Source organism: Strongylocentrotus purpuratus, unplaced genomic scaffold (assembly GCF_000002235.5).
Source record: "Strongylocentrotus purpuratus isolate Spur 01 unplaced genomic scaffold, Spur_5.0 spur5_scaffold_21, whole genome shotgun sequence".
In the NCBI taxonomy this organism is placed as follows: domain Eukaryota; kingdom Metazoa; phylum Echinodermata; class Echinoidea; order Camarodonta; family Strongylocentrotidae; genus Strongylocentrotus; species Strongylocentrotus purpuratus.
In genome coordinates, this window is record NW_022145607.1 from 37,188,692 (window position 1) to 37,244,822 (window position 56,131).

The 56,131-nt window shown below is 37.0% G+C and overlaps 1 protein-coding gene and 3 long non-coding RNA genes across 5 annotated transcripts; all 4 read left to right on the forward strand.

Moving 5' to 3' along the window:
- The first annotated feature begins 1,532 nt into the window (after positions 1 to 1,532).
- LOC115928125 lies at positions 1,533 to 5,835 on the forward strand. Its single transcript, XR_004065903.1, has 3 exons — positions 1,533 to 1,621; positions 4,991 to 5,113; positions 5,758 to 5,835. It is a non-coding gene; the product is annotated as an uncharacterized LOC115928125 (long non-coding RNA).
- A 1,070-nt stretch (positions 5,836 to 6,905) lies between these two features.
- LOC105439531 lies at positions 6,906 to 22,306 on the forward strand. Of its 2 annotated transcripts, none has more exons than XR_004065854.1 (6): positions 6,906 to 6,966; positions 8,255 to 8,368; positions 12,280 to 12,390; positions 15,812 to 15,922; positions 18,244 to 18,357; positions 22,198 to 22,306. It is a non-coding gene; the product is annotated as an uncharacterized LOC105439531 (long non-coding RNA). The 2 variants fall into 2 exon arrangements; XR_004065855.1 differs by lacking the exon at positions 22,198 to 22,306 and adding an exon at positions 21,035 to 21,067.
- Positions 22,307 to 22,615: 309 nt separating this feature from the next.
- On the forward strand, positions 22,616 to 24,655 carry LOC115918922. Its single transcript, XR_004065856.1, has 3 exons — positions 22,616 to 22,827; positions 23,543 to 23,797; positions 24,552 to 24,655. It is a non-coding gene; the product is annotated as an uncharacterized LOC115918922 (long non-coding RNA).
- Positions 24,656 to 25,173: 518 nt separating this feature from the next.
- On the forward strand, positions 25,174 to 38,614 carry LOC105441699 (adhesion G-protein coupled receptor G6). The gene is made up of 11 exons (XM_030994378.1): positions 25,174 to 25,404; positions 26,167 to 26,280; positions 27,005 to 27,126; positions 30,484 to 30,630; positions 32,025 to 32,210; positions 33,356 to 33,733; positions 33,885 to 34,025; positions 34,579 to 34,704; positions 35,741 to 36,005; positions 36,470 to 36,536; positions 37,587 to 38,614. Exons 1-11 carry the CDS (start codon positions 25,272 to 25,274, stop codon positions 38,089 to 38,091), a joined length of 2,184 nt encoding a protein of 727 aa, XP_030850238.1. The 5' UTR covers positions 25,174 to 25,271; the 3' UTR covers positions 38,092 to 38,614.
- The last annotated feature ends 17,517 nt before the right edge of the window (positions 38,615 to 56,131 follow it).

Below are 56,131 nucleotides of genomic sequence, written 5' to 3' on the forward strand. Positions count from 1 at the left end.
ACTTACTGGCTCTGTTGCTCTTATGGCCCGGTCACACAGAGGGGACGCATGGGGAACGCACGGCCAGCGCATTGAAAATTTGCAATTTTGGCCAGTGCGTTGTCGTGCGCCCAACTTTTGTCGAAGCTACAGCGAGCCGACACCAAATGCATAGCGTGTTGCTAGCGCGCTGAGCGCATACAGGGCGCATACAGGGCGCATACAGTGCGCATACAGACCGTACACAGAGCGCACATGATAACAACTTCCACGAATGCACAGCGTGTTGCTAGCGCGCTGGACGAATGGTCCACGCATGCACCGCGTTCTACGACGCACGGCCAGCGCATTGGAAATCGGAAAAGGCCGTGTGCCTAACTTTTGTCATAATTTTGGAAAAGCTAGCGAGCTGACACAAAATGCACGGCGTGTAGCTAGCGCGCTGTGCGTATACAGGGCGTGTGCTCCGCGTATGTCTGGCGCTGGTCTAGCGCGCTCCACGAATGTCTGGCGCTGGTCTAGCGCGCTCCACGCATGTCTGGTGTGCCTTTGGCGTGTACATTCATGCGTCGAGCTCTGCGCACACTTTTGAGCATGCTTAAAAAATTCCGACGCACACATGCAGCGAATGACGACGAATGCATAGCGCTGGTCCAGCGTTGGTCCAGAGTGCTCGACGCACGAGTAACGAATGATGACGCACGCCTAGCGAACGACAACGCACTGGCCAAAATTGCAAATTTCCAATGCGCTGGCCGTGCGTCCCCCATGCGTCCCCTCTGTGTGACCGGGCCTTTAAGGCGCGGTCACTTTAAGGCGGTGCATGCGTGGACCATTCGTCCAGCGCGCTAGCAACACGTTGTGCATTCGTGGAAGTTGTTATCATGTGCGCTCTGTGTACGGTCTGTATGCGCACTGTATGCGCTCTGTATTCGCTCAGCGCGCTAGCAACACGCTATGCATTTGGTGTCAGCTCGCTGGAGCTTCGACAAAAGTTGGGCGCACGACAACGCACTGGCCAAAATTGCAAATTTCCCATGCGCTGGCCGTGCGTTCCCCATGCGTCCTCTCTGTGTGACCGGGCCTTTAAGTCGATTCAACAACCAATAGTCGTTATTTTCCCACTTAAAGACATTTTCAAGCCCCCCCCTTTTTTTTGGGGGGGGGGGTCTAAATTAGTATTATCTTTCAAATGCCGTTGGAATCTAATCTTTTCATTTTTTGGGCCTGCAAATGGGACATAGTACCTTTAATGGTTCTAAACGTACTGATTGATATTGTGGTATGTATGCAGTGGTATACAAAACTCGAATAACAAGATATCCGGTGCCCCGGCCAAGCTAGTAAACGAGGAAGTATACTGTACATTGAATGTGAATCATGGAGTGACAGGGGTTTTCACAAACATTAAACACGGTCGTTCGGGAAGTACCGCTTGATTATTCACAAAATTTCGTGTAACCCGAAGACGCGCAAGTGATACGAAGTCAGCTCCAAGCTTAAGGCATAGAGCATGCGCACGACTAGTTACAACAAATTTGTCAAAGTATACGTAGCAAGCTACCCATTTAGATCCTCAAGAGCATCACACACCTCTAGAACGGACAGAAGTTCTAAACCTGGAGTGGAGTAATAGTTTAAGGTACTGTGCCACCTGATTATAATTTACTTTTTTTTCGGGGATTAATATAATTTAGGGGTGACCGCTACAAGACAAAAAACACACTCTGAAATATTGCGTATGATGATAAACTCTTTCGAATAAACAACGTGTGCTTAGTGTGTGTGGTATAGTGGCAGGCAACTCAAAAACTAAGCATGATATTAGACTTTGGCCATTGTTTTTAGGCATTTCAATAATATTATTCATTTGGTGGAGAAAACCCACTATGAACATTACAATGAAGTACGGTATAGGCATAACAGAAGATCACATGAGCCCTGAAGTTGCCCTTAATGGGCACAAAGGATCAGCTAATCTAGATTATTTCAACCTATCATTTCCATACTGGTAATTTTCCGCACATTTTATAAGTAATTCATCTGTTCATTCACATAACACAAATGTCATTACACAAACCCCCTGTACTTACAACCCATGCACTGAAATCATTTATAAATGTGGGAATGTGGGAAAACGAGGAAATAAGATCAAGTTCAACTTTGTCTAGATTCAAAGTTTTGTGCAATAGGGAACTATTTATTAATTTGTATAACTGGGAAGGACTATAAGTTTTAATCTCATGTTTCGCATTTTTCATGTGCTTCCTCTTCTTCCTTTTTCTTGTTAATATCCTACTCTCTGTCTCTCTCTCTCTCTCTGCCTTTATAGTGCATTGCATTGTGTGTGAGTGAGTGAGTATGGCTGAGTCTGTCTGCAAGATTGTTTTGTAATAAGTATGAATATACATATATGCCTTTTTTGTTTTGTTAGTTATACCGTGTGAGTCAAAAAAAAAGTTTACACCTAGAAAATTGCTAATTATTTAAACAATCGTCTATGAACAGTAAATTGATATACATTTTATGGAAGAGTGTTTTATCCCAAATCATTTGGTATCTTTTTCGTGTGGTAGGTATTCACGCTTGAATGAACATGAGGCATTGTTTGCGAGAGTGCAAAAATCGACTTTCTCGAAAATGCACAAGCAACACTCCATAAAGAATGAACATAATTGCAAAGTTTTTAGTTGTCAAATTATAATGAGTTTATTAGTGTATATAAATGTGATGGCATGTCAAACCATTCAAAAGGGGATATGACCCGATTCCGATAACTAAAATCTTTTGCTTGTAAACACACAGGATAGGGGTTAATTAACAATCAAAGAAACCAGACTTTCGAATTGAAAACCCCCGGAATGATATTAAGGACGGCATTTGTTCCCTCTTGAAACGCCGAACATACCGCGGTGTGTGCAGCTGAATATTCAATGGCGTCTTATATTGTTTACAAGCGACAGATTCCTTTATTTTTGTATCGCTGCATTTGTCATCAAAATAAAACCATGCGCGGGGGTTAGAGTGAGGCAATAGATTATACATTTAGCCTGACAGTAGTGAAGTAAGAGAAAAAACTCGAGATAAGATGAAAACACAGGCACTGAAAATGTGTGAGATGTCATGGGACATCGTCTGCTTGTGCAAGTCATGTCCATACTGTGATCTCACACATCTCATCAGCGTTCGGAGAGCTATTCAGGTGCTATGCCGGGGCTGTATTTAAGCGTTTTATAATTTATAATAATCATTACTTCGAATGTTTCCAAGCATTGAATTGTGATAACCTTGTCGAATCAAAGTTTCAACTTTGCAATAATGAAATAAAGTTAGTTTTTTAAATCAATGAATATCTACTTTAAGTTCACATGACCTTCCACTGACCAGCGTAACTTACGCAGAGACATCTATACACAGTGTTTGGCCAACCCGGTTCGGGGTGGACACAGTATGGCGACTACTGCTTTGTTGGGCAAGCACAACACAAGAGACCCAGTGAAACCAAGTTGACCAAACTCTGTGTATAAATGGCTCGTGAAAGGTCATAAATACTCCTGGTGTAAGTGAGGGCATCCACACGGCCAACTTACGCTACCCTCTAGTCGTGTTAGCCCGCCCCCCCCCCCCCCACTCAGTGTTATTTAGGGTACGCATACGCGTGTTCCAAGCGACCCCCCCCCCCCTTTTCAGCAAAAGTCCGGTGTGTAAAGTCAATACGGGTCGACCTTTTTCTTTTGTTACGAAAAGGACATTTTGGTAACACGCATGGGGTCCGTCCGTTCTCGGAGTGGGGGGGGGGGGGGGGGGGGGGGAGGGGGGGGGGGTTAGCAAGTTACTCCTGGAAATTCCAGGAGTAAATAGGTCGGGGGAAAGGTAGGTGTAGCTAACACGATCATCGTTCAGACGGTCACTACTCCAACCGTTAGACATACTTCACCATATTTACCCCGACTAGCTGTTCAAACGACCTTCACCCCAGGGTAACTTGCCTCCGTCTGAACAAGACTAGAATAAGTAAATCAGTTCCATGCGTAGCCATAAGATGAAAGAGGCAAGGAATTTGTGTTCGACCAAGAAGTTACCAGCTGCTAACTTCTTGGTTTAGCTTTTTGATTAGTTTATATTGTATTGTTTTTAATCGATAATTGTTATTGCTATTGTGAATTTTAATAAAATGTAAATAGTATATAGTGATTGATTTTATTGAGCTACACATGAGTTATGTTTACCAATATTGTTTGGATGATTGTAACAAATGAAATATGATGTTATGTAATGGAGCTCATGTATATTATTATATGTAAACATGCACAATTCAGCATTTTGACTGCGAGGCATTGTTGATTTGACTTTGACGAGATTGGATGCGAAATTATAAAATTGATTGTACAAATTTAACAAAAAATGAATCACCAGATACGAAATTGACTATAAGATGTGCAAGGTTAAGGATTTGTTGACGTAATTGAATGAAAAAGTATGAAATTGATTGACAAAAGTGTTAAAATATACAGTGAAACCTGTATATAAATCGTCGTTAATCATGAGAATATTTACTCGTCTCTCCCTCTATGCTAAATCTTCTGCGCATAAGTTGGGAACATTAAAACAAAAACATTTCAAACGTCAATTAGTTATTTATCAGCTTCTGTATATCCAAATTACATTATAGAGCAGTGGGGTATATTGGTGAGGACTACTCTTGACTCTAATACAAAAGGCTCGTTAATTATCTAGTCAGTACAGGGCTACTGCTTACATCCTTGGGCATTGTGATTGCCCACATGTTCCCTCTCAACCCATAAGTAGGCTACTTGAAAACAATTGCAGAGCCCTCAGGATGAAGAAAAAATTAATAAAAACAATATAATAAAAAACAGTGTATTCTTTTCAATTCCTCTCTCTCCCTATTTTTTGTTGAGATTATGACTCATCCAGTAACCGTAGAAAGTAATACAAAACTGGTTTTAGTTCACTGATGATTGTTCATGTCGATTACTTTCATTTCTAGTTCACATGCTACTTCGATGATAATGGCCATGGTTGCTTTGGGCCTTCTTCCACCGCTGGTGGTGTTGGTTACTATGGCATCACTGGTCACACCTATTCACGGTTCATGCTCGTCAGGGGACTCGTAAGTACTCAAAATAATAATAATAATAATAACGGTGCTTTTAAAGCACTTACCACCGAATAGTTATGATTGTGTACTTATCTAATCCATCGATTTTTTTTTTCATCAATAAAACACAGCTTGACATTTATTTTAAAATGTTATATTTGTCATTGTTGTAAATTTCAGTAACATTCTCTGAGAACGCAAAGTTATGCCCGACAATATCACAATGAAAAAGCAAAAACAAATCACATATCCCTCACAGCTTCTATAACAAAATAAGTTCCAGTTTAATTCAACAACAAGTGTGGGGGGGGGGGGGGGTCCATAGGGATACAAATATATGATTATGATGTCATGGTAGTGTTATCAAATTCTGTTGTGTGAGTAATACAGATAAAAGTACATTTTTACTTCTGGTAATGACTAACTTACGAATTTCTTCAGAAGATTGTTTTAAAATCACAGAAAGCATTTTGTAAAAAAAAAGATAAATAAAGTAAAAGTTGAGCTAAAGGCATATATATATATATATTCATATGGGGAAGGATAAGGTTCATTGTGACAAATAGAGCAGCTTTGTATATATTATTTTAACAACAACAAAAATCATAACAATTACAGTTAAGTGATTATTTCCTATTTTAAATTATTCGATGCAGTTCCTATGCAACTACTATGTCTTACAGTCAATCCTACAGTCAGAGGTACACAACCCGTTGCGGCTTCTTAAACTTGCAACGTTGTACAAGATACAGGCAAGTTACCTACTGTTATTGTTTATTGTTATTTACTTATAGTTTTCTGTTAATTCTCTAGAAAATCGCTGGTCCTGATATACTTCTAAAATTTCCAATATAAAAAAAAACATTTGTAGTGGTAGTGGTGATAGTGCTAGTAGTAGCTTCTTTTCGACATTTCTTAGCCGTCCTTTATCTCTCGTAATTCAGCTCGTTCTAGTTTTCATTTCTTCAATCACTTGCTCAAGTATAAATATTTACAAATGCGCAGAAGTCAGAACAGGCAGGTGTACGTTATGATGTTTGAAGATTTACATCTTACAATCTTGCAACAGAGAAATTATCAATGCCATATTCATGTGTCAGATGTCTATTCACTCTGCACGAGACGAATCTCCCCAGACCGAAAACACATACACAATAAACACTTTTTTTTTTTTTTTTTTTTTGGGGGGGGGGGGGTGCTTCAGTATATAACCAACTACCAACGCACACACACACACACACACACGCACACACGCACACGCACACGCACATACACACACACATACACATACACACACATACACACACTCTCTCTCTTCAGTTCTGTATAATTACTAGACTTTAACTCACTCATTTTCCATTACTTCTCTTTCTCCCCCCCCCCCTTTTCCCTCTACCCTCTCTAACTATCTCTATTTCAACACAGTATAGCGCTTTCCCCGGACTTTCTTATTTTGTTAGGGGGTGGATCCATTGTCCACCAACGTCCACCTAGACCCATCCCACATTATGTTGTTTCATGTCAACATTTTGTTTGTTCGGTTTTTTTTCTATGACCCAAACACTGACTGCTTTAACTCCATTTTGGGGCATGCAATGTACAACATAATTGAATTGAATGAAATGGTTTGTTATTAAACAACAACAAATTTTACGACCCGAAGGCAAAGATTTTTTAACATGCCCTACTGTTTTCCACACAAAAATATCAATTATCTTATTTACATGTGAATAATGGATTGTCAAGTTAATGATGTTCAATTAAAATGAACTTCTTTTGACTGGTTTCTTGTAGAACACGTTATCGTACGGCCGATAGGTCTGTGACTAACTGTTGTCCGGGGTTCGTAGGCCCCCCTTGTATAGGTAAGTTACATTGAGACTACTGTAATCATGTTGTATATCGAAAGGGCGGTGCATAAGATAAACTGGATGAACCGAGCCCTTTTATGAATGACTATAATAAGCGCAATCGAACCCTTGTTTATTGTTATTGTGCATTTATCCACTATTCTTCTTCCTCTTCTTTTGTTGTTGTTCTTCTGCTTCTTCTTCTTTCCCTCCTTCTTCTACTCCGTCCTCCTCTTCTTCTTCTTCCCCTTCTTCTTCTCTTCTTCAACTTTATTATTATTATTAGTATTATTATTATTATTATTATTATTATTATTATTATTATTATTATTATTATTATCATTATTATTATAATTATAATTATCATTATCATTACTACTACAACTAAAACTTCTAATTAAATTGCCTTATTACTACGATGAAAAAGACGAAAAATTACGAAAAAATAAGGCTTCATGTTCAAGGGAATTTGGGTTGTTGTCGATACACATGATGGACTAACTTATAACAATCGACTTCGACATCCTGTGAAGTCCTCTCATACCTATAGAAATGCATCCCTATTTCCTCGGATAGGACGTTCAATTGAGGCCTCCTGTAGAGAAAAGTCGCTACCTTTGTACGTTAAGAACCCACTGCACTATTTGTATAGGAGTAGGGGGAAACCCCGGTGTGATGGTCCACCTGCACACACCCCAGTATAGTACGATACTACTCTGTAAAGAGGTATGTACTCAAAATAGAAGAAGTTTCCTCTTACTCATTTTATTACATTTTTAAAACCCAAACCTGTAAGTCAGCATGACACTTGGTAAATGGAGCCGACAAAAAGCAATAGCTAGTCAAGATTGGCCTATTTCAATACACCATAATGTATGACAATAAACTACATGAAACGCACCTTATATATTCGTATCTGAAGGAAATCAATGACATATATAATATCAATATTACGAAGTTATCGAACATATTTGCTATGATATAGTTGTAATTCAGGTTTTTCTCCTTTTTTTCTTCTTAAAAAAATACTTTTGAGGGACAAACACACGTTTTCTTTATGCATCAATATTTTTTTTGTTTTCATCTATATTCCCTTTCCCCCAAGATGTTAACGAATGCAGTTACAAAGCGCTGCATACACTGAAATCAATGAAAAGTATTCCTTATATTCATTATAATAAATGTAACATAAGTTGAGCAGATAATGTGTTAAAAGATCCTCGAAATTATCAGTTGCATTTATTCATTCTCTACACTGTCATATAACTAGACTGACTTGTTATTGACGTTTCCTTCTATGCAGACGTGAACGAGTGCTCGTCTAACCCGTGTCTTAATGGAGGGCGTTGTAACAATCTTCAGAATGCATACAGTTGTAGCTGTAATTCTGGCTGGAGGGGAACAAGATGTCAAACTGGTGACTATTTTTTTCCTTCCTCGTTCGCAACATGTAGAAATATTATGATTTTAGTCATTGAAGTGCCTGATTACCCATATAATTAGGCAAGGAGGCGACAGAATATACTTTGATAGCGAGGTTTCTGAATATACCATACATTTTTTTTTCATATCATAATGACTTTTTTACCACGCTCTTTCGCCTCAATCTTTCGGAACAATTAGAAACAGGACGGTTTTTGACAACGAGATGCCCGAATATCCTCATATTCGTGATTCGAGAGGACGGAATATTTTGTTATTCATGTATTTACCAGCAAGGTGCTTACATACATATAATCATTTATTATCTAATGTGTTTTGTTTACAAATTAACATTTATACCATACTGACAATTTCTTCTTTTTGGGAGGTCACTCGCTCGCAAATTTGTATGGCACTTGGCGTGTACCGCAGTGATGGAAATGAATTTTCTGTTTATGAATGTGGGATTAGGGTGAGGCAAAAGTTGTTATCTCTTGAAAGGGCGCCGTGACCAGGGGCGGTCGAGCGACTTCCAAAGTGGGGGGGGGGAGCACCAACAAAAAAGGGCACTTTCTGAAGAAAAAAGGGCACCTACAGTGGGAAATCTCAAAGCTAAAATATACATTTTTTTTTAGACATTGGTACATACCCCTGCATTGTGATTACATTATCAGGGATGATTTCAATATTTGTTTCTCTTCATACATCATACAAGATATCGCTTAAGCATCATACTTTACAGTTGGGTGGGATGTCTGAATATGCATTTACGAGCGAGCGAAGCGAGCGAGAAAATTTTTAAAGATCTGCGAGGTCGCAGTGCGAAAAATTACATCTTATAAAGAGGAAAAAAAGCCATTCGTGATGGGGTTATAAGCACATTCTCATAACGGAAGACTGAAAAGACCTTTGATAACTAACATAATTATATCATCTTTAAATGCGAGCGAGCGCATCGAGCAAACTTTGGGGGAAATTGCTCTTAATTGCTTTAAATAAGGGACACGTTTAATGATTTCATGAAAAGGGGACAATTATCGAAAGGGATAGGACACTTAGAAAAGAAAAGGAGCACGTGTCAAAGTACAAAGGATAATTATAAGAGGTGAACATGAGGCATTTTTTTCACCTGAAAAGAGGCACTCACCTGATGAAAAAGAGGCGTTTACGAAAATGGGAAATAGGCATTTGTTGACGGAAAAAGGGCACCCATCAGATTTTGATAGGGGCATTTTTAAGAGGTGAAAAGGGGGCAGGTCCCTTATTAGAAAGGAAAAGGGCCACGTATCATTATTAAAATGGGAATTATCAGAGGTGAAAAGAGGCACTGACCAGATATGAAAAGGGGCACTTATGAAAATGTAAAAGGGGCACTTATATTAAAGGAAAATGTGCATTTGTTGAATGAAAAGGGGGCACCGTTCAAATTTTAAAAAAGGGCCGTTATGAGAAGGGGAGGGAGCTTTTTATTTTTAATGGGGGCACTTATCATAAGGAAAAGGGGCACTTATTAGAAAGAGAAAGCGGTAGTTATGAGAAGAGGAAGGAGCTCTCTCTTTTTAATGGGGGCACTTATCATAAGGAAAAGGGGCACTTATTAGAAAATAAAAGGGGCACATGTTAAAATTAAAGGTGTGCTCATCCGAGTTTAAAAAAGGGGTAGTTATTAAAAGGAGAAGGGGCACTTCTTACAAAGGAAAAAAGGGGCAGTTGTCAAAGTAAAGGAGCACCTCTCAGTTTTGAATAGGGCAATTATCAGAGGTGAAGGGGGCACTTATCAAAAGTGAAAAGGGGCACTTCTCGTACCTGAAAAGAGGCACTTACTAGAGATCAAAAAGGGCACTTATTAAAGATAATTTCAAGATTTATGAGAATGGAAAATGGACACTTATTGCAAAGGAAAATGGGAACATGTCGAAGGAAAAGGGGCACGTGTCAAAAATAAAAAGGGCACTCGTCAAAGGTGAAAAGGGGGTAAGGGGCACTGTTATTTAGTAATAGGGGCACTTGTCAAAGTAAAAGGGGCACTTTTCCTATGTAAAAGGGGCACTTCTTACAAAATAAAAGGGGCACTTTCCTATGTAAAAAGGGGCACTTTTGGGGTATCTGAAAAAGTGGGGGGGGGGGGGGGCACTGTGCCCCCTGCCCCCGGGAGAACCGCCTCTGGCCGTGACTATTAAAAAGGTTGAAAAACACTGCATTATACCACGACACCTCTATTAAATCTGTAATACTGTCCAGTATGGTAAATCTATATTGCCGCAAATGTTTCATCGCTACCAATTACGATGTAGATATATGTCTAATGTCTTTTGTTCATACATGTTACTACCTGTCAATGAAATAGTGATTTAATGTTGGTAACATTGTTCGGTTTCCATACAAATATTTATATGTATTTCTATTTTTCACTTTGTAATCATAGGATGTCGGAAGTTTCACATACATTGACATAAGTAGAATCTTATGAAAGCCCTATTCAATCGATTTTGTCGTAGATAATGCTTAGGTTCAAAGATAGAATGTGTATTATTAATATTCCGCATGTGAAGATTCTAGGCCTCTGATTGGTCAAAACTGCAGGCATAAAATTCCCTACTGACAGCTGAAATATTTCTTGTGAACAATTTTTGCTTTTCGCGTAGTTGACACACAAGGAATAGGTTTACTCTGGGTCAGGTAATTTCCCTACAAATAAATACGTTTTGAAAAGCATATTTTTTAAAAATAATTGTTTTGTTTAGGGTAAGGATTGGGGTTAAAATTATGCTGAGGGTTGCAGTTGGGTTTTGGGTTTAGGGTTAGGATTCGGGTTAGTGTTAGGCTGAGAGTTGCAGTTGAGATTTAGGTGTAGGCAGTGGCGTAATGAGCAAAAACTTTTTTTTTTTTTTTTTTTTTGGGGGGGGGGGGGGGGGGGGTAAAACAAAATCTGGCATGGCCACTTTACATGTTACATGCCGACCCCGCGGAACGTTTTTCAAAGTAGGGGGTGGGGCTAAGGTATTTACGATCTGATAGAGAGTAGCAAGCGAAGCGAATGGAGCGAAAATTGGCGTGTGGTCCAGGGGCAAAGCCCTAACGGGGTCAAGGGACGGAGCCCCTGGAAACTCATTGGTTGTAGGCATTTAATTAGGGTCAGATGGGCATATTTTGATACCTTATTTGTGATACTGCATGGCAGGTCACTAATTTGCGTGGGGTCAAGGGGGCTGTGCCCCATGAAGCTCATGGGTTTTAGGCATTTATTTACGGTCAGATGAGCATTCAGGGCACCGCGGAGGGCTCATGGGTTTTAGGCTAACGGTTAGTGGAATTGTGTAGGCGCGGTACCGCGCCGTTTGCAGTTGTGTTTTAAGCTATGGTCACAACTCATAGCAGCGACCGACCGATTTGTAGCCTGCTCAGTCGCCGCAGAAATTTTGTTTTTTGTGAAGAATTCGAGCAGGCGCTGTAGAGCCCCAGCGATGCCTGGGCGGTGCCCTGTCGATTTTCCGTCGGTCGCCGGCCGATTTTAGGTCAAAACTGGGCGAAATCCAGGCGGCGTCCTAGCAGTGACCGACTGATGACCTACCGATTCCTGAGCGGTCTCCCACCGGCCATCGGCTGATTTTAAAGAAATTGCCCGGCGGCCGGCCGGTGATCGGCGGGGCACCAAAATACGCTAGGCGCCCGGGTACCGACCTAATCGAGCATTATATTTGATATAACGCCTTTTCCTTGCAGTTACAAAGCGCTGCACACACTGGAATCAATGAAAAGTATTCCTTATATTCATTATAATAAATGTAACATAAGTCTGAGCAGATAATGTGTTAATAGATCCACGAAATTATCAGTTGCATTTATTCATTCTCTACACTGTCATATAACTAGACTGACTTGTTATTGACGTTTCCTTCTATGCAGACGTAAACGAGTGCTCGTCTAACCCGTGTCTTAATGGAGCCTGTAACAATCTTCAGAATGCATTCCGTTGTACCTGTAATTCTGGCTGGACGGACACAAGATGTCAAACTGGTGACTATTTTTTTTCCTTCCTCGCTCGCAACATGTAGAAATATTATGATTTTAGTCACTGAAGTGCCTGATTACCCACATAATTAGGCAAGGAGGCGACATAATATACTTTGATAGCGAGGTGCCTGAATATACCTTACATTTTTGCATATCATAATGACTTTTTTACCACGCTCTTTCGCTTTACTCTTTCGGAACAGTTAGAAACAGGATGGTTCTTGACACCGAGATGCCCGAATATCCTCATATTCGTGATTCGAGAGGACGGAATATATATATATATATATTTGTTATTCATGTATTTACCAGCAAGGTGCTCACATACATATAATCATTTCTTATCTTATGTGTTTTGTTTACAAATTAACATTTATACCATACTGAAAATTCCTTCTTTTTCGGGGGTCGCTCGCTCGCAAATTTGTATGGAACTAATTGGCGTGATGGAAATGAATCTTCTATTTATGAATGTGGGATTAGGTTGACGCAAAAGGTATAGCATTGTTGGATAGTCTTGGGATCCTAATAATGCCTCAGTTCTTTATCAGCTCTGGCTATGGTGTTCAAATCATCATACTTAGGACACTGCTTCTAACTCGTAACTGTTACGTTTATTGACTATATAACAACAGACAAGAGGTGGCGCTACACCTCTTACATATTCCCTTTTTTTTTTATAAAGCTCATGGCGAACATAATACATCTTCTAATATTTCACATGAATCTCCTAATAAATTTCTATACCCCCTTTAACCTAACAAAGCCTTATTTTTCTTATATTAAGCTTAACTCCAATATAACACCCAAACCCAATTACAACTTCCAATCGTTACACAACTTTAATCATGTAAAATTAACATGCAACCTATTAATGTACTTAAATTAACATGTGTTACTTTTCAAATTTAAGACCTTACTTAGTAAAACTATTATCTAAATCACTTCCAAAATATTAACTTTAACAAACAAATGTATGCCCTATCAACTTAAGGATATGCCCAACTCATACTTGATGTCGGATAGTTTCTGCGCTCGATAAATGTATTATTGTTATTATTATTATTACAAGAGATGGTGCTACACCTCTTACAAATACGACCTACCGTTACAAAGTCACATGACCTTTTGTCTTTGCATGTCAGCCCGAAAAATTGCTCATTTTTGTGATTTGTGTATAAAACATATGGAAATGTCATTTCTCCAAAAAAGAGATAAAACATTGATTATTTGGCTTTGTTTAAAGTTCAAGTGTTTATTTTAGGGTTCAAAATAGTGGAATTATAGTTAGAATTAAAATTATAAAAAATAAAAAAAAATACATGAATTAAAAAAAATAAAAATACATAAGACATTATCAAATCAATAGATAACATAAGGAATAACCTGGCTCTTCCAATTTGTTTTGGTATTATTATCCCGAATGGTCTGAAAAATATATGTAGTGAAAACTAATGTTTAAATATGAAGAATATATGATTTATGGGTAAAAATGTGAATAGGCCATTTTCGTAATGTAACCAAGTTTAATGCATAAGTCTTTGTGAAGTGCCTCAATACAGATTATTTCATTCACCTGATAAGAATAATAGTATTTCAAAAGACGGAATCCGAACTGCATACATTACTTGTTGCCAGGTTGGACAAACATTATGGCTTGACCTACCTACATTGTAGCAACACTGAATATATGCAGTTGCATTCTGACTATTGAAATACTATTATTCCTATTAGGTGAATGAAATAATTATGCATTAAATGTGGTTTCATTACGAAAATGGCCTATTGTATTACCTTATTTACATAAATTACCATAAATATGCAAATAAGTTTACTGCCAAGATCATGGGGGGGGGGGGGCCTTAGAAGAGCATTGTTAAACGATGTCTTTAAACACTGTTATATCCTTTTAGTGACGAAAAACATTTTTAAAGACAATTAAATGTCTTCTTTATTTGCTCGCTTGGACATTTATAAAAAGTATGATTTTATTTGTTGAAGCGCCTGATATGCAAGGAGGAGCCAGAATATACTTTGATAGCGAGCTGCCCAAAGTATTGATTGCTATTCGGTTTTAGGTTTAATAGGGTTAGTGTTAAAATGAGGAATGCAGTTGGGTTTAGGTTGTTAGCAGAGATGCCAACCAGTACGATTTTATGGTATTTAGTACGATAATAAGAGTGAAATACAATAATACAATATTACCTCTTTAGATACATTCTTCATCTTTCAAAAAAAAGAAAAAGAAGAAGATTAAAACACCCATACAAACCCATAAAAAAACTGTGGAATCGCATAGAAACATGTACAAGTAAACCTTCGCAACACCAACAAAACCCTGCTTTACCATTTTCTTGTTAGATGTTAATGACAGAGCAAACATTTTACTTGACCGTTCTTACCAGTAAAACATTTTTCTGAAATTTGATTGGCCCAGGGCCAACGGGCCAGTTGTAGTATCGAGTTTTCGTGAAAATCTGATTTTTCTCTCCCAATTCTGATTTGTTTAGGCTATTCAGTCTGTTTTTTGTGTCAAGAGGTTTGCATCTCCAGGTCAGTGTTAGAATGAGGGTTGCAATTGTGTTAAGGATAAGACTGATATTTGGAATATGACATGCGGAAAAAAGCAGAAAATAAGAATGAAGAATTCATTACCATAATTATGATAACTATAGCTGCAAGAAGACTAAGATTCTAACTAATCTTATTGCTGAGAATTGTTTGCATTCTGCCACTGAGATGAGGGCGCCTGTCATGGTGAAGCAGCTTTGTCATTGCAAGAAAACCACTTTTAGTAACAATTAACAACCGAGCATCTCTTTAATCTCCAATTGAAGCCAACTTGAAAGACTAGCAGGTGATCGCTGGAAGATTTACAGCCATTAGACCATAGAAAATGAAAACAATCCAAAGAAAAACAAAGAAATACCTCAGAAAAAATAAGGAAATACATTCGGAAAGAGAGAAGAAATATAAACAAAAAAATCAAGAGGAAAAAAGAAATACATAAAAAATGACTAAGAATTACATAAAGAAAAATATAAAAAGTATTAACAAAGATATACATAATGATAAATAGAAATTAATATAAAGAAAAACATATACAGGTATACCTAAGGAAAAATAAGGAAGTTCATAAGGAAAGAAAAAGAAAGACAGAGAAAGAAAGATGGATGGGTAGAAAATAATAGAAACGATGAACATCTTGATATGTTATCTTTCATCATGCTCTAAGGCATGACCTAGCTTTGTCTTGTTTTGTATCATGTGAAATATTTCCATTAAAAAAAATATATAGTATTTATCTTATTATAAAAAAATACATAAATCGTTGTACCATATATGTACATTTACCTGTAATAAATGTTGATTGATTGTTATTCCTAACATTAACAGGAATGATCTGACTTTTCCTTCTATGCAGATATTAACGAGTGCTCGTCTGACCCGTGTCTTAATGGAGCCTGTAACAATCTTCAGAATGCATACAGTTGTACCTGTAATTCTGGCTGGATAGGAACAAGATGTGAAACTGGTGACTATTTTTTCCTTCCTTTGATGTTTTGTTTTGCATATTAAACCTCAATTTCTGTACATGATTTGATTTGATTAAAGATGATGTTCATAAAAATAATATTGTCAGATAAATAACAATAATATAAATAATGATAATGATGATAATAATAATCATATCAATAACCATGATGTTAAGTTGGTATTAAACATTTTTGTCTCGCCTGCATAGCAAAAGCTAGACATAAGGCACCGCTTTTCCGGTGGCGGCGGTGTCAACATAAAAAACTTAAAGGTGAAATTCAAAGAAGATCACAAATATGTCAACTAATGTATTACTAGAAACTGGTAAGCTAACAGATGGCCATCATACAAATTTTAGATCAACTACATATCGGGTGATTTATAAAAATACAAATACAACCACCTCCATAGAAGCTGGGCCTATACGAGAGATTCGCTGGAAAAATAACGATGTTTTAATGACGTCACTATATGGACCAACACTGCCCAAGCAGACGACATCCCATAGAGAATAAACATAATTGCAAAGCTATTATTTCTCAAATTATAATGAGTTTAGTGTATATAAATGTAATGGCATGTCAAACCATTTAAAAGGGGGTACGACCCGATTCTGATAACTCAAATCGTTTGCTTGTAAATACACAGGATAGGGGTTAATTAACAATCAAAGAAACCAGACTTTCAAATCGGCATTTGTTCCCTCTTGAAACGCCGAACATACCCCGGTGTGGGCAGCTGAATATACAATGGTGTCTTATTTTGTTTACAAGCGTCAGATTCCTTTATTTTTGTATCGCTGCATTTGTCATCAAAATAAAAACATGCGCGGGGTTTAGAGTGAGGCAATAGATTATACATTTAGCCTGACAGTAGTGAAGTAAGAGAAAGAACTCAAGAGAAGATGAAAACACAGGCACTGAAAATGTGTGAGATGTCATGGGACATCGTATGCTTGTGCAAGTCATGTCCATACTGTGATCTCACACAACTCATCAGCGTTCGGAGAGCTCTTCAGGTGCTATGTCGGGGCTGTATTTATGCGTTTTGTAATTTATAATAATCATAACTTCGAATGTTTCGAAGCATTGAATTGTGATAACCTTGTCGAATCAAAGTTTCAACTTTGCAATAATGAAAATAAAGTTAGTTTTTAAAATCAATGAATATCTACTTTAACCTATATTAAGGTTCAGTTTTTGAATGTTTAACATATTTTTGAAAGCTAAGTTCTTATTCAATGAAACTTGAACTAAAGGGTTATCAAGTATCACCAATCATGGGATAAGAATTTAGATGACAAGGTTAAAGGTCATTTCAGGTCTGCAAACAGACTTTGTTGTGGCATCAACATCAAGATTTTGAATTTTTAGCATAATTTCAGAAGTGTTTGTTCAAATTCCATGAAACTTGTACCCAAGGGTTATTAAGAATTCACAAACCATGTGACACAAAGTCAAGGTCAAAGGTCTTTTTGGTTCAGTAGACTAGGATTTTATTTTCAAAACTTAATATGACAATTAATAAATCAATTTTTGTTATTTGTTCATATTTCATGAAAGTTATCAATCTTGGTACAAATTGTGTATGGCATTGTATCTGTGGCATTGCCTCTTTGTCAAAATTATTATTTGTTGTTGTTTTGGTGTATCGAATAGATGAGTGCTACACCAGAAAAAAAATGTGTCCAGACCGTTGTGTGTACTGTATATGGGAAACCGTACCGTACACCCCCCCCTCAATATTAAAAAATATATATATATATACTGGGCAGTATAGCAAAAAGTATTTACTGGGCATAATTCTGCTTTTGCTTGAAGTTAACAAAGCGCAGTGAGACATGAGAAATAGGCTTACTCTTGGTCAGATAATTTTCCTACAAATGCATGAAAATACGTTTTGACAAGTATTTGTATTTAATATCTCTCTTTCTTTAAATTGAAAAGTGTGATGCAGTATTAAAATAAAACAAATATCGCAACGTCTTCTTGGGGCACAGTACAGTTTTGAGATCCCTTTTGGCAATAGTTTTAAACCATGCCCATCAAAACGGTCAATAGTTATAAGAAAACTAACCTATTACCAAAATGGTTTCTATCATTATCTATTGGGAATCAGCCATCAATATTAGGGCACCTAGAGTGTTAAGTTTGACAGACATGAGCGCCATACTAGAACCCACAATCATCACCATGATCGTATCATTGTGAGTTTATTGTACTAAAGCATGTGATCATGTATTAAATAAATGTTGCTGCCTACTTTTTCAACTTTTTCAACTTTTTCAACTTTTTCACCTTCTTTTCCTCTATTTGTTAGACATTGATGAATGTGAATCTGGACCTTGTCAAAATGATGGTGAATGTGAAGATAAGGTCAATGCGTTTCTCTGCCATTGCCAATCTGGTTGGACAGGGACAACGTGTGCAGAAGGTATAAGCCCTCTCCATCTCATACTATTTTCGCACTGTCAGGTAGTGTATTTTTCCCCAAAAGGGTACTCCTCTAGAATGAAAACAATCGCAAAGACTTTCGAAAATAAACCTAAGGTAGTTTCAATAACCTCATCCTTCATCTATTGAATTATTTAAACATTACAACGGTCTATAATAATCTAAATGTGATTTCTATGGGATGTCCAGTTTTGTATTGAAATTAAAGGGAAAGTAGTGTTTTGTTGCAGAGGGAGCTACACAAAATAATCTTTTGTGAGATAATGGAAAACCGAGTGTTAAATTTGAAAGAACATACAATTTAAATGACAAATCATCTTTGTTTTATAAAAAAAAAAAAAAAAAAAATCGGTTCAGAGAAGGCTGAAATATCCATAAATTAAACCATTTCTTATATTTGTGGTGCCCCACAAATATTCGATAATGTTGAACCAGCCATTGAAAAAACGAGATAGCGCCTCATACGTTTTATTCCAGCCGATGCCAATGTTGGCTTTTTGTTGGCTTTTTCGTGTTGGTACGCACAACCAGCCGGCCCGTTCATTGCTATTATTAATTAACTAACAGTCATTTTTTTGTGTGAAAGTGGAGCTGAATATTGATATGATCGTATTTAACATAAACTTCACACATTTTCGGGGTCTAAAATTACGTTCAGAGTAATTTTAGGCTTTAAAAGGGCACTAGAAATGTCATAAATAAGAACAATAGCAATAACCATGATTTTTGAAGGCACTTGCGGTCTCAAACAAGAACTCAACTATCCCTTTAAGTAAAGGTAGAATAAAAATGATGTATCTTGATGATTCGATTCTGAACGTTTTTTTTCATTCATTCATTTCGGTTTATTGTGTCAAAATTCCATGTTAAAACAGTCAAGAGACTGATACAAACAAATATTACAAAGCTCAAAGAAATTAAAAATACATGTACATTAATATCGAAACGATCACGAATTAGTTCAATGAATGAATTAACAATAATAATATATTGCACATCATACATAAAATAAATCGAATTTACATACATGGATGAGTGGGGAAAAAAAGAAGATAAAAAAGAGAGAATGGACAAAGAATTTCATTTCCTTTTCTCGTAACATTTAGATTTTGACCATTTACATTTTAAACACAATTAACATAAATAAATTGATAGATAAAACGTAATGGTGATGATATCGGATTAACATGTTTCAAAAATAAACAATTCTACTATAGTACTAGCAAATATGAAGAAAGTTGGAAATTAAGAAATGAAATGGGCACCTGCAGAAGATCTAAAGAAACAAGCGTGTGTAAATTATGTGTACAAAAGTGTAAACAAATAACAAAATTAAACGCAGTGTCCCATTCTGGCATTATTGTACTATAAATAAATTATATATGCTATGAATTAAAAAGTGGAAATGGGTTCATAAACCATGTAAACGGAATAAAGTTGTTTCATTAATATATGTAGGAACATGAGTATTAAAAAAAAAAAAATACATATTTAAGGAATTTAAGCCACGTGTATATTCAGGGCACGTATTTGTGACCAGACGTATTTTTACCATTATAGTACAACCACTTGTCAATCACAATGATTGACTTCAAATTGGGTGTTAGTGTTTAATAAACACTAACACAAGCCCTAAACACCAAAATGGAAATCAGCTGGTGTTAAGGCTTTGATCTCTGAATTTCGTCAACTTCCGGTAGCTAGTGTTATTGATTATGCAAAATTGTCGTCTGCTGAACCAATCCTTTTATTATTATTATTATTTATTCGGCAAAACAAAGTGTATTCAGAGGATTACATAGAAGAACAAATTATGGCTTGTGGCTGGTGTTAATATTTTACGTACGAATGTCCTATTCACTAACACTAGCCCCTAGGGATTAAGCAAATATTCATTTCCAGTTTGGTGTTAGTATTGTACCCGCACAACAGTCAACGCACGAACAACGCTATGTTATTGTCAGACAATCAAATAAAAATACGTGAAACAGGTCCTTTACTGTGTGATTCATATATTCTTTTGTGTAAAATTAATTATTTTATAAGACCAGAGAAATAAGTGTAAACTTATTCTGTGCTTTTCATGATATCTTTGGTTTTTACGTACTATTTTTAAATCATCGTCGTGAAATCAAGTCAGTGTGGCGATGTCAGTGTTTTTTCTTTCTTTTTTTTTCACAGTGGTGTTAAGCTATCGATATTGATATCGGTATCGGACTCTGAAATGCCCGATGCTCTTGTAGAAATCGGTACAACTAAATAAAACTTCTCAAAACAAGTTCTGCAAGTCTAGTTTGACTGTAGATTTTGTTTCTTTTGCCCCTTTACAATGATCGATGCCATGTCACCTGAATATGGGACCAAGTCAAAAGAGAAATGTTTGCAAAATGCTTTATTTTTGTCAACAATGACCGCCTCAACCTTTTTAGAAACACAATCCATCCTCTAAACAAATGGAGAATTCATTGTACAGTTGAAAAAAACACGGCAATTGGCAAGATTTTTTTTTCTTCACTTAGCCCCACATATAAGGGTTATAAACTGGCTTTTCAATGAAAGCAATGTCAATATAGTAATATAGCAGCAAGATAGATATCAGCGCTCAATCTTGAATGACAGATTTTTGTTAACATGTCATTAATTGAATTACTTCACAGATGTTGATGAATGTTCTTCAAACCAATGCCTAAAGTGGTGCTTGCCGTATCAACAAGCTGAATTGATAAAAGACTTAACTCCGTTTCATTGACAATCAGCCATGCATGAAGTCTTTCGTCTACGGCTGATTGTCAACGAAAGGGAGTTAACCCTAATAAGGCCGGGCTATTTGAAGTCTTACTATGGCCGGGGGGGGGGGGGGGGGAAGGCATTATGCCCCCCCTAAGATCTTCCTACTATTCATCTATTTTGACTCCCAAAACAACCACCTAAACTTTAAACAAGACCCAATAACCAATGTTTGATCTATTTTTAGGAAAAATGACATTTCGATATGTTTTGTACACAAATCACAAAAATGAGCGATTTTCGGGCTGACATGCAAAGACAAAAGGTCACGTGACCTTGTAAATGTAGGTCCGATTTTTTTTTTTTTTTTTTAAAGATGCGCAAGACTCTAAAGAAAAAAGTCAGCGACCGGCGATGCGCCATCCATATGCGTTCTCGAACAATCAGAAAAATTGTGGAGGTGGGGGGGGGGGGGGGGGGGCATAATGCCCCCCCGGCCTTATTAGGGTTAAGTCTTTTGTTAATTCCGTTAGTTGCTACGGCAGACAGCCAGTGAAAACGAATTCGTTTGATAAAATTATGGAAATGCAAGCACTACCTTAAACAAACGGAACTTTGTTATTCCTAGCTCATTTTTCATATGAAAGGGCAGAAACTCAACTTCCTGGAATTGTGATTTTTTCTTTGAAATTCAGATACCGTCCGCCAAATGACTTTTTAGTTTCCTGTATTCAAATTCATTTTAATCACTCATGCGCGAAAACATGCATTATATGAGTTGCATAAAATGAAAGGGGAGGATCTTAGCTTTCCAAATATGTGTTATTTATTAATTACAATTGTGATTTAGTTATGATGAAACATCGATAATTCTCAGTTTCATTTTTTCTGGGACGCACTGTATTTACGTATACACTGGTCAAGATATAAACAAGCTACATAATATTAGTCGTCGTATAGGACATATTGCATCTGATTGTGAAATGTACTCCTTTGGAGTGGAGATGGAAAATATTGAAATAAATAAAATTAAGAAATGCATACATTTCCCCCTTTAACTAGTCATTTTGTTGAAATTCCAATTCTCAAATAGATATTGATGAATGTAATTCCGGACCGTGTTTGAATGGAGGAGCATGCGTTGATCATCCAAACTCATTCACCTGTAACTGCACTGAGGGATGGTTTGGCACCTATTGTCAGAGTGGTAGGTTTCGCAGACCTTGTACGACAGTTTGTCGGAAGTCATGTTTTAAACAATAATTTCCTCGTTTTTTCTGTCTATAAAATGATAAACATTGAAAGGATTGTTTCGGATAATGAAGGAGGTAACCTATTGCGAACTAGAATAAGAATCAGAATGGCATAAAAGTAATCATATAAAAGGAAATACCTCCATCACTTTGGTTGTGTCATTTGGACAAGTGCTTTCTCCAAAGTGACTCATTGTAGCAATCTGTGGAACTAAGTCCTATCCGAGGGACTTGGTAATTGAGGCTTATTGAACTATCAAAGGGCAATAACACATTTACTTGGCTTGGAACCTAGGCCCTTCTAGTTTGGATATCACAGCTTTACCACTGAACCAATGTGTTTTTCTCAATAGGCTTCTGTGCGTCGGACCCTTGTCTCAATAGAGGTACTTGCATACCAGCTGAACAACAGTGTGCTTGCTCATCGCTCTACGCAGGAACAACATGCAACATTGACCAAACACAAGATGGTATGAGCTTCATGTGTTCTAAACTAAATAATGCCCGTTTGCCAAATAAAAATCATATCAGATTTCAATCATCTATTGTCTGTTATTGAAATATCTGCAGCATACATTGGGGTGACGGGGTTTCATTCGCGTGTACAATACCAGAACAGGTGTTTAAGTTTAAAAAAAAACGCAACTTAGATGAAATGATTGTTGTTATGACAGCTCTGTGTCATGCCTTACCCATGGATAACATTTGTCTCTAGTTTTAGCACTCCAAACATGAGTTAGATCAATATTTAAAGAGGTGAGGAATTGCAACATTTTTTATTACCGGTATTCATATTCCAATATCCAACGATTGTTTAATAATCAATTGATTATGAGAGTAAGATACCTTGATAAATTATTTATTTATTTTTAGAAAATTATCATGATTTTACAATGATATGTTGCATACAAAAAAGATAATCAACATTGACGAAAATAACTCATAGTTATCAATGAACATTTTGTTTGTATCATAATATCTCATTGTGTTTTTGTATAAACTGTAGCGAGGTTTGATTTGGTATTCTACTTGATAATTTTTGAAAGAAATATAAAATCATAAAACAATGATATAGTCTATATTTGTGTTCATAGTTCTGTTATGGGAATTGGAATTTTGATTGAGCGAATATTGTATCCATCTCAAGTTCAAGGCTCTGGGATATTCTCTTTTCATCCTTACTAGGTGTGCCAACCGTTACCTCTCACCCCAGAAATAAAACTGTAGGTATATCGGAGATGGTAGTATTGAACTGTGAATTCCAAGATGTTCTGCACTTTGACTGGTGGAGAGATGGAAAAAAGGTGCCTGACACCCGCGATATATCTAACTATGTCATCGGTGAGATGACCCCCTCTGATCAGGCGTATTATAGCTGTGTCGGTTTCCCAGAAAACGGACCTCATATTGAAAGCAACCACGCACTGCTTAGAATCAGAGGTAATTTTTTTTAGATAGGGATTTTTTGACACAAAAACAGTTACATCTAAACTTTTACCTTTAGACAACGACCCAAGACAACTTCTTCTATATCTTCTTATCCCCACTTTAATATGAAACTTACCCAAACTGTTATTACCCCCCCCCAAAAAAAAAAAAAAAAAAAAAATAAAAAATTATCCGGGACTCTTTGTCAGTAAATTTAATTGGGATTATAATAATACTAACTAACAGCTACAATTATATTGCGCGCGTATCCATCCCGGAGATGTTCAGGTGCCTACTGAGTAGTTTTGTTACCCTGTCTTTAGCCTAGTTCCTCTAAGGCGCTTAAAGCGTTTAAGGAACAAACTCCCACCAGGTACCCATTAAATATACAAGGGTGACGAATGGCAAATGTAGATCGATGTCTTGCCAAAGGACATTAGTACTGTGGCATGACACCAATCGCGAACCATATAATCCACATTCCCGTGACATATCCTCTAGACCATGATACATACAAACCCATTAGTGTATATAAAACAACACATATCCGTTGAAACTAAGCAACATCGTATCACAACAATATATCATCTGCATATTGCAACACTACTTCTTTTTTTTTTTTTTGGGGGGGGGGGGTATATTGAAGGTAGCCTAATAAAAATGTAATTTCATTTCATAAAATAAGTTTCGAGTGAATTTTGTGTAAGAACTTTTGTGAAATATCGTATATTTTAAACAGTATCTATGATTTTTAAAAAAAATACAGATATGTCTATTTTTCATCTGAAGTTCAAGCTTGTAGGAAATTTCACGACATTTCAAGCTGATCAAGAATCTTCAGATTACAAGACCCTTGTGCGTGATATTCAAGAAAAGGTAAGGGATGGAAGCTGTAAAGTCACTTGTAATATATCTCTGAATTAGAATGCTATAAATTCTCCTCAACTGTTCCCAGTTTTTCTGAGGGTACATCCTTGATTTGGAAGCAATGTTGCCCTGCTTCTTAAAATTTGAAGCCTATTCAAGTTTACTGGTAGCCAAGACAAAAACAAAACGAGACAGAAAACAAAACATTTTTACCTGTTTCTTTCATTCACATATTCATTCCTTCGTTCAATTCATTGTCTAATATGAATTCGACATGCAAATTTGCTTCGCTCACAGAGATATTAATTACCATTGTTTAATGATATCGTGTATAGTTCATAAACATTATGCAAAATATGTAAAACTAGCAAAATTCATTTTGCTACATTTTCAGTGTCTATGTAAGATACAGCCAAACCCTAGAAAAGACAGTTGCTAGGAAATGTCTAATCTTATGTAAAAAATAATCAACTGGATTAAACATCGATGATAATGTTGGGCATCATTTGATATCTAGTCCGAGGCAGTGTTTGAGGCGCCTGAAACTGAGAGTGACACCAATGGTACTATTTACATTCACGTGAATCAACTTCTACCAGATGACGGTGTATTGGTTGATATGAGAGCTTACATAGCCAACAGTAGCATGAGTACACAAGAAGAAATAGACCTGCTGTGGAGCGGATTATCCTCTGTGGCGAAAAGCTCTGACGGTTTCTTTGACCCTTCCACCCTTCTGGTACTAAGTACAGGTGAACCTTGCTCAACTGAAATCATATTTAACCAGCTATAGGAGTTCAGTATTTTTCTTATTTCTTAATTTTCTAAATTAATAATTTTCTAAATTAATAATTTTCTCTCTTCCAATTGGCAAAAAATTATCTTGTTTTCCACGCCTTTATTGATTGGAGAAGTAAAAAATTATCAGATGAACCTATGTGAAGAAAAAAATTGTCAAATTTAACCTAATTTTGCCAATTTGTACATAAAAATAGTGATTTTATTCTTATACTACTGTATTTTGCCAATTTATAAACTATAATTTTTTTATAGTTACAACGTACTGCATTGTTGATAAATGTTGATAGACTAAAAATGATGCAAAAACGTCACTAAGTGGAGATAGTGTGCTGATATAAGTTGAAGCCAAGTGAATACTATACGATCTAACCACGATTCGATATTGGAAATATGTGCTATTGCATTCGATATGAATATTGGAACTTGTAAATATTTGTGGTCGGGGTTCTGACTATTCATATGAATTCAAGAAAAATAGAAATTCTGGGAAAAGCGAGGTTTGCAGCGACGTCTTTTACGATATTGCAATATTGCGTTATTTGCGATCTGATTTATCTTTCCATATCTAAGGTAATTGTACAGACTTTCAAGAAAGCAAACCTAAAGCAATTATTAAAGATATCTCGTCGCATCACTTCTTAAAATGTACCAAAAACTGCAATGACAAATTATGAAATCCAAATTCTCTCTCTCTCTCTCTCTCTCTCTTTTAGTTTTATGTCCAAACACCTCTTGGTCATCTCCGTATGGTATTGTCCAGTTTTCGTCAGGAGACCTTCATTCGTGGATTGAATCGAGTGGAGAATGTCCATTTTTCACCATCAAGGGTACATGAAATAAATATTTTTGATATTAAAATATTTTTTCTTTTAGTCTTTAGATAGTTAAGCTTACATGAGAAAGCAAACCCATGAATGTTAAGATTAGTACCGACTAGAAAGTTCTTTTTATAAAACATGAATATCATAAACCAGTCAAACCTGCTTCAGTGACCACCTGTCTACAAAAACCACCTGTCTACAAAGACCACATTTTTCGTTTCCCTTGACAATGGTTTCTCATTGAAACATGTATTATAGGCACCTGTACATAGAGACCACCTGCCTATAAAGACCACTTTTCTTGTCTCTCTTGGGTGGTTATTATAGACTAGTTTCACTGTAAGAACAGTATTAATACATGTATTAATAATGATAGCAATGCTAATAGTAATATAATAGTGATGAGAAAATGAAGAAGGAGAAGAAGGAGAAGAAAAATATTGATAATAGTAATGATAATATCAATAATAATTTTTAACCCGGGAAGCCTCATCAGCATCATGCTATTCTTCATGGGTGCCCTGCATTCTACCACCCCAGGAACTTTTAGGCACCCATTTACACCTGGGTGTTGCCAAAGGACGTCAGTATTAGACTAGGATTCGAACCCTTAACCCTGATATTGAGAGTCGAAACAAAGAACCACCATACCCTGACATCTTCACGCAATATACCATGTTAATATGAGACTAATAATACATTTATTCACTGTGGTTCTGGATATATCAAGATGGAGAGCCAATAGCACGAGCCGTCTGCTCCGGTGATTATATCTATCCTTGTGCATGGGTACCTTCAGATAACTGCGGTGTCAATAAAACAGCTGATCAACTCTTAATCTACTTAGAAGAGGTAAACTTGATCTTATTCTAGTCTGTTATGGAGTTCCTGGTATTGTGCGTAGTAAATACATGATCAGCTATTGTGCACACAAATGTTACTGCGGAATGTCCTTCACCCTTAAACGCTTGAAAAATTATACTTTATCCACACAATCAGGTAACAAACTTAAAATTTGAAATGAAATAGGCCTAAAAGATATCGTCAGAATCTCTTTTTCCACCCCTCTCATTTTGTATGGATTTTGTTCGCTTCATATCACATGAATGCATGGGTGTCGATCCTTACGTAATACCTATTCATCAGGGGGGGGGGGGGATGAATGAATAGATCACCCCCCCCTGATGAATAGGTATCAGTTACAGATCGACACCCATGCATGAATGACATGGTTAATGACAATTAAATGTTCATGACATGTGCCATATGCATGCTTGTTGATCCTAACGATGAGATTTTTAAAATATCATTAATGCATGACGTCATCTAGGCGCCATTTTGTTAATTTATTTTATTGACCATATTTCAGTCATACATTGTCATTTCTGAATGATATTGGATATGCATAGACTTGACATCATGGGTAAACTTTTGGTAACACCTATGTATGTGCGCGCGTCATGTGGGACGCGTACGTGTGCATCAACATTTGAAATGTCAAAATACTTATTGGACTAATTTACTACATGTTTCAGGTCTTTTCGAACATTTCAAAAATGTGCAAACGCGGACACAAGCGCGCGCATTTTACGTGTACCATCCTTAGTGAATTTATCAATTCAATTTTTCCTCTTGTGTTGTGTTGGTGATACTATTCTTAGCAATTTGACCTAAATTTAGCTCATAGATGTTCGTTGAACCTCTAAATTGATGCATGTGCGCATATGCAAGAATTGCCAGAAGTGGTCCGCGAAAAAGTACGTATTTTGGATCCGCTATAACTCTTCAGAATGCCCCCCAATTTTTCTTCCATGTTCTGATAGGATATGAATTGGAAATACGATTTCATGTATCATGATTGTTCTTAGAATGCTTTGACGTCAATACAGTACCACTTAAAGGAAAACAATTGAATTTGATTCGATTAGGTAGTGGCTGCCTTGCTAAAGCCAGGGAAATAATCGGGGCAGCGCCAGGAGCGTCACAACGTGACGGACATGTGCGCTATATACACTGTCGCTCATATAGTTGGAATATTTTTGTCTTACCCCAATTCATCGAATTATTTTAAATAATTTAAAAATAATAGATCTAGATAATAGTATACATTCTCAGATTTTATTGAATGACAATTTGCCAATGTGTGTTTTGCGTGACTGCTCAAGCATGTTTATGCTACTATGCTTATCAACTAGGGGACCCACGCCCCTAAGTCATACATGACAGCAATGAGGATTAATGCCCCACAAAAGAGCACTAATATAGCACATCGACACGGTTTTGATCCTAGGGCCTTCACAGTTACGAGGCCATTGCTTTGTCACTGAACCATGACTGTACGCAGCGGGGCTAGGGTAGGGGGCAGTTTCCATAAATTAAAAACAAAAAAATGCAATAAATTTTCAATAATTTATTGCATTTTACCCCGGTCCCCAACATAACAAAAATCCTCTGGACGGCCATGTATTATGGCTCAAGGCATGGGCACACAGAGGATTCTTATTCCACCGTTATGAGCGACAGTGTAAGAAGCCACCATTAGTATTATTATATTACTATTATTTGCCGTTGTTGTTTTGAATATATATCGTCCATCCATACTCTGATGTCTCCCATATTTGTACCTAAGACTTTACTCAACAAATGAACAATGAACCAATTTTTGATCAGCAGACGGGTTCGTCGTCAAAATTCCGATATAAAGTGAAGCCTGCAACATCTGCCATTATGGTTTCTACTTGTACGTGTTATATAAATGGAGGATTGTATTTTTAAAGTCCGAATTTCTAATTGACTCTATGTTACTAGGTGTTTGGCAGCGTACAGTGTAGCAAATCTCCTAATGAGCGTATTTCAAAATTCTCTCTCTATCTGTCACAAGTCACATCTAACCACAAGTCCTCTGGTTAGGATAAACGCTCCTTCTACTCATTACCTTTATCACCGACCCACCCAAGCCGTTGCCGTCAAAACGTGATTCATGTGCTTGGCTGGGTCGTTAAAGATAAAGGCCAGTTCTTGTCATGCGATTGCATTGTGAAAGAAACGTTGTGGAATCGATCCGAAAAGGTTGTTCATCTAGCATATAAGTATTGGTGTGTATACTGCAAGGTTCTGGAATCAGGCGCGGATCTACGGGGGGGGGGGGGGTTTAGGGGGTTCAAACCCCCCCCCTTGGGCGGCCCAAAAAAAAAGAAAAAAAAAAGAAAAAAAGAAAGAAAGAAAAAAAGAAAGAAAAAAGAACGCACGCTGGAGAGAAACCCTTTCAAGTGCAAATATTGTGAGAAGATATTCAACTCATCTGGTAACTTAACCAAACACATGATAAAAAGGCTGGATATAACTGTGTATTAAGCTGTTACTTGATTTAAAAAGACGTTATCATGCACTGCTTTTTATGGTCTCCATTGTGTTAATAGATGCCAGGAAAACATCACTTACGGGGTTCAAATAAACACCCCAAAAAAAATCGGCTCGCCGCTACGCGGCTCGTGGACGATGCTCTGCATCGTCATTATTTTGGTCAAACCCCCCCCCTTAGCAAAAAGCTAGATCCGCCCCTGGGAATCATCAAAAGGATAAGAAATTGGTCCAGTCTTCGTTAAGTTACAAGCCCTGAACACAGAAAGATGTATATGGGACTACGCACACGTGCGCGGCATGTGCGTTTATCTCTCACATACCAATAGATAAACTAATTTACCAAATATATCAATTAGTAGGCGGTTTCCTGGCAAATTTGTTATCATCATGTATTAGTCAAAACATATTCTTTGACATGAGTGGTAATAAAAGCTTCCATTTCATTTTTTGAAATTGGGACGTTTTCAATTCTGGTCTTTACCTTTAATCATAATATGCAGTTTAGCCTTTTGGTCTCACGGTCAAATTCGGTAAATGCCTCTTGGTTTTTACTAATCTCTATTGATAATTTATCTCTCGCACAATTCTCATCTGCACATTTTCTCCTCAGGACTCTCGACTTGTCAACATTGCTTTTCTTGCTGCTCCAACAACAAACAACATACAACATATTTGTATAATAAATAATCAGAACTGAAACTTTATGAGCGACGTGTTATTTCGTAGTTTGTTTGCCTACTCCTGTCATTAATTTAATGGTAACAGGGTGGTACCTTAAGTATCTGAATTAAACAAGAATAAAAATCGATAACCGGTAATTTCAAACTGTGGTGTTTTTTTGGATAGAATCTGATGACTGGTGAAAGCGACATTCAGGACGCCCTGTCAGTATTGACTGGGATCTCCCAAGACACGAATGTTACTTCTGCTGGGGTCGATGCTGCCTTTGACATCATTCACCAGACAGGGTCGATTTCTCAACCAACCCAAGAGGTGATTTCATTGATTTAAAAAAACAAATAATCAGCAATAATTTATTTGATGGAAGATCACCCAGCTGAAAGAAATAAGTGAAAGTTTTTCTTCTTTTCTCTTTCAGTATTGCTGTAATAATATTATAAATAATAATCCATATTTGTATAGTGCTTAATGCATCGATAATGTCTCTAAGCGATGTACAGATTAAGGCTTGCCTGCACATAGCCTTTAGACAAGGCCTCATGTCTGATAGACGCCGAGCGACTTAAAAGAGACTAATCGCGAAAACCCGAGTGAACGCCAGAGTGAGTGTCCCCTTCAAGTGGCCTTTAGTAATCTGGTTTGGATTTCTTATGTTAACACTTGTTTTCGACTGGAATTTTCTACCGAAATGGTAGTGTCCAATCACCGAACGTATCATCGCGTGACGTTGGCATATATTATCCATCACGTTCACATTAAACTCTACGTAGTACGAAATTGAACGAAATGAGTTGGACTGGTTCATTTTATATAGAGGGAAAGTCCAATTATATCACTTACAATTGTTAGCTCAAGTCATGAAATGCTGCCTATTTTATTGTACACTAGCTGTCGCTCATATAGTTGGAATATCTTTTTTTTTATCCCAATTTATGGAATTATTTTGACAATGATTTATTCCAAATAGATCTAGATAATAGTATACATTCTCAGATTTTATTGAATAATAATTTGCAAGTGTTTGTTTTACGTGACTTCTCAAGCATGTGTATGCTACTATGCTTAACAACTAGGGGACCTACACCCTTAAGTCATAAATGACGGTAATGAGGATTAATGCCCCACAAAAGGGCACTAATATAGCACATCGACACAGTTTTGATCCTGGGGCCTCACAGTTACAAGGCCATTGGTTGGCCACTGAAACATGACTGTACGCAGCGGGGGCTAGGGTGGGGGCAGTTCTCACAAACAAACAAAGACAAAGAAAATGCAATACATTTTCAATAATTCATTGCATTTCCCCTGTCCCCAACATAAAAAAAATCCTCTGTACGACCATGCATTATGGCTCAAGGCTTGGGCCAATAAATCCAAAGTCAATAATAATTCATGCAGAGCCAGAATCCAAAAGGCCTAGCGACTAAAGCCACTCGATCGCGCGTTCACCCCGGGTCTCTAGGCTCATCCCAGCCGCTGATTGGGATGGAAAATAGCAAGAGTCACGAGGCCTTGTCAAAAGGATAGCCTGCACACAATGTATGCACATTTTTAACTCCCTTGGGTGTATTCCAGCCAGGCGCTATTTTACAGACCCTCACAATGCTCAGCAAACTACACAAACCATTACATTCTCCCGGGTACCATTAAACACCTGGGTGGAGAGTGGCAGGTGTAGATTAATTGTTTTTGTTGTTTTATACTAGAATGTTGCCTCAGTCGTGGACATCGTAAGCAACCTGGCCACGTTAGACCAATCCCTCACCATGGATGCTGAGAAGAAGAATGGTGCTGTCAGCAGAGCCACCATGGCCTTGGAGAAAATCCTTCTAGCAGTCAATGTGCCATCCAACCAGACCTTCCAACAAGTGGCACCAAACCTAGTGGTACAGGTACGATGATAAACAAAATAAGAACATAATAAGTCTGGATTTAAATACACTTCCGAAGTGTGACTTCATACTAGACTAGTTGTGAAGGTTGCTTAACCCTTACTGTACTGGGGGGGGGGGGGGGGGGGCCTGGGAGCCTCCCTCGAAATTTTCGGAGATCGCGCCGCAACCGCTCGGAATTTCGAATTGTCGTTTCATGACTTTTTCTCCTCAAGTCTTACGCACATTTTGATACCATTTTCGTCGAAATCGGATATACCTGTAAGGTGTTACATAACAATTAGTATGCGCATGTCATCAAAAAAGTGCTATAATTGCATATATTCATGTACAAGCAGAAATGTGAAGATATGAATACATTAGAAATAAAACAATAGATATAATAAGAAATAAAAAACAATAAATACATAAGAAAATAAAAGTTGAAAATCGCATCAAATTTGCATACATTATCATTATTAATTACATTAAATAACTATTTTGTGTTAGAAAAGAAGTTTCATATGAATAATGAGATTCAACATTCAAAGAGTGAAGTCTGACAATTTTTGTAATGATTTTAGTTCCCTATATATATTTCCAGATTTGATATTCATGAATGCGTATTTATAATTTATGCAAATTTACCTATGCATCTTCAAATATCACAAAAATAATGAAACCTCAGGAATTTGAGATGAAGGAAACATTTATTCAATACATTTTCAAGATTCTTCACAAGTCTACGGTCAAATATGTAGAGTTTTCTGTAAAATGCATAAAATTAGCATTTTGCATAATTAATTAGGCTATAACGACAAAAATGTGCATATTAGGAAAAAACTAATTATACCATCTTGTTCCTTACGTAAATATCTACAAACATGCAATTTTCGCGTTCATCGGACATTCGACGGCCAAGATCATAGGGGGGGGGGGGGGGGGGCTCCCAGGCCCCCCCCCCCCCCCCAGTCAGAGAGTGCTCGAAATAGCCCAGTACAGTAAGGGTTAACTAATTTGTGCTAAACAATGGTAACTCCATGCACCAGCTCCAAACACTGACTTTGCCCTGCTCCGGTCCAGGCAATTACTTGAATGATTTTGCAGCGAACGGTTTAACACACCATATCTGATCAAGCCTTTAATCTTACAATGCATTTCTTTAGGTAATCAACTCTGAGTCTGATGGTGTCCGTGATGGGATTGCCTTCTCCATCATCGGCGATGACAGCCAATCCTTTGATGATAGTGACATCCAGCTATCCACCAACAATCTCGGCAATGGTAACCGAGGTGGTGTTGTCCAAGCATCAGTCGTCATTGGGCCAGAGACCATTGATGAAGGCACCGTGGGGAATATAGCATTTACTGTGTTCCGAGACGATGCATTGTTTGTAATGGACGGTGGTCAAGACAATCAGGTGGGAAGCAATGATGGGCGTCGCAATATCACGGTCAATACTAATATCATCGGAGCGAGCCTTGGTACGAGTGAAACCAAACCTCTGAATGATCCGGTCACCATAACACTGGAACACAAACAGGTAAGATACAACATCTCTTCGTAAGCTGTACAACTGCACAATGGGCTGAAATAATTTGCTTCAAATCACTAAGTACAGAAATGAAAAGTGAACGAACTTAAAACCTGTTTTTATTGTGTTTTTCTCTCAAAACAATTGTATATACTTCCAGCGAAATGCAACAAATCCGCAGTGTGTCTATTGGGAATATTCCACTAATGCTTGGTCAAGCGATGGCTGTGTTTTGACAATCACTTCCGAGACACATACCGAATGCCAGTGCAATCATCTAACAAGTTTTGCTGTTCTTATGGTAAGAACATGAAATAATAATGATGATACAAATGGAGATAAAAATAATAACAATAATACTAAACATAATGAAAATGGTAATGATAATAATGGCAATAATAATGGTAGTGATAATGATATTTAAAGGTAAATTATTCCAGAGAGTTGCACAGCCATAGCATAATTTGCATTCTTATATTATTCTATAAAAATTATGACATTTACTTATGATATCATCGCGATTTGCCCATTGTCGTATGTTAATATTATGTACTGTTTACATAATCCCCTACGACAATTTAGAATCAAATTAATATATTCAAATATCAAGACGAAATCGGACGATTCGTTACCTTTGATTCGTGGTTCTTATCAGCTTCAACATCTAACAACACGTCATCCTTTGGAATTGGCATATTCCAATCCAATAATCTACATATTCATAACAGTACTGTTGTTACTTTTTGTCAAAGTCTGGAGATAAATCTTTAAGACATTTAAAAGCAACTATATACAACTATCTCCAAACTGGCTTATTCTATTTCCACATTGTGATGCCTTCTGTTTCACATCAGGATGTGAGTGGGATCCCCAGAAGATCTGAGAGAGTTGAACAAGTGTTTGGGATTCTCAGCTACATAGGATGTTCTCTCTCTATTGTAGGCCTCTTGGTGACCCTGGCTGTCTACGGCACTGATAGGTAAGACTTTGAGGAAAATTCAACATAAACTTTTATTCTAAAAGAAGGCACAACAAAATCAGAAAAGCAGGCAGGTGAAAATTGTCAACGAAATCGGACCCCCAAACCAAGATTTTTTTTAAAACGTTGCAACCACAACATATGCATTTTAAATTTACTGAATCGGTAATGTCCCTTTTAATGGAGTCCATACTACATTCCCAATTTCTGCTACACACGAAATGACTAATATTCCATTTTCTTTTCAAAATGTGTGAATCAAGAGGGTCTTTTCTTTTAAAGAACTTTTTATAATATGCTATCCATGATAATTCTCGAGTAGTGCCCCAAAAGAGATAACAGAAAATAATGATATCTTTGTGTACAACAAACGTTCCTGGCAACGTCACAATCCACTGATTGAATTGTCAAACAGTCATAACTCTCATTTTATTAGAATTATTTATTCAAAAATTCGGTATTCTGTTTCTCTAATTTGTCTGCTTTCGTACTGATAACTATCACAATGGTTGGATTGCCTCTAAACTTCCATGTTCCTACCCTTTTTCTATCATCAAACGTTCTCAACACCAAAGGAGACTCCAATTGTCCCCCTAGTTTAGTCAGTCTAGCGTTTTACCTCATCTTGGTATATCACGAGAGAAATCTTACTCTATTAACACCCACTTTAATTATACCTTTTTTCGGGGGGGGGGGGGTCGAATACACAAGATGTTTTATGCTTTCTAAGTTGGTATGGATTTTTAGCCCTAGCTAAGTCTCGTTTACTTTTAGTTAGGTATTCCCTCTTAATATTTACTATTAACCTTGGTAAAGTTAAAAGCTAAATAGATATCTAAACTAGCCTTTTAGAGTACAGACGCTTTTTATAGGAGTAGTGGCTACAAGTGAGATGCTTCAGTTGTCAACGGATACTAGAAATTGGAATGTACTTAGTAGGTCAGCATATTCAACTCACCTACTCCGCTCTGAACATTTACATTTGTTCATATTAAGTATCTGTTTCTCTTTGCCCCAGGAAACTTCGTTGCCTGCAGCACATCCGGATCTTAATGTGTCTCTGCATCACGCTCCTCTTCCTGTACGTCTTCTTCATCATCATGACAGCACTCGACCGATATCCTGGAGAACCCGAGGTCGGTCCAGGTCTGTGTGGGGTCATCGCCGCTGTCCTCCACTTCACCACGCTCTCATCGATGTCCTGGATGGGCGTTGAAGGGATAAACATGTTCCTAATGGTTGTCCGTGTCATGGACTCGTATATCCCACTCTTCATGATGAAAGCCTCCACCATTGCATGGGGTAAATTGTTGTTATAACTTGTTTGTTATGCAACTAAGTTGTAAGGGCTTACACAATACGAACATTGCTTCTCTAAGCATGCCCCTCCTTTTCAATCAATACATTCAGGTCATCGATGTTATGTAATAATTTTCAGTTCTTCATCAATTGTACTTCGTCTATTATACAAATGTATTACTTCCTTTTTAAATATTAATTATTTACTTTCCTAAGTACTTTATACTCGCATATCACTTTCATATTAAAAAACAGAAATCAATCAATCAATCAATGAGTCAAACATTGCTAACTTTCTATAATAGTAGACCTATACATGTTTGTTCTATTTGCATTTCTTCGCTTACTGGAATATCGTTTCTCCTTCTTGTTTTCCTTTTTCTTGTTCTTCCATTTTTTATTTAATTTAACTTTTTATATTTAGAGAGTATTAACTAAACATTTTTATTAATGTATTTGTTTGACAGGAATACCTGCTGCGATAGTAATCCTTACTGGTGTTATCTCGAGACAGAATTACGCCAACTCCGACTAGTAAGTACTCTCTACGTCATTCTCATCCTATCCAGCAAATGCAGGATATTCTTGATTTAAAGCAAATTTAGTGCTCTTCAAAACAAAACTCAGCACCCTCAGCTGCTGTGGTGACAGACAAATAAATCTTTCAAATAAAAGGAAAATCTTCGCTGAAAACTACAGGTATTGAAATTATTATGAACGTATGCAAACAAAAAAAGGCAAGGAAATCGAGCGAATCGCCTAAACCAAAACTGTCAATCAACATTATATGGTATGAGTATGCATGTCAGTTGTATTTTAAGATAGTTGGATTACATTTTGTTAACATAAACAACCGTCGATTAGACATGATAAAAATATTCTTAATCCGGAGATATGATTGGTAATACAAAATAAGAGTATAGTAAGCATAATTACTGTTGGTGAAGGTGATGGAACAAACTTTTACTCCAGAGCCAGAGGTGATCTGGATGTAGCTATCTTTCCGAAGCAAGCTGAGGAAAGATAGCGTTTATAATTAGATCGCCTAGGAAGTGATAGTTAGCCATCGCCTGAAACCTAAGGTGATTATTTGCTTTATATTCCACATCGGAAAATTTTACTCCTTCCGTCATTTTAGAGCAACCAATCATCAATCAACAGCTAGCAAACGATGTACAGTGCATGCAGTACTTAAGCGCTTTGCACTGTGTATCTTCAGTGAAAGTACGTTGCACTGTGTATACAGTGCAACGAACTTTTCGTCTCCCATCAATGATGGGCGAACTATCTGTTATCACGTGATTTACTTTTGACCAATCGTAGCGCAAGATTCTTTGTATGGGAAATGTAACATGGAATAAAGGCATATAGTCAATCTGTTCGTCTTGCACTCATCCGGGTAAACCACAGAATATTATCTGATTTCGGTTACTTTGCATCCTGCAAGATGAACATCTTTTGTATGTCTTTATTTACTTATTTTGTTCAATATTCTGCATCCCTTTTAATGCATGTACCCTACCAGAATTAAGCATTTTGTCTATCCGTATGTTAGGATGATTATTTCCATTTTCAATTGCACAGCTGTTTTCTTCAGAAATGGCCACTCGTAGGCGGTCTGCTCATCCCAATGGCCTTCATTCTCGCTCTTAATCTGATCATCTTCGCTCTCGTTATGCGTCGTCTCATGCGCATCAAATCGGGTGGCAGGAATGCTAGCGAGTTAAAATCAGAAGCCCGCCACGAGATCATGCGCCGTCTCACAAACGGGATCGGCGTCCTCCTCCTACTTGGTTTGACCTGGCTCGTTGGATACTTCACCGTGATCGAACAACTCAATCTCGCAGTCCATGTCATCTTCATTCTACTCAACTCTCTCCAAGGATTCTTCATCTTTGTTTTCTACGTTCTCCGACAACCGCAAAGCCGTGCGCATTTGCGGGAACACATGGGTTGCTGTCTCCACGATTCACCCTTGACGACAAATGCAGGTCCGATGAGTATGAAACAGACTACGATGACAGGAACAGAGAATTCGATTAACAAGTCTGTGTTGAGTGAATCTGATATTGATGTAAAATATCCATGACGAAGTATGTGAGTAATGCATTACCCTAAATTACTCACATTTCTTTTCAACATTCAATTTTGGTATAGGCCCAATCATTTGTAAAACTCTGAGTCTAGTCAACTGTAATCACTCTACTTAAAACAATTTGAAAGATTAACAAAAAAAAACTGACACAACAAAACTTGAAGTATTTACATTCGCTGACATCATATCTGAAGCTACAAAATAACAATTATGGAATGCTGTATAGATATTTCGATTGGTTTTCATATAAGATAACATTAAACAAAAAGATTAACATACTTGTTGTAATATGAACCATTGAAATACTAATCGTTTATGTGCATGGTGGATGCTTAGAATATGTAGCATTTTTTAAATATATCTTCTGGTCAAGTTAATTTGTTTCCCAAAATGTAAATACAATATTTGTTACCTTTCTGTTACTCCGTTGGGTAAAATTGAGTAAATTTTGAACTTGTATGTTTGTTAGATAAAATATTACTGGATAAATCTGTTCCCAATTAGGGTACATCATACCTAATACTTTTTCCCCACCCAACAAGCAACAAGCATGCAAGTTCGCATTTTAGCCAATATAATAGTGCATACAAAAAAGGTATCCGAATTTTGATAGCTCCTAATTAAAATTTAAAAACCAATGTGAATTTTAAATATATTTCATGATAAAGAGTAACTTGTTTTCTGTCCAATGATAACCTATTCATAATATTTGTGCCACGAGTGACTTAAACAAATGTTGTCAAAATCGCCTTGTACCAAGTTTAGATTGATCAAACAAGTTCATGTCAGGCCATGTGCATATGTTTCTTTGGTCTTAAATCCTTTTAAATTTTAAGTCTCCTGCTTCAGTGCTTCATTGTTTATAATGATGCAAAGTAAATGTATCTAGAATTCCACAGAACAATCTTTCGATCCATAGGTTAACCTTTGATAATTTAAAGCAGCCTACTAAGTTCTCTCTACCCACTTGTCAAACTTGGTAAAAAGAGGATTTTGACAATACTTTTTGAAAAGTCTGTCATCCATGGCAGCACAATTATAAATATGGTATAATTAGACAGTGTATTGGTTGTAAACCCTTTAACATGAAATACAATTCAAGGCCACCAAAACTACTACTTATAATTTAGAAGCTACGAAAATTAGACACACGTTTTTATACGCATTGTAGGCTTGTTCAGATATGGTGCAGTGACCCGCCCCCAAAAAGCTGTCGCTTTTTGTCACGCGTAAATGAATAGCAACTGCACAAATCAAAGGACTTGCATGTATTCACTGAGCTCTGTGTTAATATGAGATACAGAAATGTAAAGCATATTAAACTTGACGTCATTATGAAAAAAACGGCTTCGGTTATGCCGCATCGTATCTGAACGAGCCTTAATGGGTAAAATGTTATCCATCTGTTTTTAGATTGTGAACAACCATGGTATGTTTACAGAGTAAAACTTGTGTTTTCATTGTCTTCACTCTGATGTTAATCGGTACAGATGTATTATGGTCGTATGGTATGTAAATAATTGATTTGTTGTGTATGTGGCCTAAAGTTAGATACAGAATATACTTATTGCATTGCTTCAACCAAAACATTATACAAGTGTGTAGGAGCCTAATGTTTGATACCGAATATATTTTTGTTAATAGATATGATTGTCACTCACAAAACCATATTAAAGACAGTTTATAGCATTAGTAAGTTGGTGCTTGTGTGTTAAGAGTTTTATTTATATAGAAACATAATTTCGTTAACTTTCACTTACTCAGAAATGTTTGATGCATATGAATAATGATAGTCTTTAGTAAGTTCATTTTTATACAGGTAATTTAGCGTTTCATGTAATATCTTGAATATTCTGTTCGCTTAAATATCGATCCATATTTTCTTGTGTCGGTATGTAGATTATTGTTTTTACATTTTTCTCTTACTTGATACTTACTTACTTATGCAGAGTACTTTTCAATAATTTATTGATGCATTGTTGATACTGGTTCATCAATAGGTATACATGTATATTATTTTATGATGGGGAACCCTATATTTCCTCTTATATTCGTTTTAAAGCTTAATATCACATTATTCCTTATATTCTAAAGAGTAAATTTGGGAAAAATTGTTATCAAAATCCTAACAAGAGCAATATATTTTTTCGAGAAAAGGCGGCTGTGTCATTTTGACGTTACGAAATAGAAAGGTCTGTGCACTCATTTATTTTACATGTTGTGGAAATCGGATGTGAATAAAACTACTAACAGACTTTTCTCATAAGTTGTTACTCGTTTTTGTTTTTGTTTTTTGTTGTTGCATGAATACGTATCCTATGATAGAGACCCCCCACAATAGTATTTGTTGGTGTTTATTTTCATTAGAATCATTTCAGTTGCGCGTATGTACAGACAAGGACACTGCACAGACTTCGGCACTGTATAGTCCAGACCGATCATTTAATGCACATTGGATGTATGTGAAGTGTAAAAGACTGTTAAGGTATAAATGAGAATTTCTTTCAGAAACCTCTAGGAAACAAAAGCAGGAACGTTCAAGAAATCATTATAAAGTCATTTGTATCGGATTTTTTTTTATACAGAGATATAGAAGGGGGAATTGTAGATTCTTGATTAATGAGATAATGAATATGTAAAAAAGGTAATGTAAAATGTATTCTAGGCATTGGCAAAATTTGTCTGAATTTTTCGTCAATTAAGAAAAAAAAAATTCGTCTGAGAGCTGATGTATCGTAAATAAACAATGGAAACAGCGTAAACTGGCTGTATTTGAGTATTTATATCGACTGAGCTATTTTTTAAAAATAAATTTGAGATCTGCCATTTCAAGAGAATATATGCTAAGAAGAGGCTCATTTATTAATGTTACCGAATTTAATGCATACAGTATTGTGAAAAGCCTCGAATTATTTCTTTCACCCGTTACGGATAGTTGCATTTAGAAAGAAACAAATTGCAGGTATTCCATGTTGTTAGGTAGGGCATGGACCTTCTACAAATAGACACTATAATCGGTACCATAATATTTGTATGTACCTGACTCTGTCAAACATTCCAAACATGCTTCAAAGCTTTGATCTCATCACGTCCGCCGCCAGTTAGCCATAAAAAACCCAAACTGTGCCTTGAAGAATAAAAAAAAATGCCAGCGCAAAAGAAACTGAATCGCTTAAAATCACGGAAATGCATGTGCATGTGGCGTACATATGAATATTAACGTATATTAGGTTTTCAATAGGAAATTAGAAGTAGTTTACAAGAGATACCTGTAAATTTGGTTGCAATTCAATGATTTTTAACTTCATTGAAAAACTTATCCTATCCATTTCCAAAACGTAGAAGGTGATAGGACAGTAAGGTAAAGATATTTTTGCAAAGTTTGGCAAGTCCAAATGTATGTCCACCAGTGTCCACTTCTTTAATAATCATTCTAATATCACACAAATTTTCCTAATTTGGGGTTCACTGCTCCTGTATCTGGTCTTAAATCACGATACTTTTCCTGAAATTACACTCTGAGCCCTGGCCTAGCGAAAAGAACCTGAAGAAATGTAAAAGGTTCTTTCGTCTGTGATGATGCGGGATTACATATTCAGCATTGTCGCGTCAAATGAATGTCCTCATCAACATACACATTATCAGGTGGCGTTGGTCATGATGTGATCAAAGAAAGACTCTCATTATTAGTCCATCTGTAGTAGGGTCCATGGGTAGGGCAAGCCAAATTGTTTGTCTTACCTAGCAACAACCCATGTGTGCCATTTGAGTTCAGGACAATTGAGATTTATTTGCAACAGGTAATTGAAATCATTTGTATTGAGGCACTTTACAAAGACGTTTGCGTGAAATGTGATTACATTATGAAAATGGCCTATTGGGTCTGTTTTGTGATCCGACCGTTGAGAGCCATAAGGACGTTGGTAATATACTATTTATTATACGCTAAACTTAATGCCCTTCTGGCTCTCAGTGGATGTTTTGACGATGAAAAAGGTAGCGTCACAGACCTGTTTATTCTACTAATAGTCCAAGCGGACGCTGAGCTTAAAGTAGATATTTATTGAATTTAATAACTAATTTTATGTTCATTATTGCAAAGTTGAAACTTTGATTCGACAAGGTTATCAAAATTCAATGCTTGGAAACATTCGAAGTAACGATTATTATAAATTACAAAACGCTTAAAAACATCCCCGGCATAGCACCTGAAGAGCTCTCCGAACGCTGCTGAGATGTGTGAGATCACAGTATGGACATGATTTGCACATGCAGACGTTGTCCCATGTCTTCTAACACATTTTCAGTGCCTGTGTTTTCATCTTCTCTTGAGTTCTTTCTCTTACTTCACTACCGTCAGGCTAAATGTATAATATATTGCCTCACTCTAAACCCCGCGCGTGGTTTTATTTTGATGACAAATGCAGCGATACAAAAATAAAGGAATCTGTCGCTTGTAAACAAAATATTAGGCCATTGTATATTCAGCTGCATACACCGCGGTTTGTTCGGCGTTACAAGAGGTAACAAATGCCGTCCTTAGTATCATTCTGTGGGGTTTCAATTTGAAAGTCTGGTTTCTTTGATTGTTAAGTAACCCCTTTCAAGCAAAAGATTTTAGTTATCAGAATCGGGTAATATCCCCTTTTGAATGGTTTGACATGCCATTACATTTATATACACTAAACTCATTATAATTTGACAAATAATGGCTTTGCAATTATGTTCATACTTTATGGGATGTCGTCTGCTTGGGCAGTATTGGTCCATATAGAGACGTAATTAAAACATCGTTATTTTTCCGGCGAATCTCTCGTATATCCCAGCTGCTATGGAGGTGGTTGTATTTTTATTTTGTATAAATCACCCGATACGTAGTTGACATAAAACGTGTAAGATGGCCATCTGTTAGCTTACCAGTTTCTAATGATACATTAGTTGACATGTTTGTGATTTTCTTTGAATTTCACCTTTAAGCATGATTTTTTGTTCATATCCGGTTTAACATAGGAAGTCAGAGGTCTATTTTTTTAATGCAATTCTGCTCATATCAGGCAAAAGAGCAGTTTACTAACATTCAAATTGTATGCATACTTTAAAAAAAAGGTTTTTCTTGACAACCTGAAAGTTTGCCTCATGTTTGCCCGACATAGCAAGAAGTAATGTATGCAGACTGGATTCCAAGTATTGTAGTTTATTCATTATTTTTTAACACTAGTAAACTGGTCTGTTGGTACTAAAGAAATACAAGCCATTCCAGGACGTAACGAAATGTATGCCTAGCATGGACTTCACACATCTTTATATCCCCCAAGTTAATGACGCTACCTCTGAAAGGCGTACTTCGAATCATCTGATCATTGCGTCGGGTCGGGTGGTCGCGTTAGCCGACATTTTGTGAAAACATTGCCCTTAAAGTGACTTGGTAAGCATTGTTGAAGGTTGATGAAAAAATTGCTTAATTTTTTTGTATAAAATGTTACTTACTATATTCCTTCTACTGTACCAACCCTCTGACAAGCAAAAAATCCTGAAAAATTCTCAAACCATGAAGATATCTATGGTTTTCTTTGAAGGAGTCGATGTATGACACCCTCTAACAGTGATTAACAATAAATTATCCCAACCATTTTTGAATTTTCCCAACCGTTTTTCCATGAAAAAAAGACTTAAAACAGGCTATAAAATATCTGCCAACACTTAAATGTCTGGAATGGAATGTACAGCCATTGTATTGCTTTGTGACGATTTCCATTCACCTAAAAGGTAATTACATCGTAATAATATAGTTGAGACTAAGGAATCGATCAGATCAGTTTTTCTCAATTTGTATCATGAATAAAGGTCCGTTTTCACTCAAATTTGCAGATTATCTTTAATTGTACATCTAGCATTGAAGTCACTACTTTTGCACCACTATCTCTTACCTGAACAATGTTACCAAGTCCCTTTAAAGGTACTATGTCCCATTTGCAGGCCAAAAAAATTGAAAAGGTTAAATTCCAACGGCATTTGAAGATAATACTAATTTAGAACTTCCCTAAAAAAGGTGGGGCGTGAAAATGTCTTCAAGTGGGAAAATAACGACTATTAGTTGTCAAATCGACTTAGGAGCTATAGAGCCAATAAGTAATAGTCTTGTTCTTCAGACCATTGTACCGAATGGTCATACGTTTTATACTCCACAAAGATTCAATCAGTTTAATTTTGGCCATTACAAGAAGTGGGTTATTGATTTAGACAAATGCTCTTGTACCCTTTACAGCTCATTTTATGTATGTTATTACCAAAGAAAAAAAAAGCCAGTCAGTCACTCAATAGTGTCTGACAGTGAAGTCTAGCAAGTAAACGGGTTTCCTTGCATGATTTGAATGTTAGGACACTGCTAACGTTTACAATTCACAGATAGGTCATACATGACATATTCATAATTCCTGCAAAGTTTTACAGAATTTGAGGTTGGCTGCAAAAGGGATATAGTACCTTTAATTCACAAAATGTCGACGATAATGTTTGTGTATGATTACAGAGACTACGCCATCTAGCGTCCACAATAGTCCTTGCGTTATCATTGTTATTTTGTCATTTATTACTATTTTGTTTATTATTATTATGATCATTAATATTATTATTATTATTTTCATCATCATTGCCATTACCATTATCATCATTATTATCATGACATAATTCTTCTTATTATTATCACCATTATCCTCATCATCATCGATAGTGTTATATCGTTATTTTGACATCAATATATTTATTATCTGCATCATTAGCATGATCCTCATCGTCAGTAGTATAGTTAACATGTTTTAGTAGGCGTAATAGTAATGGTATCATTCTAGATTATCATAATTGTGCCCAGGATTGATTGCTATACTATATCCGAGATGTCTACCAAAACTCTCAATTCGTTGCTGAAATATTATCAAGTGAACAGGGGAAACATTAGAATATACATTTTAAAATAAAAGGAGAATTTAAAGAGGAAACACTATGCCTCACTATGCCTGACCCATCACCAACGTTGGGGGTAAACAAGCACATTAGATTGTGTCTAAGGGGTGGGTACCATTTCAATATTTGACCCTGGACTAGTATTGCTAATACCTGTGAGAATTGCCATGTACAGTGTGTTTTCCACTCAATATAGCATCCTGTTTTAAACAAAAAACAATTCATTTTGGATAGCATGAAAAGACTTATCCATCTCATTATCTGATCATTTCTTTTCAGTGAGTGGTATGACAACATAAAGTGTGTTATTTATTCAGTCTTCTTTAAAAAAACACATGGTAGCTCCATTCATTGCCACAAGGTCTGCTTTACAAGGAGGCCCTGTTAACTCAAGAAAAAATTGTTTCAATGGAAATATTTGTAAAAAAAACTTTAGAATGTAATTAGTTTCTATAATCACACTTTCATGTTTTATTGCGGCAAACAGGTTTAGTGTAATATCCAACTTTCAAATGTATATTAAATAGGTTCATTAATTCAGACTCGAACTTAACATTTTTTTCAAGGTTTTCATCAGATGATACATATTTGGTCAAAATATTAAATATAATTTGTGTTTTTTAATCTTTCAAATCTCAAGAGATTTTGACTAATTTCCTTTTAAAAGTGGCAAATGAGGGACAAGATTTTATTTTTCATTGCTCAGGGAATTCCATAGAATAGGTTCATATAACAACTTCAACTATCCACAGATCTTTTAAATATGGAGAAATCACACTTTGAGCATTTTAGAACAACCACTGCCAGAGTAATGGAGGGGTTTCATGAATAAGACTAATACCGTTATGTTTGTATTCTAGAGAAAAATTATTCTACCTGTGTATCATAATGTATATACATCATACATTTCTAAATGAACTGTATTCTGGCGATGCGCAGGTACGAACTGGCTTAGGGGCCTAGTATTAAAGGCCCACTGCACTACTTGCAGCTACTTGCGCCCTCTATATAACAAACAATGCCTAATCGGTGACCATTGCTCCCCCATGATCCTCTTTTTCTTATGTTAACTGAGAGCTGAGTTGATGAGATAACCACCTGTCCAGTGACCTTGCAGGGCAGTCTAATCCCTCCTATAAACTACGGCAGATAAGCTTTAAGAGTGGCCTTCCTCATTCAAAAAACTTATTTAACAGAACCGAATCATAAGAGCCAATGATCATTAGGTGGGTCTAATAAAGGATCTTATTTCCTATACTATACATGAGGTATAGTTATTCGACAGTAATTTCCCCATTTGCGGTCTGAAACAAGAACTCAACTAGTTTGAGTATTAGTTTCATACCGCAAATGCCTTCAGTGTACATGGTTATTGCTCTTTTCTTATTTATGACACCTTTAGTGCCCTTTTAGGACCTAACATTGTTATGAAGGTAATTTAAGACCCCAAAATGTGTGAACCGGGGACCTCTCAACTGAGAGGCAAGAAACTTTACCAATATACCTCTCTTCACCTGCATAACATGGATAGGGTTTTGCATCATGACTTGGAATTCTACACCGAGAGTCATCAATGCAAACAACATCCATGTTGTTACTCGGGCGTGTCAAACAAGTGTCCCCCATCCAATATTTCCCTTTGTTATTACTCTTAGCATTTTGTTTATTGCTTAGGCCTATTTAATTTTTATGAACAGCACCCTCTTCTCGTTTTATGAATAGCGGCCCTTCGTTTCGTATTATGAATAGCGACCAGGCGCGTATAGGATTTTTTCAAGGGGGAGGGGGGGGGGTTAACATTTATAAATCAGGCCGAAAATTTCGCAACGACTCAGCCAGCCACTGAATAAGCGGGGGGGGGGGGGGGGGGGGGTTTACACACATAAAAATACCAATGGGGGGGGGGGGGGTTTAACCCCCCCATACACCCCCTGTGTACGCGCCTGATAGCGACCCTCTACCCTTATTATGAATAGCGACCCTCATTTCGTATTATGATTAGCGACTCTCATCTCGTTTTAAGAATAACGACCCTCATTTCGTATTATGAATAACGACCCTCTCAAATTATCAAATTACGCTGTTTAATGTTAAATTCTCTAACATGCTTTCATCATTTCCTATGTAATTTCTCAGTTAAAACTACTCTGAGACTATATGAAACCGTTTTGCATGCTCTCACCCTTTCTTGTTTTCTAAAATTTATATTCTTAATTAAGCCGAACGTACTCGTTGTTGAATTCTCTTGCATGCTTTCACCCTTTCTTTTTTTTCTAAAATTGATATTCTCAATTAAGCCGAACGTACTCGTTGTTGAATTCTCTTGTACGCTTTCACCTTTTATTTTTATTTTTTTAAATTCTTAATCAAGCTGAACTTACTCGATGTTGAATTGTCTTGCATGCATTCACTCTTTCTTTTTCTTTTTTTGATTCTCATTTAAGCCGAACGTACTCGTTGTTGAATTGTCGTGCATGCATGTACTCGACGTTAAATTGCATTGCATGCATAATTCACCCTTTCTTATTTTTGTTTTTTCAATGTGTAATTGTCTTGCTTGCATGCTTTCACCTTGTTATATCTTTATATTTGAATTCTCAATTAGTATTATCGCATGGTTTACTTTCACATATATACACACACACATATATATAAAATCATACACTTATATTTTTCAAAAAACAATGCATCATCGTGACTGAAAATAATATGGGAAACTTAATTAAATAATACTATCAAAATCCTCTCAAAATTTAACCATTTGTTATCAAATTTGTCAGTTTTGTTAGCAATTATATTAACCTGCCTCGCATTTATTTAACTATTCCTGATATGTTGTTTTATTGTCTGGAAGGACGGTTTAGATTTTTGTATTCGAACAAAAATATAATTGTTGTTTAGTCCATATTATTACACAGTTTAAAGCATCATTTCGTTTCTCAGTGAAACCAATCAAAACACGTATTGAAGACACTTTTATTCTACAGCGTGTTACAATGTTTTACCAGTCAGTCAAACGACTCCAAATCAATTTGGTCACGTTACATGAGTAAAAATACGTGCACCTGTATTTTCTTCTTCTCTTCCACAAAGGGAACAGTTCTTATTTGGAATTTTTTTTAAATTTTTCACAAGATCTTTATTCAAATATAGTATCCCATTTAAAAGTCTGTACAAAAAGTACCGAACTGTTGTATGCATTGTACAGCGAAACATAACCCTAAAATAATATTGCATATATTTATTATCAAATAAAATACCATCTGCATGCCATCTATTACATAATATATTCAAATGATCGTCCTTTTCTCTTATGTCTACATCCTTTTTCATCTTTCAACAAGCATGAAATATATATATTACTTCCATATTACAACTTTCCAATTGGGACTTGTATTTGCATTTAAATATTTGACGAAGTGCGTAATAATGAAGAAACTGTATTTTGATTGAATACTTTTTTTTTCACACCCTTCTCTTACTAAAATAAGTCTCTTTAAAGGTACTATGTCCCTTTTGCAGCCAACATCAAATTCTGTAGAACTTTGCAGGAATTATGAGTACATGTACGGTATATGTCATGTACGTCCTATCTGTGAAATTTAAACGTTAGCAGTGTCCTTATATTCAAATTATGCAAGGAGACCCGTTTACTTGCTAGACTTCACTGTCATACACTATTGAGTGACTGACTGGCTTATTTCCTTCTTTGGTAATAGCATACATAAAATGAGCTGTAAAGGGTACATGAGCATTTGTCTACATCAATAACCCACTTCTTGTAATGGCCAACATTAAACTGATTGAATGTTTGCGCAGCATAAAACGTACGACCATTCGGTACAATGGTCTGAAAAATCAAACTATTACTTACTGGCTCTGTTGCTCGGCCCGGTCACACAGAGGGGACGCATGGGGAACGCACGGCCAGCGCATTGAAAATTTGCAATTTTGGCCAGTGCGTTGTCGTGCGCCCAACTTTTGTCGAAGCTACAGCGAGCTGACACCAAATGCATAGCGTGTTGCTAGCGCGCTGAGCGCATACAGGGCGCATACAGGGCGCATACAGTGCGCATACAGACCGTACACAGAGCGCACATGATAACAACTTCCACGAATGCACAGCGTGTTGCTAGCGCGCTGGACGAATGGTCCACGCATGCACCGCGTTCTACGACGCACGGCCAGCGCATTGGAAATCGGAAAAGGCCGTGTGCCTAACTTTTGTCATAATTTTGGAAAAGTTAGCGAGCTGACACAAAATGCACGGCGTGTAGCTAGCGCGCTGTGCGTATACAGGGCGTGTGCTCCGCGTATGTCTGGCGCTGGTCTAGCGCGCTCCACGAATGTCTGGCGCTGGTCTAGCGCGCTCCACGCATGTCTGGCGTGCCTTTGGCGTGTACATTCATGCGTCGAGCTCTGCGCACACTTTTGAGCATGCTCAAAAAATCCCGACGCACACAGCGAATGACGACGAATGCATAGCGCTGGTCCAGCAGTGGTCCAGAGTGCTCGACGCACGAGTAACGAATGATGATGCACGCCTAGCGAACGACAACGCACTGGCCAAAATTGCAAATTTCCAATGCGCTGGCCGTGAGTCCCCCATGCGTCCCCTCTGTGTGACCGGGCCTTTAAGGCGCGGTCACTTTAAGGCGGTGCATGCGTGGACCATTCGTCCAGCGCGCTAGCAACACGTTGTGCATTCGTGGAAGTTGTGTATGTGCGCTCTGTGTACGGTCTGTATGCGCACTGTATGCGCTCTGTATTCGCTCAGCGCGCTAGCAACACGCTATGCATTTGGTGTCAGCTCGCTGTAGCTTCGACAAAAGTTGGGCGCACGACAACGCACTGGCCAAAATTGCAAATTTCCCATGCGCTGGCCGTGCGTTCCCCATGCGTCCTCTCTGTGTGACCGGGCCTTTGAGTCGATTCAACAACCAATAGTCGTTATTTTCCCACTTAAAGACATTTTCAAGCCCCCCCCCTTTTTTTTTGGGGGGGGGGGGAGTTCTAAATTAGTATTATCTTTCAAATGCCGTTGGAATCTAATCTTTTCATTTTTTGGGCCTGCAAATGGGACATAGTACCTTTAATGGTTCTAAACGTACTGATTGATATTGTGGTATGTATGAGTTGTATACAAAACTCGAAACAAGATATCCGGTGCCCCGGCCAAGCTAGTAAACGAGGAAGTATACTGTACATTAAATTAATGTGAATCATGGACTGGCAGGGGTTTTCACAAACATTAAACACGGTCGTTCGGGAAGTACCGCTTGATTATTCACAAAAATTCGTGTAACCCGAAGACGCGCAAGTGATACGAAGTCAGCTCCAAGCTTAAGGCATAGAGCATGCGCACGACTAGTTACAACAAATTTGTCAAAGTAGCAAGCTACCCATTTAGATCCTCAAGAGCATCACACACCTCTAGAACGGACAGAAGTTCTAAACCTGGAGTGGAGTAATAGTTTAAGGTACTGTGCCACCTGATTATAATTTACTTTTTTTCGGGATTAATATAATTTAGGGGTGACCGCTACAAGACAAAAAACACACCTCTGAAATATTGCGTATGATGATAAACTCTTTCGAATAAACAACGTGTGCTTAGTTTGTGTGGTATAGCGGCAGGCAACTCAAAAGCGTGATATTAGACTTAGGCCATTGTTTTAAGGCATTTCAATAATATTATTCATTTGGTGGAGAAAACCCACTATGAACATTACAATGAAGTACGGTATAGACATAACAGAAGACCACATGAGCCCTGAAGTTGCCCTTAATGGGCACAAAGGATCAGCTACTCTAGATTATTTCAACCTATCATTTCCATACTGGTAATTTTCCGCACATTTTTCAAAACATGTTTATAAGTAAATCATCCGTTCATTCACATAACACAAATGTTATTACACAAACCCCCTGTACTTACAACCCATGCACTGAAATCATTTATAAATGTGGGAATGTGGGAAAACGAGGAAATAAGATCAAGTTCAACTTGTCTAGATTCAAAGTTTTGTGCAATAGGGAACTATTTATTAATTTGTATAACTGGGTAGGACTATAAGTTTTAATCTCATGTTTCGCATTTTTCATGTGCTTCCTCTTCTTCCTTTTTCTTGTTAATATTCTACTCTCTGTCTCTGTCTCTGTCTCTGTCTCTCTCTCTCTCTGCCTTTATAGTGCATTGCATTGTGTGTGAGTGAGTGAGTATGGCTGAGTCTGTCTGCAAGATTGTTTTGTAATAAGTATGAATATACATATATGCCTTTTTTGTTTTGTTAGTTATACCTGTAGTATGTTTTTATTATAGTTTTATTTAATTGCATGTAAATGGGCCCCATTTTAAGCTTTGCTTCTCAGGGGTCCAGAGCCTGTCATCATATTATAATTGTACCAGTACCAGTGTGAGTGTAAATTGTTTTTAATGATTGGCTTAATAAAATTGAAATTGAATTAAAGACCTTTTTCAACTATCTTCTGGTGTAATAGGATCACTGCAAATCTCTATTTCGGTATCAATATGGATTGATCCATGTGGGTATGAGGCTTTGGTAGCCAAATAATTTATCTCAGGTACCTTAAATCTGATTTCAAGGGACCAAATGTAACATACGTGATTCAAGCTGAACATCAACTATAGTATGATAATGTATTTTCTTTCTACATACAGTTGTAAGTGTGTTATAGTAAAGATACTTGTCAATTCAACCAATATTACATTCTGGGGACACCAGGAGCCCTGAAGTTATTCGTCACGACACAATAGGAAATGCGTGAAAAATCGTGGTTAATGTGACAGGCAATAGTCTTGTTCAAACGGGGTTTTGCTAGTCGGCGTTAGTTAACCCCTGCAGCAGTAAATACCTCATGTATATTTCACTTACACCATTAGTTGTCCACACGCTTGTACTCGGACCAACCTGCCATGATTAAAGGTGAAATTCAAAGAAAATCACAAATATGTCAACTAATGTATGACTAGAAACTGGTAAGCTAACATATGGCCATCGTACAAGTTTTAGGTCAAATACATATCGGGTGATTTATAAAAATACAAATACAACCACCTGCATAGCAGCTGGGATATACGAGAGATTCGCCGGAAAAATAACGATGTTTTAATGACGTCACTATATGGACCAATACTGCCCAAGCAGACGACATTCCATAGAGAATGAACATAATTGCAAAGCTTTTAGTTGTCAAATTATAATGAGTTTAGTGTATATAAATGTGATGGCATGTCAAACCATTCAAAAGGGATATGACCCGATTCCGATAACTAAAATCTTTTGCTTGTAAACACACAGGATAGGGGTTAATTAACAATCAAAGAAACCAGACTTTCGAATTGAAAACACCCGGAATGATATTAAGGACGGCATTTGTTCCCTCTTGAAACGCCGAACATACCGCGGTGTGTGCAGCTGAATATTCAATGGCGTCTTAAATTGTTTACAAGCGACAGATTCCTTTATTTTTGTATCGCTGCATTTGTCATCAAAATAAAACCATGCGCGGGGTTTAGAGTGAGGCAATATATTATAAATTTAGCCTGACGGTAGTGAAGTAAGAGAAAAAACTCGAGATAAGATGAAAACACAGGCACTGAAAATGTGTGAGATGTCATGCGACATCGTCTGCTTGTGCAAGTCATGTCCATACTGTGATCTCACACATCTCTGCAGCGTTCGGAGAGTTCTTCAGGTGCTATGCCGGGGCTGTATTTAAGCGTTTTATAATTTATAATAATCATTACTTCGAATGTTTCCAAGCATTGAATTTTGATAACCTTGTCGAATCAAAGTTTCAACTTTGCAATAATGAAATAAAGTTAGTTTTTTAAATCAATGAATATCTACTTTAAGTTCACATGACCTTCCACTGACAAGCGTAACTTACGCAGAGACATCTATACACAGAGTTTGGCCAACCCGGTTCGGGGTGGACACAGTATGGCGACTACTGCTTTGTTGGGCAAGCACAACACAAGAGACCCAGTGAAACCAAGTTGACCAAACTCTGTGTATAAATGGCTCGTGAAAGGTCATAAATACTCCTGGTATAAGTGAGGGCATCCAAACGGCCAACTTACGCTACCCTCTAGTCGTGTTAGCCCGCCCCCCCCCCACTCAGTGTTATTTAGGGTACGCATACGCGTGTTCCAAGCGACCCCCCCCTTTTCAGCAAAAGTCCAGTGTGTAAAGTCAATACGGGTCGACCTTTTTCTTTTGTTATACGAGCCTTTTTCAGCACCCCCCCCTTTCAGCAAAAGTCCGGTGTGTAAAGTCAATACGGGTCGACCTTTTTCTTTTGTTACGAAAAGGACATTTTGGTAACACGCATGGGGTCCGTCCGTTCTCGGAGTGGGGGGGGGGGGGGGTTAGCAAGTTACTCCTGGAAATTCCAGGAGTAAATAGGTCGGGGGAAAGGTAGGTGTAGCTAACACGATCATCGTTCAGACGGTCACTACTCCCCCGACTAGCTGTTCAAACGACCTTCACCCCAGGGTAACTTGCCTCCGTCTGAACAAGACTAGAATAAGTAAATCAGTTCCATGCGTAGCCATAAGATGAAAGAGGCAAGGAATTTGTGTTCGACCAAGAAGTTACCAGCTGCTAACTTCTTGGTTTAGCTTTTTGATTAGTTTATATTGTATTGTTTTTAATCGATAATTGTTATTGCTATTGTGAATTTTAATAAAATGTAAATAGTACATAGTGATTGATTTTATTTAGCTACACATGAGTTATGTTTACCAATATTGTTTGAATGATTGTAACAAATGAAATATGATGTTATGTAATGGAGCTCATGTATATGTAAACATGCACAATTCAGCATTTTGACTGCGAGGCATTGTTGATTTGACTTTGACGAAATTGGATGCGAAATTATAAAATTGATTGTACAAATTTAACAAAAAATGAATCACCAGATACGACATTGACTATAAGATGTGCAAGGTAAAGAATTTGTTGACGTAATTGAATGAAAAAGTATGATTGACAAAAGTGTTAAAATATACGGTGAAACCTGTATATAAATCGTCGTTAATCATGAGAATATTTACTCGTCTCTCCCTCTATGCTAAATCTTCTGCGCATAAGTTGGGAACATTAAAACAAAAACATTTCAAACGTCAATTAGTTATTTATCAGCTTCTGTATATCCAAATTACATTATAGAGCAGTGGGGTATATTGGTGAGGACTACTCTTGACTCTAATACAAAAGGCTCGTTAATTATCTAGTTAGTACAGGGCTACTGCTTAAATCATTGGGCATGGTGATTGTCCACATGTTCCCTCTCAACCCAGAAGTAGGCTACTTGAAAACAATGGAGTAATAACAATTGCAGAGCCCGCAGGATGAAGAAAAAATTAATGAAAACAATATAATAAAAAACAGTGAGATTATGACTCATCCAGTAACCGTAGAAAGTAATACAAAACTGGTTTTGGTTCACTGATGATTGTTCATGTCGATTACTTTAATTTCTAGTTCATTGTGCTACTTCGATGATAATGGCCATGGTTGCTTTGGGCCTTCTTCCACCGCTGGTGGTGTTGGTTACTATGGCATCACTGGTCACACCTATTCACGGTTCATGCTCGTCAGGGGACTCGTAAGTACTCAAAATAATAATAATAATAATAACGTTGCTTATAAAGCACTTACCACCGAATAGTTATGATTGTGTACTTATCTAATCCATCGATTTTTTTTCATCAATAAAACACAGCTTGACATTTATTTTAAAATGTTATATTTGTCATTGTTGTAAATTTCAGTAACATTCTCTGAGAACGCAAAGTTATGCCCAACAATATCACAATGAAAAAGCAAAAACAAATCACATATCCCTCACAGCTTCTATAACAAAATAAGTTCCAGTTTAATTCAACAACAAGTGTGGGGGGGGGGGGGGGTCCATAGGGATAGAAATATATGATTATGATGTCATGGTAGTGTTATCGAATTCTGTTGTGTGAGTAATACAGATAAAAATACATTTTTACTTCTGGTAATGACTAACTTACGAATTTCTTCAGAAGATTGTTTTAAAATCACAGAAAGCATTTTGTAAAAAAAAAGATAAATAAAGTAAAAGTTGAGCTAAAGGCATACATATATATTCATATGGGGAAGGATAAGGTACATTGTGAAAAATAGCGCACCTTTGTATGTATTATTTTAACAACAACAAAAATCATAACAATTACAGTTAAGAGATTATTTCCTATTTTAAATTATTCGATGCAGTTCCTATGCAACTACTGTGTCTTACAGTCAAGCCTACAGTCAGAGGTACACAACAAGATGCGGCTTCTTAAACTTGCAACGTTGTACAAGATACAGGCAAGTTACCTACTGTTATTGTTTATTGTTATTTACTTATAGTTTTCTGTTAATTCTCAAGAAAATCGCTGGTCCTGATATACTTCTAAAATTTTCAATATAAAAAAACATTTGTAGTGGTAGTGGTGATAGTGCTAGTAGTAGCTTCTTTTCGACATTTCTTAGCCGTCCTTTATCTCTCGTAATTCAGCTCGTTCTAGTTTTCATTTCTTCAATCACTTGCTCAAGTATAAATATTTACAAATGCGCAGAAGTCAGAACAGGCAGGTGTACGTTATGATGTTTGAAGATTTACATTTTACAATCTTGCACCAGATAAATTATCAATGCCATATTCATGTGTCAGATGTATTCACTCTGCACGAGACGAATCTCCCCAGACCAAAAACACACACACAATAAACACGTTTTTTTTTTTTTTTTTTTTTTTTTTTTTGGGGGGGGGGGGGGGTGCTTCAGTATATAACCAACTACCAACGCACACACACACACACACACACACACACACACATGCACACACACACATACACCCACACACTCTCTCTCCAGTTCTGTATGATTACTAGACTTTAACTCACTCATTTTCCATTACTTCTCTTTCTCCCCCTTTTCCCTCTACTCTCTCTAACTTTCTCTATTTCAACACAGTATAGCGCTTTCCCCGGACTTTCTTATTTTGTTAGGGGGTGGATCCATTGTCC

Coding starts and splice junctions, on each gene's coding strand:
- LOC105441699 (XM_030994378.1), top strand. CDS start 25,272: ATGAGAGCTTACATAGCCAACAGTAGCATGAGTACACAAGAAGAAATA. Junction 27,127..30,483: donor TCTTAATCTACTTAGAAGAG/GTAAACTTGATC, acceptor TTTTTTGGATAG/AATCTGATGACTGGTGAAAG. Junction 30,631..32,024: donor TTTCTCAACCAACCCAAGAG/GTGATTTCATTG, acceptor GTTTTATACTAG/AATGTTGCCTCAGTCGTGGA.